Genomic DNA, 65,639 nt, shown 5'->3' with positions numbered 1-65,639 from the left:
AACTACTACTACTACTATACACTACTACTACTACTACTACTACTCTACTACTACAACAACTACTACTACTACTACTGACTACAACTACCTACTACTACTACTACTACTACTACTACTACTACTACTACTACTACTACTACTACAGGGCCCCATAGGGAACAGGGAATGGGCAAAAAATGACCAAAATACCATTTTAAAAAAAATACCATAAACATCAATGTATCAAAATAAACTGCAAAATACTTGTGTTTGAAAAGGTATTTCATTAAAATACACGTACTTTGTATTTTAAAATACAGAAATACATTTGCAAGTAGCCGGCATGAACAGTAACAGCATTCTCAGTAACAGTTACAGAAATATTTACGTGACTGCGATCCTGTTGCCTAGTCACTCTACCTGTATGTACGTAGTTACAGTGCATACGGAAGTATTCAGACCCCTTCCCTTTTCCACATTTTGCTACGTTACAGCCCTATTCTAAAATGGATTAAAAAAAGAAAATCCTCATCAATCTACACACAATATTCCATAATGACAAAGCGAAAACAGGTTTTTAGAAATGTTTGCAAATGTAGGGACTGGGAGACTAGTCAGGATCGAGGGAAAGATGAACGGATCAAAGAACAGAAAGATCCTTGATAAAAAACCTGCTCCAGAGCCCTCAGGACCTCAGACCGGGGCGAAGGTTCATCTTCCAACAGAACAACGACCCTAAACACACAGCCAAGACAATGCAGGAGTGGTTCAGGACAAGTCCCCGAATGTCCTTGAGCGGCCTAGCCAAAGCCCAGACTTGATCCCGATTGAAGATCTATGGAGAGACCTGAAAATAGTTGTGCAGCAACGCTCTCCATCCAACCTGACAGCGCTTGAGAGGATCTTCAGGGAATAATGTGAGAAACCCCCCCAAATACAGGTGTGCCAAGCTTGTAGCGTCATACCCAAGAAGCCAAATGTGCTTCGACAAAGTACTGAGTTAAGGGTCTGAATACTTATGTAAACATGTAGATTGATGGGGGGGGGGGAAATATTTTTAAGCCATTTTAGAATAAGGCTGTAACGTAACAACATTTGGAGAAGGTCAAGGGGTCTGAATAGTTTCCGAATGCTCTGTTTCTCAATTGCCTCGTACCACCTGCACATCGACTCGGTACTGGTACTCCCTGTATGTAGCCACAATGTTTTTTAAAAACTTGTTATTGTTATTCATTTTTCACTGTGTACATATTCCTCGTGTCACTCTTTATATTTTATATTTTTATTTATATATATTTTTCATCTTTAACTCTGCCTTGTTGGAAAAGGACCCATAAGTAAGCATTTCACTGTTAGTCTACACCTGATTGTTTACGAAGCGTGACAAATACAGATTTATTTTCTTTGATATGTTGCTGTTTATCTACTTTAGTTGAATGCACTGAATGTAAGTCACTCTGTATAAGGGTGTCTGCTCAATCACCAAAATGTTAATAAATGTGTGAAGATGAACATAACAAAATTGACTGCAAAGTACACCTGGTATTATTATTGGCCTTGTTTTGGGTTGGACTTCATTATAATAATACTCAGCATCCTTTGCAATTGTACAATTTTACATATACATGTATATTTAATTAATCTAGCAGATGCTCTTAGTCCACCATAGTGCCATCAATCTTCTGATACCAATGCAGGGAGAAAGGGGGGCAAAAAATTACGAACCGCTATATATAAATATACAAGTATTTTAAAAATACAAAATTACAGCTCTCGAAAGTATCTTGTTAGAAAACACATTGGAGTTTAGCACAGTGTAATACACATTTTTTTTCAAACTCAGAAGTAATTGAAATTCGTATTTCAAATACATGTAACAGAAATACTGCCCCTCTCTGAGAGGGAATAGGGAGTCATTTTTGGGCGCAACAAATGACTACAATTCTGCTGCTTCAAGTTCAACTGTCATTGTCAGTATAGCATATCAGAACATGAGAACATTGTTGTATCGTAATGGACTCGCTCAGAAAACACAGGACTGCATTTAAATCAAGACTTACCAACATTCTTGACACACAGGACCAGGATGATAAGAACTAGCCTTCCATCCATTCTGGAGATGAACAGGTTGAGAAAAACTGGGGAGAGAAGAAGAGAAGAGAGACAACGCGCGCAACAACAAAAAAACGACAGAAAGACCGAAGAGAGAGGAAACGGTACAGAAGTCTAAACTCGTCGCTCTCCTTTCTCCCCACCCTCTCTTTTTCTATCCATACAGCGTTCTCTTCATCTTTGGCGTTTGCTGCTTTCTGTCTGCAAGAGCTTCTGCAAACTTCCTCACTTCAAAGACAGTTACAAAAAGAGAGAGAGAGAGAAAGAAAAGAAAGAAGTGAAATGAAATGAAGAAGACTGGAGGATAAGTGGGAGGGAGAGGGCGGAAAGAAAAATTTGAATCTTTCATATTTAAACATTTTGGTTGAGTCAATCATGAGCCTGATTTTTCACACACCTTCCAACAGTGAAGTGTGTGTTTGTGTGCCTGTGTGTGTGTGTGCTTTCACGTCCGTGTGTTTTTGCGCGCTTGTGTGTATGTGTTCTCCAATAGGTCATGGTACACACCACTGCCAGGTACACCAGTTGTTTGCAGCAAGATCCCTATTATGAGTTGGATTCCTGTATAGGCCTCATCTACAGGTAACTGCCAAAATGAAGGAAACACCAACATAAAGGGTTAATGGGGCGTTGGGCCACCACGAGCCGGCAAAACAGCTTCAACGCACCTTGGCATAGATTCTGTCTGGAACTGGAGGGATGCGACACCATCCTTAGACCATAAATTCCATCATTCTGTGTTTTGTTGATGGTGGTGGAAAATGCTGTCTCAGGCACCGCGACAGAATCTCCCATAAGTGTTCAATTGGGTTGAGATCTGGTGAGTGACTGACACAGAGTGACCCCCCCCCCCCCCCATGCTTCTTTGAGACCCCTCTTTTTCAAAGTCCCTGAGATCTATTCTTCTAGCCATGGTAGCCAAAATATTTGGGCAACTGGGCATTTTAATAAATGACGCTAAGCATGATAGGATGTTAACTGCTTATAATACTCAAGAAGCATCCTGTGTGGAAGCACCTGCTTTCAATATGCTTTGTATTCCCTCATTTACTCAAGTGTTTCCTTTAATTTGGCAGTTACACGTACACTATGTATTAATTATTGCTTGGGAATTTAGAGAATTTAAGGGGGATATTATAAATCTGTTTGTGGATATTGTTATGTACAACCTTACTTTTTAACTGGAACTTCATACATTAGCTGTGGATTAAAGCGTCTGCTAAATGACCATATTATCTTACCTCATATTCTATTTAATAACCATATCATTATTATATTGTTTATTATCCTACAGTGCCTTCAGAAAGTATTTATACCCCTTGACTTGTTTCACATTTTGTTGTGTTACAGCAGAAATTCTAAACGGATGACTTTTCAGTCATCTACACAAAATACCCTATAGGGACAAAGTGAGAATTGTTTGGTTTTATTGTATTTAATTGATTGAAAATGAAACACAAAAATTCACATAATATTCACACCCCTGCGTCAATACTTTGTAAAAAGCACATTTGGCAGCGATTACAGCTGAGAGTCTTTCTGGGTAAGTCTCTAAGAGCTTTCCACACCTTGTTTGTGAAACATTTGCCCATTATTCTTTTCAAACTTCTTCAAGCTGTCTACTTGGTTGTTGATCATTGCTAGACAACCGTTTTCAGGTCGTGCCATAGACTTTCAAGTAGATTTAAGTGAAAACTGTAACGGTCACTCAGGAACATTCACTGTCTTGGTAAAACAACTCTAGTGTAGATTTGGCCTTGTGTTTTTAGGTTATTGTCCTGATGAAAGGTGAATTCATCTCCCAGTGTCTGGTGAAAAGCAGACTGAATCAGGTTTTCCTCTAGGATTTTGCCTGTGCTTAGCTCCATTCCGTTTATTTTTTATCCTGAAAAACTCCCCAGTCCTTAACAATTACAAGCATACCCATAATACGATGCAGCCACCACTATGCTTGAAAATATGGGGAGTGGTACTCAGTAATGTGTTGTACTGGATTTGCTCCAAACATAACACTTTGTATTCAGGACAAAAAGTGAATTGCTTTGCCATTTTTCTTTTTTCAATATTACTTTAGTTCCTTGTTGCAAACAGGATGTATGTTTTGAACTATTTGTATTCTGTACAGGCTTCCTTCTTTTCACTCTGTCAATTAAGTTAGTATTGTGGAGCAACTACAATGTTAATCCATCATCAGTTTTCACCTATCACAGACATTCAACCCTGTAACTGTGTTAGGAAGGACGCCTGTATCTGTGTAGTGACTCAGTGTGTTGATACACCATCCAAAGTGTAATTAATAACTTCACCATGCTCAAAGGGATATTCATTGTCTGCTTTTAATTATATTTTTTTACCCATCTACCAATAGGTGCCCTGCTTTGCGAGGCATTGGAATATCTCCTTGGTCTTTGTGGTTGAATATGTGTTTGAAATTCACTGCCCGATAATTGAATGTGTGGGGGACAGAGATGAAGTAGTAATTCAAAAATCATGTCAAAGACTATTATTGCACACAGAGTGAGTCAGTGCAACCCATGCGACTTGCTAAGAACATTTTTACTCCTGAACTTGTTTAACTTGGTTGTCATAACAAAGGGGTTGAATATTTATTGACACAAAGACATTTCAGATTTTTTATATATATTTTTTACTAATTGTCCCCCCCCCACAAAAAAAGAAAAACATTATTCTATTTTTACATTATGGGGTATTGTGTGTAGGCTAGTGACAAAAAAAAGTCGAAATGTTATCCATTTACATTTCTGTCTGTAACAAAAAAAATGTGGAAAAAGTAATGGGGTTATGAATACTTTCTGGAGGCGCTGTACTTAATTCACGTTTACTTTTCTTTTCTTAATTCAACCATTACTCAACTTTTCTGTTCGTTCACACCCGTCCACTCCCACCCTCTATCGCTCTCGTTTTCTCTCATCTTTAGTATCTGGTTTACCGAGCCGTAGATGTGTAGAAAGCCCCGTAAAAATGATCGTCCACCCCCGTTCTCTCTCTATGAGACACTTCTCCCCGTACTTTGAATATACGAAGCAATTTAGGACCATCCCGCCTTCCCCGCACAAGTTGTTTGACAAAAAAAATATATAAATTCTCAAATTGTATAAACCGTTCTGTTAACAGTATGGATTTGAGATTATATGTATTCTTCGTTTGTCTATCAGTAACTGTACCATTAAGCCTACATGCACCTACTGTACTGTTTGGTAGATTAGTGACTACTACACTTTAACTGACTTCACATACATTATAGGCTACAGAAATCGTTCCACAACAATTGATTGATCAAAATAATCACTGAGGTGGAATATTTGATAGGTTTATGTGGGAGTTTTTCCTCCAGTGCCCTCCTTTCCCCCAGGGGTCCGTCGCTCTCTCTTCTGTGTCATCTCCCTGGTTCGGTCTTCTCAGCCCACATCAGAAAAAGATAATCACAATCAGAGAGCGGGAAGGAAGACCTGATATTAAGCTCTGTTTGAGACAACACAAGCAAAGCCCACACCTTTCAGATCAAATCAATGAAACTCAATCAAGTTCTATCCGACTTGAATTGTAAGAACAGTCAAAACTAACTTTCGCCCCGCATGAGACAGCTACCGTGGTATTTTTATTTTCTCCCAACACGAGAGAAAATAAAAAAGATAAGTAGATAAAAAATATTTTTAAAATTATGAGTGAGAACACAGCTATTAGATCAAGTTCAGTGTTTAATAATATTCACACAAAAAAATAAGAAACTTAAAACAGCCTCCAAGCTTGTATTTTTATTTCCCCCTTATTAATGCTGCGTATCTCCGTTGGGCTTCTAAATTTCTGACTCATCTTTTCCTTCTTTTAGTCACGTCCCAAACAGAACCATATTCCCTGCCCATAGGGCTCTGGTCAAAAGTAGTGCATTCAGTAGGAGGTAGGGTGCCATTTGGAACAGTAGTAGTGTGATAATACCAGTAAGACACTGCCCCCTGGTCATAGACCAGTCATTCCAACCAGTTAACCTGATGAAGAGGCCCTACATAGGCGCTACATAACGCCTTCATAGAGCGTGATGGCAACCAATGTAGTAACACTCAGTTTAAGACCACTAGGGTTCTCATGACTAAGATAACATAAGTGTCTATGAATGCTGTATGAGCCGTCATGAAGGCGGTATGAATCGTTGTAGTACCCCCGTCACAGCTCTCTCATCCTGTGCTTTCTGAGCTAAAGCAGGCAGATCAGTCCCAAATGGCACCCACTTCCCCTATATAGTGCACTACTTTTGACCAGAGGCCTAAGGGAATAGGTTTCCATTTTGGGTGCAGACCATTAGTCCCTTGTTATCAACAACATCTCTTTAATCATTTATACAAATCACATATTCTCACTGGAAGTGAACTTACAGAAATAAACAATTTCCTCATTTGCAATCATTGTCAAGCATCAGTTCATGTCAACAGGCAGATGTTGGAGAAGGAGGGAGAGGGCGAAAGAGAGAGCGAGTTGAGAGGGAAGGAGAGAAAGACGAGAGGTGAGTTTAACGCCAAGTCAGCCCTCAGGGACGGGGGACGAAACGGAGTGTGAAGTTATAGCGTGTGGGAGGGAGAGAAAAACGGAGATACCAGAGAAACAGGCATGATCCTCGACAGAGAATACAGATATGATTCTGTAAACAACGACATCATTGTCAATAGGCATCACAATACCTAAACAACCAACCAAAACATTCTGCCAAGAAAGAAAAGACTTGGAAGCTAAACTTGAAGGACATACAGATGTAGGATCTTAATTTGATCACCCTGCACAGCAGAAAATGCAAACTTGTAGTGTATTCAAGGTTGAAAAAATAATTTTAAAGTTTGTATCTTCAGACTTGATTCGCTCTGACAATTTGACATAAAAAAAAAAATCAACCCTTAAAAAAAACCCTCCATGAATTATAATCCACGCAATAATTCACGTCCTTTTGCTGCAGGATTATTTTCCTGCTGTGAAAAACTGGTCAGATTAAGATCCTCCACCTGTAAAGATGTCCAGATTTGGCTAAGAAACAAACATCCTACATGCACAGCCAGGTGAATAAGAAAGAAGACAGGGCTATTGAAGTCTCCAAAAGGACCACTGATCAGGGCCCGCATTCATAAAGCCTCTCAGACTAAGTGCCGATATTGGATCAGTTTAGCCTTTTAGATCATAATGAATACAATTACATGGTCAGATCCTAGAGTAGCTATGACTTCCTAGGATTTTCCTTCTTTAGTATTGTCTTAAGTACTTTCTAACCAGAACGAAGAGCAAGAAAGAGTTTACAGAACAGAATTCCTGAACAAAACTGCACCTGGAAAACATTTTGGTTCGGGTGGGTATTAAGTTATCATCATATACGAACGAATATGATCAACACATGTAATCTGACATCGGTGTAGAATGATATGGGTGTTAGAACAAGTCAAATGTACTCTAATGCATATACCGAACACAGTGCCACAATGGACTTGTGCTACAGGGTGAAACCATTGATAAGGAATACATGATGTGTAGATATATTTGATGTAAAACATGGCTCTCGGACATGTCGAATAAAGAGTCACGTCAGCTCCATTTCTATCTGAAACGTACATGGCCAAGGTCTTTTTTGATTGGCTCAGTATTCCACAAAGGGAGGGAGAAGAATAAAAAGGCTGACAGCCAATAGGAGGAGAGAGGAGAGAGACAGAGAGAGAGAGAGACAGAGACAGAGAAGGGGCCGACAGCCAATGGGAGAGTGTTTCTAACACATTGGAGCACAAGGGGAGGTCCTGAGACAGTTATGCACTTGAATGACAGGAGGGGAGGGGGAGGAGAAGAGGCAGATCGAGAGAGAGAGCGAGAGAGGGGCAGATCAAGAGAGAGCGAGGCAAATCGAGAGAGAGAGAGAGAGAGAGAGAGAGAGAGAGGTAAAGAGTCAGAAAAAAAGAGTGAATGAGAGAGACTGGAGAATGTGTGGTGGGAGAGGAGTGATGGGGTGAGAGCAGAGGGAGGTTCAGGAGTAGGGCTGTGGCACTCCAAACCCGGGCCTGTACTGCGGCCTGCCTGTGGGCGACTGAGAGTTGGGCAGAGCAGGGCCCGTGGGGTAGCTATACCCCCCAACCCCACCGTAGGTGTACGCAGAGGGGTAGGGGGCGGTGTTGGGGGCACTGTATTGCCCGAAAGCAGACCCTGAGCCGGGGACACCAGGGAACGTTGGCTGGGTGGGGTATGGGCAGGCAGTGGCCGGAGGCCCAAAAGCAGGACGGGCTGAGTAGCCCGCCGCTGAGGTGAAAGGTGAGCCGGAGCTGGGGTAGGGTGGAAATTGACCTGGGGGAATGGACGGGACTGGGCCTGATACTGCAGAGGTGGCTGTCGGGTTAGGAGGGGAGACGGGGTAAGGGGTGTAAGGTAGGGCGGAACCGGGGCCGTTTTGGAAACCAGCGTGGTTGTTGGGATTGGAATTCTGCTGCGGTTGTTGTTGCTGAGGATGATGATTCCATGGCGATGACTGTGTCGTCGCTGGGTCTTGATTGGCGCTCGTTTGTGACGTCACGGAGCCGGCGTCGCCCGCGGCGGTCTCCTTCTTCTGCCGCAGGATGTCCTGCAGTTTCTCTATCCGCACCCGTCTTTTGTGAGCGAGGGAGCGGAGGGAGAGGAAACGGTCGAGGAACAAGTCCAGAGACAGCTGGCCGTCCAGAAACTCATCTGCCAGAGACTGACGGAGAGAGAGATGGAAGAGAAAGAAAGAGAGATAGAGCGAGAGTTAAAGAAGGGGAGAGAGGGATGTGGGTAAATATGGACACACTTTATTGACAATGTCTGAACATGTATTATTTATTTATTATTATTCCAACTGCTGATCCTCTGTACGGAAGAGACGAGTTGACCATTTTGTCGTCGTCGGTCCTGTGTTTTAGGGTGGATACACATCCCCCATACTCGTCATCAATATCATCCGTCGGTTTCATTGTCCGCCTGAGAAGTGTGTCACCGCGGGCCTCTCACCTCTGACTCCGTCTCCGTGCTGGCGCCCTCTGTCTGAAGTCTGGAGAACAACCCCTCCGGTGATGCCTGCCCCATGATGCCATCTGGGGGGGGGGGGGGGGGGGGGGGGGGGACAAGAGAGGCAGAGAATGAAAGAGGGGGCAGAAATAAACACCTCCCACATGCCAATGTCACGCCAAGCTTCTAAGTCCCAGTAGACACAGACAGCACAATGCTTCACGCCTGTTATTAAACACCAGGCTTGGGCGCTATACTGTATGGGTCTGACGTACACCGGGCTATTTGGACAACTTTAATATTTTTTTTTATACCATCAAAACTATGTATTTTATGTTTTTTGAAGTAAATACGTGCAGTCAACTTGTGCAATACGTTAGGAGATAAAGCTGATTGCGTTCTTCATTTCACCGGGCACATTATTTTACATTATGAAGCGTAGTTCGCCAGAACAGTTCAGCCAGTCACGTGTTTGTTTTTCCCGTTGTGCTATATACAGTGGGGCAAAAAAGTATTTAGTCAGCCACCAATTGTGCAAGTTCTCCCACTTAAAAAGATAAGAGAGGCCTGTATCTTTCATCATAGGTACACTTCAACTATGACAGACAAAATGAGAAAATAAAATCCAGAAAATCACATTGTAGGATTTTTTATGAATTTATTTGCAAATTATGGTGGAAAATAAGTATTTGGTCACCTACAAACAAGCAAGATTTCTGGCTCTCACAGACCTGTAACTTCTTCTTTAAGAGGCTCCTCTGTCCTCCACTTGTTACCTGTATTAATGGCACCTGGTTGAACTTGTTATCAGTATAAAAGACACCTGTCCACAACCTCAAACAGTCACACTCCAAACTCCACTATGGCCAAGACCAAAGAGCTGTCAAAGGACACCAGAAACAAAATTGTAGAGCTGCACCAGGCTGGGAAGACTGAATCTGCAATAGGTAAGCAGCTTGGTTTGAAGAAATCAACTGTGGGAGCAATTATTAAGAAATGGAAGACATACAAGACCACTGATAATCTCCCTCGATCTGGGGCTCCACGCAAGATCTCTCCCCATGGGGCCAAAATGATCACAAGAACAGTGAGCAAAAATCCCAGAACCACACGGGGGGACCTAGTGAGTGACCTGCAGAGAACTGGGACCAAAGTAACAAAGCCTTCCATCAGTAACACACTACGCCGCCAGGGACTCAAATCCTGCAGTGCCAGACGTGTCCCCCCCTGCTTAAGCCAGTACATGTCCAGGCCCGTCTGAAGTTTGCTAGAGAGCATTTGGATGATCCAGAAGAAGATTGGGAGAATGTCATATGGTCAGATGAAACCAAAATATAACTTCTTGGTAAAAAAATCAACTCGTCGTGTTTGGAGGACAAAGAATGCTGAGTTGCATCCAAAGAACACCATACCTACTGTGAAGCATGGGGGTGGAAACATCATGCTTTGGGGCTGTTTTTCTGCAAAGGGCCTGGACGACTGATCTGTGTTAAGGAAAGAATGAATGGGGCCATGTATCGTGAGATTTTGAGTGAAAACCTCCTTCCATCAGCAAGGGCATTGAAGATGAAACGTGGCTGGGTCTTTCAACATGACAATGATCCCAAACACACCGCCCGGGCAAAAAGAAGTGGCTTCGTAAGAAGCATTTCAAGGTCCTGGAGCGGCTTAGCCAGTCTCCAGATCTCAACCCCATAGAAAATCTTTGGAGGGAGTTGAAAGTCCGTGTTGCCCAGCAACAGCCCCAAAACATCACTGCTCTAGAGGAGATCTGCATGGAGGAATGGGCCAAAATACCAGCAACCAGTGTGTGAAAACCTTGTGAAGACTTACAGAAAATGTTTGACCTCTGTCATTGCCAACAAAGGGTATATAACAAAGTATTGAGATAAACTTTTGTTATTGACCAAATACTTATTTTCCACCATAATTTGCTAATAAATTCATTAAAAATCCTACAATGTGATTTTCTGGATTTTTTTTCTCATTTTGTCTGTCATAGTTGAAGTGTACCTATGATGAAAATTACAGGCCTCTCTCATCTTTTTAAGTGGGAGAACTTGTACAATTGTTGGCTGACTAAATACTTTTTTGCCTCACTGTATATAGCACAACGGGAGAAAGCGAGCTAGTGAGTCCGTAGCGTTCGATATCTATAGGCGAATCTCAGTTATGTGGCACACAAGAGGTGATGAAGTTACAATTGTACGTAATTCACGACTAAATGTTTGACATTTTTCCCCCCGTGTGCTTCCTACTATAGTTTTTCCTTGTCCTCCGCTCTTCTCCCATCTGCTCCATGTACACATGCTGCTCTTCCATCAGAAAAGCATGCAGCGCAACTTGGTCCATTTGAACAATTTCTCATAAATGTCCACACTCTCCAAAAACGACATTCGCTAGTTACCAACTACGCTTCTATAACTTTGAGCTGGATTTGCAACAAGGTTTGCCATTAGCTTGTTAGCATTTAGCTAACAGCGTCAATTGATTTCACTATTTGCTTGTGCTAATTTTGTTAGCATTCCGGTAATTGCGTTCTTAGTGCCCCCTTCTGTGCCATGCAGGTAACACCGTAAATCCCAGGACAAGAGAAGGATGGTATGAAAATCTGGATACCGCCCAAGCCTATTAAATGCATTTAAAAATGAGAACAAAGTAATCTCATGAAGCTCAGCCATGAAGCTCAATGTTGGATAAACATGGATACACACGCAACAGGACAATCTACTTTCAAGCATCTTCAAATACCTCTGATAAACTTCTCATTGAAGGCAGGCTCCCACAATTATGCTGTTTGAGTAAAGGTTAATACCCAGTCAAGGTGAATCACTAGGACTGATTTAGGGGTGAAATAACAATGCATTCCATATTACCTAATCACCTTCAGGAAAAACACATGACATAACTATAACAGCAGACTTTACAACAGGTGCGCACATTCAAACAGACACCAACTCCAGCCCTGCAAACGGAGACCATCACAAACACAGTTTCTCATGAAAAGCTTACAAAACAAGGCTGCAGGAGCACATGTACACAGATCACACGGCCTGTTCTACTTCCTGACAAAGCGCTGAGGGCAGTGGAATGGGAGCTGATGCGAAGGTATCCAGGGAGACCCTGGCAGACAGACACACAGGCCAGATCTGGAAGCCTGGAGGAGGAGGGGGGGGGGGGTGCTCTGTCTGTCTGTCTGTTTGACCAGTAGAGACCAAGGCTTAGTACCAAATGGCACCCTATTCTACCTAAGTAGTGCACTATATAGGTGAGAGAGCGCTTTTGGGACACAGACACTGTGTTTGACTAGTAGAGACCAACTGAGTGTCCAGAATCTGAACAGGCCACACAACATCTACCCCTACACTACAAACTCCCTCTCCAAAATCTGTTCCTGCCACATCTGCCATCTGTCTGTGTCTCCCTCCCTCTCATCTCCCCATCTTGTTATTTCTATTTCCACATCCTCTCTCTCTCTTCCTCTATTAGGTTGCTTTTCTTCATCTGTCGCTCTATTATCCATCAATAACCTCCCATCTCATCCCTGGTCACAAGTGTTGTCTGTAGGTCTCTATGACTCCCTCACCTTTCTGGTCACAGTGTTGTCTGTAGGTATCTCTGACTCCCTCCAGTTCAGAGTATCTCTCCACTAGATGTTCTCTCTGTCTCTCCAGACGAGGCTTCATGTCCAGGTTCTGTTCTGCCAGGTTACGGTTGGAGGCCAGTGCCATCTCCCTCTCCAGCTGGATGTTCTGAATCTATAGACGAGGAAGAAGAGGAGTCAATAATACATCATATTTAATGTATTTTTGACCGGGACCACGTACAACAGATATTGTAGTGACCGGACGTCAACTTACATAGCTAGCTAATTCTCATAACGACCCTAGCCTTGATCAGCATGTTAAGATCTTTGGTATAACGTTATTGGGATTGTGGATAGTGCTTTCGTCTTGGAGTCAGGCGACCTGGGTTCAAGTCCTGCTTAGGGCACTACTCTCTCCTCCTCTACGTGACTCTATGATTGGTATATCATGGCAATACGTATCAGTCTGTGTTTGACAGAAGCTGCCAGCTCCTCCCTTCTGAGACCAGTGTCCCGGGCCATGCTACCGTAACGGAGATGAGAACGTGCCGTGAGCTCACTCCGCAGCTAGCTTGAAATGTTGCCGACAGTGCTATCCAATTGGATCCTTCTCTATAGCTCGACTGGTTTGTCCGTTGTCAAGCTGGCGTTCACGTGTGTTGGTCGAGGGAGAGGTTCAAGCCCAGTCAGAGGGTAGTGCAGGGAGGCAACGCTATATGCTAAGCTAGCACACGGACAGCGTTTACACTACGATAAGGACAGGTTCGCCTGTTGATGTGTTTTTCTCTATCAATGTTTTTACTTTCAACTTTATTTAACAAGGAAGTCCCCTAAAAAACATTTTTTAGGCAGACCTGGCTAGCCAAGACAGCAGCAAATGAACACGGCTTAACTAACAAGACGAGTTGGCCAGGAACAAGTGAACATAACTCCCCACGTGAAGAGTGAAGACAAACAAATTAACCTCAATGGTTAGTGTTTTGGACCTATGGACAAAGGTGGAAGAGAAGTGAGTCAATATGACCTTGTAAAAAAAACACACAAAAAACAACTGCTGATGGCAGGATGAGCCTGGACATTGCTACTGGTCAGAGTGAGATGAGACCTAGATGTCCATCCTCAGATCAATCATTAATCTAGGGCTTACATTGAGTAATAGCCAAGTCGTGTGACCCGACAGAAAAAGCCAGGTCTCAGCTCAGAGATAGGCCCTATAGACAAGCTTGGCTATTCATTATCCCATTACTCTGGTACAAAACACTCGAGGCATTTCAGTAAGAGCGGCACATCTCGACTAGATCGGTTTTTAATGCCGTCTTGCAAACTCCTGTGGTGAGTGTCATTCCTAACATGGCATATGACAATAATAAATGACAACAGAAGTTGGTTAGAGCACAAACAGATCTGGGACCAGGCTACATCTCAATCTAGATAAGACACAATAGACAGACAATGAGACAGAGCAAAGACGTGATTGCTTACCTCATCAGATTCCAATGCCATGGACTCCACCCGCTCTGTATTGTCCAGCAATTCCTCCAACTCCGATTGGCTGAGGTCCTGAAGCTTGTCCATTGATTTGCCAGGACCGCTGTCAATCAGATGGAGGGAAAAGTGAGCTGTCAATGTCAAATGTCATCAGTTTACTGAACATAGATCATTTGAGAAAATGTTTTACTTGAAACTGACAGGATACAAAATAGATCCACACAAAATGATAAATGAACAGGCAGGCTGATCAAATATTAAATGGGAAATCATTTTCTAGACTATAATCTTGCGTTATCATACAAGACAATATAACTGAATTGACAGTTATATGTGAGCACTAACATCGCATTGTTCCGCCATGATACTACATACTAGATCTGGGAGATGGGGACAAAAATCCATATCGCAATAAATTGCCTGAATTGATGCGATAACGATGAATAGAACAATAAGTGTATAACATTGTGCACCACAGTTTTTATTTAAAACTATCCTTTCAACTACTACTAGTTCAATGATTGTAGCCATCAATTGTCCCATTATATTCAGCCATATTAGCAAACGTATGTAATTTCAAGCTTCACATTCCTCTAGAATAGGCTACTTATCGTAATGAACGGTATCAGCAAAATGCCTGCGATAAGTGATCGGTACGGTCGGTGTTAAACTGTGATATGTCTCGGATTATTGGCCGAGGTCTACTACATACATTTTAGGCTTTGATAAACCAGACTCGAGCTAAATTCCGATCAGGCCTTAATTACTTCAGCTGCTTGCTATCTTGGCTACATCTTTTTTTTATTTCTACTTTGCACATTCTTCCATTGCAAAACTACCATTCCAGTATTTTACTTGCTATATTGTATTTACTTTGCCATCATGGCCTTTTTTGCCTTTACCTCCCTTCTCACCTCACATTGTATATAGACTTGTTTATACTGCATTATTGACTGTATGTTTGTTTTTACTCCATGTGTAACTCTGTGTCGTTTTATCTGTCGAACTGCTTTGCTTTATCTTGGCCAGGTCGCAATTGTAAATGAGAACTTGTTCTCAACTTGCCTACCTGGTTAAATAAAGGTAAAATAAAATAAATAAATAAAAATCTTTGCCTAGTCATTAAACATGGGCCACATTCAGTAGGCAAACGTTGTGGAACGTTGCAGTTAGAAATATCAATAGATCTATTCATTTTTTTAACATTTTAGTCATTTTGCAGATGGTCTTACCCAGAGATACTTACAATTATCTTAAGATAGTTAGGTGAGACAACACACCACAGTCATAGTAAGTACATTTTCCCTCAATAAAGTAGTTATAAAACAAAGTCAGTGCTAGTAGAAAAATACTATTGCAGGGAATTGTTTTCTTATTTAAGATACTCTTGATGAGGTAGGGTTTCAAATAAATTTACATAAAATGGGCAGGGACTCCACTGTCCTGACATTAGGGGGAAGCTTGTTCCACCAGTGTGGTCCCAGGACAGAGAGAGCTTTGACTGGGCTTAGTGGGAGCTGACCCCCTGTTGATATCTGTCGTCGGGGTTCCTTATTCTACATGTCAGAGAGGCATGTTTGTAACGTTCCACAACATTGTGCCCTGCTGAACGAACCCTAGCTATCTTGATTGATGGCTTGCCATCAGCTAACCAACACTAATACTGTTGTCAACCAGCTATAGTTAGCCACAGCACGCAGACTGGCTATCACATTATAAAGCAAGTTAGCGGGCAAAATTAATTACGTTATGCTGCTAGCAAATCAATAAATTCGTTGCGACACTGCACACAACATTGACGGGCATCAACCTATGTATGGATGACGTAAAACGGGCACGGGAGCCCTGACCCCAATATACAAACAAGGCAATCTGGTTGAGTGAAAATAGCCGGTAAAAGAAGAATCCAACGTAATTTTACGGGCTGGCTAGCCTTAACGGGTTGTTCAAGTTCCGTGTAGAGATGACAACAACAATCGTTATGATCACATTCAATGAAAGGCACTCTTGCTACCGTCAACTTTGAGGAAAGCCCACCGTTCGCGATCTCCAAATCCTCAAAAAATAAACGTCATTCGATCGTGTTGCTTGGCGTCGGGTACAGCAGTAGTCCAACAATAATTTCTTCAATATCTGTTCGACGATAATCCTCAAAATGGATTAAAGAATAGCTATGTTTTATCAGCAATATTTGGAAAGTTTCACTTCACACTACCAGAAACCGCTGCCATTTTTGGAATTACCCATTTTCTGCTTCCGTGGGGGGGTTAGTAAATGCAGTGTCAATAATTGAATGACCTTTCTAACTAAAGAAAATGAAAATATATTGTGATCAAGTTGCTGCTTTCACAAGAGAAATGTTAATTTCTTGAACCTGAAAGCAAATCTTTAGATAGCATGAACAGTTTTCTTTGACAGTTGATCCACTTCTTGGGGCAATGGTTTCATCCAGCGCGCATCTGATTTGAAGGGAAACCCACCCCTACGTGACACGATTATTCCATGAATGCCAGCAGGGACAGGCCGACAGGGAGGTACCCAGTAAAGTACACGAAGTCTGGTTGGAAAAAGTGGAACATTATGTCAATGGCCAATATCTGTCATCATGACTCTCACTATAAACGCTTACTAATAAAACATATTGGCAGCACTATATGTATCCAAAAGTAATGACTAACCACAAGTGAAACAGTACGGAAAGAATATGTTGTTCCTGATATTTATAGATTATTATGAAAAGCCAGTTTACACTGAACACACAACACTCAATCTAAATAAGCATCAGAAGTCCACAGAGTTTATACAAATTATTTTATTAGGTTTATCAAAAAATGGTAAGCCTGTAAAGCTGGAAAGGAATAAACAAACCCATGAAAAAAAAAACATGAACTTGAACAAGTTAAAGGAAATGTGGTCACTGATAAAAAATATGATAAAACAGATTAATATTTTTCTAAAATAGGTTTTTCAACTAGCATCAATTGGTTAATCAGTTTGACTAATTGATCAATTGATCATTCGGCACAGTCCCACTCTGAGTCCCTTGAGTGCGGACAAAGAGAGGAGAGAGTGGAGGATAAGAGCCCCCAGGTCATAAACGATGAGTAGGACTGTGACACTCCTGAAGAACCCCTGGGACCGAGAAAAAGACAAGGAAGGATAAACAACAACACACAAAAAACACAGTGCCACACACAATACAGGGCACTAAAATAGCATAGCGGCAAACAAGACAAACTGTCCACAGACACACCCACACTCATCAACCACCCACCCACATATCAGTCCTTACCTCCAGGTACTCTCCTGGGCACTTTGGTGCAGCCCCTGCATACAGGTCGATGCTTGGCAGAGTGCAGGGTTCAGCAGTGCCCTGGACGGAGTGTAGGGAGACGCTGTACATACACAGAGCCAGTAGGCCCGCCAACAGGCTGGCCACGTTAGTGTAGGCACAGCCCGTCAGCTGGGGAGAAAGACACAACATGGAAGATAGAGTAAGTAGAGAGGAAAATCTCCTGGCCCCAAAGATGAAACTGTTCCTAAGAGAAAAAAGGTCTTGGACCTAAATGTTGCTATATAATGGATGTATCTTCTCATGCACGTAATAGGGTATATACATTGCACAGTAGCCCATGGGCAACATGTTCAGCCCAATATGTGGACTACTGTACAGGTAGACCCAGGTGGACATTTGAATAATGGAATCGATTACACCCGTTTAGAGCAGTGTATGCAATGCAACACGTGACTGTTGTAATGTCTTACTAGCTGTCTGCTGGGAGACTTCTCACAGGCGAAGGCGAACGACCCTGCAGTCACAAACTTTAAAAGAAAGTAGAAACAATATCTGTTGTTTCAATTGCTACAGATGTGAAAAAAGAAAACCAAACCCTCCAATGAGGCACACAATATAACATATAGCCTATGCATATAAACAGAAGCCAGAGGAAGCTTGGCACCTTAATTGGGGAGGACGGGTTCATGGTAATGGCTGGAGCAGAATTGGTAGAATGGTATCAAATATATCAAACACATGGTCACCCTTCAATGTTGTGATGCAAAAATATTGGCTAAATGTATTGCTGATAGAATAAACAAGGTCCAACTGGACATTATTCATCACAATCAGACAGGATTGTTAAAGGAAGATATATTGGAGACAACATTAGGCAACTACTAGAAATAATGGAAAACTATGAGAAAAACGATCATTTTAGCAGATTTTGAGAAAGCATCTGATACAGTCTCTGGATTTTTTAACTCTCTCATAAGATGGGTAAAAGTCATGCATAACAATCCTTTATGTGAAATAATAAATAACAGTTACTTCTCTGAGAACTTTGAATTGTCAAGAGGCGTAAAACAAGGTTGCCTTCTGTCACCATACCTCTTTATTATGGCCATTGAATGGAACATAATATTTTGTGTAATTTTGGAGTCACTTTTATATTGTAAATAATAATAGAATATGTTTCTAAACACTTCTGCATTAATGTCGATGCTACCATAATTATGGATAATCCCGAATGAATCGTGAATAATGATGAGTGGGAAAGTTACAAAAGCACAAATATCATTCCCCCCCAAAAGTACTAACCTCCCATGTTATTGTAATGGTGAGAGGTTAGCATGTCTTGGGGTTATTATATTTGTGCATCTGTAACATTAATGTAGAAGTGTTTAGAAACATGTTCTATTCTTATTTACAATATACATTATTTACCATTCATTTCTATTTGGCACAAACAAATCTGAAACAGAACCAAAAACAAACAGCAAATATATCCAACAAATTTTCCACCATAATTTGCTAATAAATTCATAAAAAATCCTACAATGTGATTTTCTCATTTTTCTGTCATAGTTGAAGTGTACCTATGATGAAAATTACAGGCCTCTCTCATATTTTTAAGTGGGAGAACTTGCACAATTGGTGGCTGACTAAATACTTTTTTGCCTCACTGTATGTATGCGAGAGCTGTGTATGCATCTCTGTGTGTGCGTCTCTGTGTTCCTCTAGAAAAGAGGTAAAACAGAAAGTTTGCCTGAATTAAAGTCCCTGGCCACTAGGAGCACCGCTTCTTGATGAGCATTTTCTTGTTTGCGGTCTTAGTGCCAGCATCGGGTTGTGGTGGTAAATAGACGGCAACGAATAATATAGATTACAACTCTCTTGGTAGATAGTGTGGTCTACAGCTTATCATAAAGTACTCTACCTCAGGCGAGCAGTACCTTGAGACTTCTTTAATATTAGACATTGCACACCAGCTGTTATTTACAAATAAACACCCATCCTCTTCTCTGTAAATGCCGATGCATGGAAAATAACACCAGCTCTATATTATCCGTGTTGTCGTTCAACCACGACTCTGTGAAACATAAGATATTACAGTTTTTAACGTCCCGTTAGTAGGATAGTCTTGATCATATATCATCCATTTTGTTTTCCAATGATTGCACGTTGGCAAATAGAACAGATGGTAGTGGGGGTTTACTCACTCGCCTACGAATTCCCAGAAGGCAGCCCGACCTCCGCCCCCTTTTTCTCTGTCTTTTCTTCACGCAAATGACGGGGATTTGATCTCATTCCCGAGGAAGCAGTATATCCTTTGCATTGGACTCGCTAAAGAAAAAATCTTTGCCCAGTTTGAGGTGAGTAATCGCTGTTCTGATGTCCAGAAGTTATTTTCGGTCATAAGAGATGGTAGCAGCAACATTATGTACAAAATAAGTTAAAATATAAGTTACAAACAATGCGCAAAAACGAACAAAATAGCACAGTTGGTTAGGAGCCCGTAAAACAGCAACCCTCCGGCGCCATTCAAAGCTGTCATCAAGGCAAAGGGTGGCTACTTTTAAGAATCTCAAATATAAAATATATTTTGATTTGTTTGACACTTTTTTGGACACTGCATGATTCCCTATGTGTTATTTTATAGTTTCGTCATTGTGTCACTTCTAATCCAAAGTGCTGGAGTACAGAGCCAAAACAACAACAAAAATATGTCACCGTCCCAATACTTTTGGATCTCACTGTATTGCCTAATTAAATAAAGGTTAAATTCAAAAATGTAAAAAATAAAACCACAATTGACACATCAATCCCTTCAATTTAAGCTATTATATAAATACTTGCTACAAAATGAATGCTCAATACAGTATATGGGGCATTGAACAGTCAGCCTTGTTCAGATTCTGCCACGAGGAAACAGAATCAATAGAATATATTTTCTGGTACTGTCCATCGTGGCTCACTTTTTTAATCAGGTCCAGGAATGGTTGTTATGTCATAATATCAGGGTTGAGATGGAACTACAAAATGTATTGTTATGGAATCTGAAAAAAAAAAGATCAGTCAATGGGAAATATCATTATACTCTTGAGTAAAGTATGTATTTTTAGGGCAATATCGGTAGAAATGTAACAAATAGATAGGTTCAGGACCCTCGTAAGACCCTCATAGTCAAATGGAGGGATGTATTGCAAAAGAAAATAGCAAAATGGCATTATACTGAGAAAGATGGGTTAATCTGTGGATATCGGAGGGTTGGAGTTAAACTCAGAATGAATGGTGGATTGGCTAATGTGGGTGAAAATCCAGCACTTGAACAAAATGTGGAATATGTGTATCATTTTTCAACTACAGGTACTGTAAATGTGAGTGAAATAGCTTTAAGTAGCAGTAGAACTATTGTTGTCCATTAGTTTACTCCAATTAGAGTAGAGATGGTATGGCAAGGGGGAAAAAGTATAGAGAAAAATAAAACAACATGGTTTCCATGTCTTTGATGCCATTCCATTTGCTCCGTTCCAGACATTATTATGAACTGTCTTCCCCTCAGCAGCCTCCTGTGACAGAAACAAAGTTATTTATGGCTTTTTAAAATTAGGATCTTACCAGGAAGCCAATAAATAAAGGGAGCATAAGTTGTAGTTTGGGTAAGCCAATGTCCATGTAGTACAGAGGCACAGCCAACAGCACCTGGAATAGACCCAGCAGTATCGACACCACCTGGTGGAGAAGAGAGAGAACTGCATCTAAAGGAACAGTGACGATGATTACATAACTCAGCTCTGTGGTCCGATTCTAGCCTTCTCCCAGTTCCATTCATTCTTGCTCATGAGAAATGACTAGTGCAAAAAGTATGATGAGGACAATCGGTCCTTCTAGCCCTTGCTTTCACCAGTCCAATGCGTTTAAGTCCATGAGGAGGAAGTGAGCAAGTGCGTACTCCGTGGAGCAAGTGTCTGATGCATGGTGACAAGAAAGATATATGAATTCCACTATTAAAAGACAATTGAATGGTACAATAAGGAGGGAAAGAGCAGTCTGGTAGATGTATTGACTATCTATATGTATGAGTGTTTAGTGATCATTCAATTCATGTCCATTACTCATTAAATTCTCTTACCGCTACAACCTCTGGGTCAAACTTGATGAAGAGGCGATGTAGCTTAGGACCACCTGTTCCTGACTCAGTGGATGACATCATCCTGAATTAAAGGGTTTGGTCCAGGAGAGAGGAGAGGAAAGAGAAAAGAGAGAGAAAAAAATGAAGAGGAGAGAAGAGAAAGGAGAGAGGAGAGGAAACATGCTTATCAGAATCAATCACAAAATGTAACCAATGCAAGGCCCTAAAAATTGGACATTGACTCTGTACCGGTACCCCGCCCTGTATATAGTCTCGCTATTGTTATTTTACTGTTGCTCTTTAATTACTTGTTACTTTATTTTCTTCTTCTTATCTGTATTTCTTAAAACTGCATTGGTGGTTAGGGGCTCGTAAAGTAAGCATTTCACTGTAAGATCTACAACACCTGTTGTATTCAGCATTTCACTGCAAGGTCTACGACCTGTTGTATTTGGCGCATGTGACTAATAACATTTGATTTGATTTGACAAACACAAAATGTAATCACAGGCACTGGAACGCAGATAAACGGTAGAATGCATGTTTGCAATTTTGGGTTCTCAAAGGTTTGATTGATGATTCACAGAGAGTTCTATGCTTCCAGCATGATATTTGAACTCTGCTTAAATAAAGGGATACTTCGGGATTTTGGCAACGAGTACCTCTATTGATTGATTTAATTTATTTGACAATTTGTCAAATCAATACATACATATGGGCACTCCAGCTGGTGACGCCTCCACATACAATTTTAAAAAATCATCAAGGATGACACAATAAAGCTTAACAGCCTATTTCCAGTGTGGTCCTTTTGAAGAGGTAAAGGGGAAGTGGGAACAGAACAAGGTTAGGCAGCGATTGTAATGACAACAGACAATGACAGACACAATTGTTGTTTGTTTCACAACATCCGATAATTAATGACATTTCCGTTCCAAATAAACAACTATGGACAGGTACATCTTCCTTGTCTCACATACCCTTAATATATAATCAATCCCAAATAAATAAATATATATATATATATATATATATATAAACGCACACACACACACACACACACACACACACACACACACACACACACACACACACACACACACACACACACACACACACACACACACACACACACACACACACACACACACACACACACACACAGACCAATGATGAAAGAGGTACTAACAGTGGCATAGTGCTGGTGGTTACATTCATACTCCTGCCTGTCCTGTGTTGCGGGGGCCAGGGGGTGGTTACACGGTGCCTCTGGGAGGCTATGGAGCTATGGAGGTTATATGTTTCCAATTCTTTGGAAGATTATTCCAAATAATGGCAGCCGAGTATAAAAATGTTTCTTTCCCCATACCACTATTACATCTAAAAGGAACAGTGTCAGTTTCACTCCTTCTCGTTGAATAGTTATGGTTATCCCTTAATAAGTTAAAGTAGTTACATAAGTATCTGGGGACCAGACTGTGGACAATCTGATGTACAAGACACAATTTTATCTGAGCGACTCTCTCCTCCACTTTTAAGCCATCGAAGGCTTTCAAAGTGGGAAGAGTCGAGATGCTGGAAAGTTTAAGAATCATCCGGACTAATTTTGTGCTGAGATGTCTGCAATGTATTTTGCAATATCTTGGGGGCACTACTGTAACAGGAAGAGCATGCATGGTCGAAGTGTCACTGAACAAGAGCCCCTGCCAATGTCCCCATTGCATTCTTATCCAGATATTTGGAGGTTCTAGCCAAGAATCTAATTTTATGGTTCACTTCGGCGATAACATTTTGTGCCATGCTCTCCCCTTTTACATCTAGCACACATCCAAGATACTTAACAGAGTCTTTTGCTGCGACTACATGTCACCTACTTCCACCTTAAAATCTGGGGATTTCCTAAGTTTCACTTTGTACCCGAACAACATGGACTCTGTTTTTCCAAGGTGAAGTGACAGCTTATTGTCATATAGCCATTTACTGAGGGCTTTCTCAGCCACATTTTTTGTCTTTGTGCGAAACCAACAGTGCAGAATCATCTGCATGTAGGAAAAGGTCACAGGTATGGGTAGATTTCAGACATTTATACGCAATAGAAATAAAAGTGGACCCAGTACACTCCCTTGGGGTACTCTGCAGTTCAAGATTTTGGGTTTAGACAGGGTCTCATCCACATCCACCATCTGTTTTCTTTCTTGCAGGTAAGAGCTGACTCATTTTACTGCTAAGTTGTTAAAGCCCATGGCTTAGTTTGATTAACAGAATCTCATGATTCACTGTATCGAACGCCCTTTGGAGATCTAACATGACCATAACACAAAATGTCCCTACGTCTACTTCCTTCCTTATGTCGTGAGTCAGATATAGTAGGCAGGTGTCAGTGGAATGGGATTTCATAAAGCCAGATTGGAGCTCATAGAATAGGTTATGTAAAGAAATATAACTGTCAATCTGCTTGAACATAATCTTTTCCATGACCTCCGAATAAAGCCCACAGGATGGAGAGAGGCCGATAGTTTCCATGATCTAACTTATTCCCTTTTTTTAAATACAGGAATGACCCTTGCAAATTTTAGTCCACTGGGAAAACAGCCTAGTTCAATAGACAGATTCACAATGTGAGTTACACAGGGGGTGATAATTACCGCAGCATCCTATAGAAATATAGGGTATAGCACAGTTGACTCAGACACCTTTTCAAATAAAAAATCATCTTCATGAATCCCCTGCTGTGAGTCAAACATCTGGACCTGACTCTCCCCATAGCAACCTTCCTCAAATGTCCAAGCTAAGATGATCTACTTCACCAGAGTCATTGCCAAAATCCCGAAGTATCCCTTTAAGCATGTGCATGTTTATGTTGAGCTGTAACTGCAAGAGGGGCGAGGTTCATTTGACCTAGCAAGGACTTGGATTGTGGTGATGAGTGGTGTGAATGACTGGATGAGAGAGAGAGAGAGAGAGAGAGAGAGAGAGAGAGAGAGAGAGAGACAGGAGGAGAGAGAAAAGAAGAGGGAGGGAGGTGGAGAGGGAAAGAAGCATGGAGGGAGGGGGAGAGAGAGTCGGAGAGAGAATAAGAGAAAAAAGGAGAGGGGAGAGAGGCAGGGGGGGGGGGGGGGGCTGAGAGAGAGAATGAAAACCACATGTCTGAGTTGGCCTAGTCCCTATTGGATATAGTGGAATGTTGCTGCTCGATGAAAAACAGATGTGCACAGTGGGCTTGGGGAGAGACGGGGGGCGGGGGGAGATGAATTACAATGAAATCAAGATATGGGGGCATGGGAACATTTCATTTCCAGACCAGCTTCACCAAACATTATTCTAGAGCGTAGAACGCTGTTCAAACACAGACCTCACTGCATGCACTATGCACTCTACTGTATTCGAAGTGGGGAAGGGTTTGCTTGTTTAGGCCAAGCAAACGAAATAAGAGGAGGGGAGAGAGGGAAGAAAACAAAACAGGGGAAAGAGCAATGAACTACGGTACATTAACACGGTCCAGCCGACTGGTCTGAACTGTATTGACGCAACATGAAGTTCAAGGACAAGTGAATGTGAGGGGGGCTTGGGCAGAGCACCATGCACACATATCCGCCATAATAGAAAGATAGTCTTCTTTTATTTATTTAATTAGCCTACATTTTATTAAACCTTTATTTAAAGATACAGGTCAGTTAAAAACAAATCTAGAACGCCTATTTACCATTCTTATTTCTCAACCATCTTGTTCTGTTGCCTACACATCAGGACTAAACTGTCATGTTCTCTCGATTCCCCCTGAAGATCAGCGCAATTTCATCCACCATTTACGTAAATTCATCAAATATTTTTTTTAAACGGACTTACCTTGAGGAAAACTGCCCCTGTTGTATGCACACGGTCCGTTATTTTGTTGCAAAATGACCGTGTAGGTCCAGGCTGTCACAAAATCTGTTGCTACGAATGTTTATATTGACTATTGTATCACTGTCTACCAAGATGAGGGGGTGACAGTGGGCTAGGGGTGGAGGCTTCGCACCAGTGAAAGTAAGCTAATCCTACTCATATTTCGTTCGTGCCAAGAACGGGCGGAGACACAAAAAGTTAAGGGAACGGACTCGGACTGGCTATGTTGCGAAATCTATTTTTCTAATTCGTGGATTCGGCAACAAGAAGTTGAGTTTGTGGAATTAGGCATACTAGTGATTTTGTATCTGAAAGGAAAAGGTAAGATGCGTCGATTATCCTAATTAGTATTTTGATTGTTTAACGGTACACCCTGGAGGTTTCACTATTGTTGTATAATTAATCATAATTTAAATAAAAGTGTTGGTAAAGTGAATCTCTTTAATAGCATAACAATTGAACACACATTGCGTGTGTCCTTTTCCTGGACCCCCAGTGCCAAAGGACTCCAGAGCGCAAGGATGGCTGTGTCGGTCTCAAGGGACCTGTCAGTGAGCGTGACCACGGACATCAACTCCGATAAACTGACCGACAAACAGCAGGCTCTGCGTGAGAGCATCCAGAAAGGCGAGCCGAAGGCTTTGGGGGTGAGCGTCACATGTCAAAGACTATTTTTACTTATTTTTTTATAGATGGAGATGCTACAATAGGGGCTGGTTATTATTGCATGTTGTGTTCAGCCCTGTGCATTTAGTGTCCTGTTTTTTTCTTTTTTCTCATTATGTTTGACTGATGCGTTTAAGAATGAAATATGCATTTTGTACATGACTCATTATATTTACTGTCTCTATAAAGATGTCAGACATTGATTTGTGGTGAACGCCTGGAACCTAATGTGTTTGTGTCAATAAGACAATCATATTATAAAACCCTTTTTACATCAGCAGTTCCCACAAAGTGCATTTACAGTAAACCGGCCTGTGTGTGTGTGCTTGCATCTGTCTGTGTGTGTGATTGTGTGTGTTCTATCTATCTATCTATCTATCTATCTATCTATCTATCTATCTATCTATCTATCTATCTATCTATCTATCTATCTATCTATCTATCTATCTATCTATCTATCTATCTGTGTCAGGTGTCCCAGATAATGATTGGGTTGATGGTGATGTCCTACTCCATCCCCCTCCTCTCCACTGAGTTCACAGAGGTCGTGACCTTTGGGGTGCCATGGTGGAGTGGCCTATCGGTAACCTATTAACCTAACCATCACTCATACTCACTCTCTGTACTGAATAGTTACATAAGTTATTCTATCAAATTTGTTATTGTGATTACCAGTTTTTTTTGTGATTACCAGTGTTGCCATTCAATTTCATTATTGTTTTATCAGCTAATGCACTCATTCTTTTAATCATTGTTTATGATATTTGATTGACAATTGGGAGTTGTTTATATCTGCTGTGTCTAGTTCATAGCAGCAGGAGTCATTGCCATAGTGATGGAGAAACACAGCAGTATGAAATCGGTGAGTATGAATACCACCACATGGCATGCTTGCGTACACACACTCACACTAGTGATCTCATAACCCGCAATCCCCATGGTTATATCCGCTGGCCGTCCAGGTTTAGGGCAATGATGTATATAAACTCTGGATTGCTAATTCTATATATTGGCCAATGAGAGGCTTTGAAGCCATTGGTCGGCAATATTAGCACTCCCCAGAAAATCAGTCCTCCATAGAGAGAAATAGTAATGGCGTCTTTTTGTAGGCACTAACTCCGCCATGGTTCATTGGACAAAGCCTATGGGGAAAATGAATGCCGTTTTTGAAAGTTTTTTTGTTTAAAACCTCTTAAGGGTCGCAGTCTTTTTTTTCTCCAATTTCCACCTAAAATGAAACATAATTGCCTGTAGATCAGGACCTGAAGCAAGTATATGCATATTCTTGATACTTTTTGAATGTAAACACTTTGAAGTTTGTGGCAATATGAAATTAATGTTGGAGAATATAACACATTAGATCTGGTAAAAGATAATAGAAATAAAAAACAAGCGGTTTCTCAAAAATAATTGTTGCATCATCTTTGAAATGCAAGAGAAAGGCCAAAGACAGTGAAGTATGATTCTAGGTGTCATTTAGACGTTGTCCACAAGATGGCAGCAGTTTGTGTGCAACGTTTCAGACTGATCCAGTGAATATTTACTTCACTACACAATATTTTGTATTCATTCTGTCAGTTTGCCCAAATGTGCCAAATTGGTCAATTTTTAAATGTTCAAGTACATTCAACCTTTATTTAACTAAGCAAGTCAGTTAAGAACAAATTCTTATTTTACAATGAAAGCGTACCACGGCCATACCCTCCCCTAACCCGGGAGGGCTAACCCGGCTGGGCCAATTGTGCGCCACCCTATGGGACTCCCGATCACAGCCGGGTGTGATACAGCCCGGGATCGAACCAGGGTCTGTAGTGACGCCTCTAGCACTGAGATGCAGTGCCTTAGACCGCTGCACAACTCGGGAGCCTAACATTACCTTACATAACTATAGAGAACATACAAAAATCCTATGGCAATAAAACATTTAAGTTTACACACTGCCAGAAATGTCATACATGATGGATCATTAGCTTCCCTACAGAAAAGACAGCAGGTGTGGGGTGTGTCAAACTGTAGAACCCAGTTCCTACATTTGAATATAAAAATGGATGTTATCAAACAAAACTATCAAACAAAACTTTTATGGGACCCTTAGGATGACAAATCAGATAACGATTACTGAGTGTAAGAACATTATTTACCTTCAGAGGTGAATGTATCAAACCAGTTGCCTTGATGAAACGTGTTTTGTTGTTGTGCACTATCCTCAAACAATAGCATGGTATTTTTTCACTGTAATAGCTACTGTAAATTGGACACTGCGGTTAGATTAACAATAAGACATGTCTATGTCCTGGAAAGTTGGCTGTTGTTTACAACGTCATTCTAGTCACATTATCGCATATTGAGTAACAACTGTCCCAATTTAGGGACACCGATCCCATAGAGGTTAAACGCCCAAAATAAGGTTTGTAGTAAACACAGGCTTAGGAGATCTTATACGTTTAGTTCTATGAGATAATCTTCATCAGCTAACATCACCTTTTGTGAATTTTGAAGAATTTATGTAATTAAAAAAAGCACATTAAGCACTTCATAATAAAGGCTTCCTAATTCATAAAGGTCATGTTAACTGACTCCTATCATCTCATAGAACAAAACTTATAAGATCTCCTAAGCCTGTGTTAACCTCTGACCTTATTGTCTGTGTTCATTTTTCGCATAGGGATGGCTGAATGAACCAGCGGTAACTAATTTCCGGGTTTTAGGGCTACAAGCTGGCGCGTTCTATAGGATTGAATGGATTTCGACATTATTTCATTTAAATGTTTCAAGGACAAAATTGGATGTATTTAAGTATTTTTGTTGTTTTAGTGGGAACAGTAACATTAATACCTTCGAAAAATTATACTTTAAGGAAAATGTTTTTAGATATTGCTTTATTTGTATGTTTAGCTCATATCTTATCATTTAAAAGTATGCATTAAGGTGTCTGTAATAGAATAAACATGGCAAATAGCTTCCAAAATATATATTTTTTTACAATGGTGTTGCGGTGCCAAGATGGAGGCACGGTGGGTTCAAAACAGTGCCCCCTATCATCTAGTGTTTAAATATACATCATTGGTTTAGGGTTATGAAATATTATGCAAATGCAGGGCAGGTAGGTGGCAGTTGGGTTGAATAAAGAGAAAATAATACATACAAAAATCTATACATGTTTCATTGTTGTGCAATTTATATCTAGGTCTATAGACTACATTTAGGGTTTTCTTTCATGTTTTTGGCATTAGTGAGAAAGCCTAAACTTTGGGGCCTAACTTTACTCGCGCCAAATAGCCTACACGCCAAACGCTTTTGAGAACACATCGAACCACTGAGGCAAAAAGGACAATACTGGAGTTTAATTCAATAAGAAAAAGCTGCGAAATAGAGAGTTGAAAATACAGAGACGGGAGGGCCATAAAAGTAATGTTGGGAAAGATTTGGTGAAGTGGTAAAAGAGGATGATAACAGTGCATATATTATGTGTGAAGATTACGAATCGCTATACGACAGTCACAAGATGGGGACTTCAAATAGGCCTGTGACACGTCAAGGGAACTGTAGCCTACTGTTCAGGTGGGTTTAATTGAAACTGAAATCTGGTACACTAACCTCTCACATAGCCTTAATATTAACTCCTGCAGAATTAAGCATTTCTAGGGTAAAATTATACACCAAATGTACATTTTGACTCGGGAACAGGAGTAGAGAAATATTATTTATTTCAGAATCTTGAGAGAATGTGAATGCACAGTCAGGGACCGGCTGTAGAGCTGCGATCTATCAGCGTCATAAAAGCTGATAGTATTTCAACCACATAAATATGCATCCAAGCCAAACTCAAATCTCATCAGAAACATGTTGGGCCATTTTCACAGCTTTCAATTTCCTTACAACTGGTCAAACAGATTCTGGTGCGCAAGGGTTTATTTCGTTTTCTAGGAAACATATAATGACAGAAGAGAAGCTGCATGTATCCAATAATAGACAAGTTGACTCACAAATAGCCTAGCAAAATTATAAGCAGAAACATATCTAAAATAGGCGCACAAAAAATCCAGCACCCCCTGTCAAAAAAAATTCTGCCATCTCTGTCTCTAGCCTACAGCGCATTTATTTATTTATTTGTGGGTCAGGTGCGAGCCTCAGATTTTCACTTTATCACAGATAGTCACACACACACAAACACACACACACACACCCTACATTCTAAAAATGTACACCATAATCAATGAGGTCTGGCCCCTGACTCCCACCCCTATCAATTCAATTCAAGGGGATTTATTGGCTTGGGAAACATGTGTTAACATTGCCAAAGCATTTGAGGTAGATAATATACAGAAGTTAAATAAACAAAAATTAACAGCAAACATGACACATACAGAAGTTTCAAAACAATAAAGACATTACAAATGTCATATTACGTATATATACAGTGTTGTAACGATGTACACATCTCTTCCTCCCTCTCTCTCTCTCTCTTTCTCTCTCCCTCTGTCCCTCTAGCTGGGTGTGTGTATGGTGGTGACACTGGTGGCCATTTTGGTTTCTCTCCTGGCCCTCATCATCTACTTCATTGATCTCCACAACAACCCAGAGGCACCGTGTAACCACCCCCTGGTCCCCGCAATGCACGACAGGCAGGAGTATGAATGTAACCACCAGCACTATGCCACTGTTAGTACCTCTTTCATCATTGGTCTGTTTGTGTGTGTGTGTGTGTGTCACCAGTATCCAGTATCAGTCAAAAGTTTGGACACACCTACTCATTCAAGGGTTGTTCTTTATTTTTACTATTTTCTACATTGTAGAATAATAGTGAAGACATCAAAACTACGAAATCACACATATGGATTCATGTAGTAACCAAAAAAGTGTTAAACAAATCAAAATATATCTGAGATTCTTCAAAGTAGCCACCCTTTTCCTTGTTGACAGCTTTGCACACTCTTGGCATTCTCTCAACCAACTTCATGAGGTAGTCACCTGGAATGCTTTTAAATTAACAGGTGAGCATTGTTAAAAGTTAATTTGCAGAATTTCTTTCCTTCTTAATGTGTTTGAGCCAATCAGTTGTTGTGATACCTTATCACAACACAACTGATTGGCTCAAACACATTAAGAAGGAAAGAAATTCTGCAAATTAACTTTTAACAAGGCTCACCTGTTAATTTAAAAGCATTCCAGGGATTGGTATACAGAAGATAGCTCTATTTGGTAAAAGACCAATTCCATATTATGGCAAGAACAGCTCAAATAAGCAAAGAGAAACAACATTCCATCATTACTTAAAGACATGAAGGTCAGTCTATACAGAACATTTCTTCAAGTTCAGTCGCAAAAACCATCATGCGCTATGAAGAAATTGGCTCTCATGAGGACCACCACAGGAAAGGAAGACTCAGAGTTACCTCTGCTGCAGAGGTAATAAAAAGAAGAGACTTGTTTCAGTCAGGAAGTTAAAGCTTAAAGCTTGGTCGCAAATGGGTCTTGCAAATGGAAAGTGACCCCAAGCATACTTCCAAAATTGTGGCAAAATGGCTTCTGGACAACAAAGTCAAGGTATTGGAGTGGCCATCACAAAGCCCTGACCTCAATCCTATAGAACATTTGTGGGCAGAACTGAATAAGTGTGTGCGAGCAAGGAGGCCTACAAACCTGACTCAGTTACACCATCTCTGTGAGGAGGAAATGGGCTAAAATTCACACAAACTTATTGTGGGAAGGTTGTGGAAGGCTACCCGAAACGTTTGACCCAAGTTAAACAATTTAAAGGCAATGATAGCTACCAAATACTAATTGAGTGTATGTAAACTTCTGACCCACTGGGAATGTGATTAAATAAATAAAAGCTGAAATAAATCATTCTCTCTAATATTATTCTGACATTTCACATTCTTAAAATAAAGTGGTGATCCTAACTGACCTAAGACAGGTAATTTTTACTAGTATTAAATGTCAGGAATTGTGAAAAACTGAATTTAAATGTATTTGTCTAATGTGTATGTAAACTTCCGACTTCAACTGTATATACTGTATTCTTTTCTATTCTACTGTATCTTAGTCTATGCCGCTCTGACATTGCTCATCCATATATTTATATATATATATTCTTAGATTTACTTAGATTTGTGTGTATTGGATATATGTTGTGACATTTTTAGATATTACTTGTTAGATATTACTGCACTGTTGTACTAGAAACACAAGCATTTCACTACACCCGCAATAACATCTGCTAAACACATGTATGTGACCAATAATATTTTATTTGATGTGATGGTCGAATTTTTGCAAAGAAAACACTATTAAAGAACATCAATAATAAGAAGAGACTTGCTTGGGCCAAGAAACAGGAGCAATGGACATTATACCGGTTGAAATCTGTCCTTTGGTCTGATGATTCCAAATTTGAGATTTTTGGTTCCAACCGCCTTGTCTTTGTGAGACGCAGAGTAGGTGAACAAATGATCTCCACATGTGTGGTTCCCACAGTGAAGCATGGAGGAGGAGGTGTGATGGTGCTTTGCGGGTGACACTGTCTGTGATTTATTTAGAATTCAAGGCACACTTACCCAGCATGGCTACCACAGCATTCTGCAGCGATATGCCATCTCATCTGGTTTGCGCTTAGTGGGACTATCATTTGTTTTTCAACAGGACAATGACCCAACAAACCTCCAGGCTGTGTAACAGCTATTTGACCAAGAAGGAGAGTGATGGAATGCTGCATCAGATGACCTGACCTCCACAATCACCTGACCTCAACCCAATTGAGATGGTTTGGGATGAGTTGGACTGCAGAGTGAAGGAAAAGCAGCCAACATGTGTTCAGCATATGTGGGAACTCCTTCAAGACTGTTGGAAAAGCATTCCTCATGAAGCTGGTTGAGAGAATGTCAACAGTGTGCAAAGCTGTTATCAAGGCAAAAGGGTGGCTACTTTGAAGAATCTAGAATAGAAAATATATTTTGATTTGTTTAACCCTTTTTTGGTTACTAGATGATTCCATATGTGTTATTGCATAGTTTTGATGTCTTCACTATTATTCTACAATGTAGAAAATAGTAAAAAATAAAGAAAAACCCTTGAATGAGTAGGTGTGTCCAAACGTTTAACTGGTACTGTATGTTGTTACCCCAATGTGTTTGTAATGCATCATGTCAATGACTCATTGAGAAATTATATTTAATCTGAAATGATAAATCTCTCATATTCAAATGATCTGTTTCGTCACAATGCAATATTACAAACGATGTGTGACAAATGTTCTTACAAATGACTTGCTCTCAGTTGAACTTCAGCTCTCTCTCTCTCTCTCTTTACCTCAGGTGTTCAGTTATGGAGTAAAGTCGTCCCTCCTTCTCTTCACCATCATCCAGATCACCATCTCCTCAACGCTCTCTTACATCCTGTACAAAAAGAGGAGGAGTTTCGGACCATACTCAGTAAGACAGACAGGAAAATACATTAAAGGGGAACTTTAATGTCCAAACAGGGTTTAAACAATTACATCACAGTAAAACACAACAGCCTACGTCATAAATAAAACAATAAAATACATTATTACTCTATTATTGCAAATGTACAATATAAAGTCCACACTACCACAACATTACAATGTGTATGTGTGTGTGTAGAGTACATGCAGATGACAGATTACAGTGTCTCCTGGCCCATAGACTACTTTCCGGGTTAGGAACCATCGAACCATCTCGGCCGTCATTGTAAATAAGAATTTGTTAGTAACTGACTTGCCTAGTTAAATAAAGGTTGAATAAAATCAAATGTAAAAAATGGTAAAATACTTCCCCTTTAATATATAGTTTATCACTGTAATATTCGTTATTATCTGGGGTATTATTGCTGAATTACCATGATCATATTCATCACAGGATGTGGGAATAGATATTTACATGTTTTAACTTGGATTTATTTGCGGGTATGTTCAGTCTAAATGTTATTATTATATGTCTATTGTTTATGATCACAACATATGCTTGCCATATTGAAAACAAGAGTGCTGGCAATGAGGAATAATATTTCAAGACAGAATCCAAACAAAATGAAAGGGGGATAAAAACAACGCCTATTTTTTTCAGAGAGATTTTTACCGTACAAATAAAATATTTACAAGATTGTGTAAATACACAGAGGATGCCACAGGGCAATAGAGTAGTGGCAATAGAGTATTGGCAATAGAGTAGTGGCAATAGGGTAGTGGCAATAGAGTAGTGGCAATAGGGTAGTGGCAATAGAGTAGTGGCAATAGAGTAGTGACAATAGAGTAGTGGCAATAGAGTAGTGGCAATAGAGTAGTGACAATAGAGTAGTGGCAATAGAGTAGTGACAATAGAGTAGTGGCAATAGAGTAGTGACAATAGAGTAGTGGCAATAGAGTAGTTGCAATAGAGTAGTGGCAATAGAGTAGTTGCAATAGAGTAGTGGCAATAGAGTAGTGGCAACAGAGTAGTGGCAAAAGAGTAGTGGCAATAGAGTAGTGGCAATAGAGTAGTGGCAATAGAGTAGTTGCAATAGAGTAGTGGCAATAGAGTAGTGGCAACAGAGTAGTGGCAAAAGAGTAGTGGCAATAGAGTAGTGGCAATAGAGTAGTGACAATAGAGTAGTGGCAATAGAGTAGTGGCAATAGAGTAGTGACAATAGAGTAGTGACAATAGAGTAGTGACAATAGAGTAGTGGCAATAGAGTAGTGACAATAGAGTAGTGACAATAGAGTAGTGACAATAGAGTAGTGACAATAGAGTAGTGCCGTGGAAATTACCGCCAGGGACACCTGAAGTCAATGTAAAATGTTCCTTCACATTAGTTAATCTATTTTTCTACTCTCCCTTTTTCTTTCTTTCTCTCTTCCAGTCTATCAATCAAGATGTACCCTCGACTCCCATACTGGTCACTGCCCCCAACTTCAACTGACCAATAACAGCTGCAGAAAGACATTAACTGACCAATCACATCTACAGACAGATTTCCACCAATTCCCCTGTTATGATACTGATGATTTGTCCGCCACTGATGTTTTTTTAAAGTTTCTACCATTGTGGCTTTATGTTATGTCTTTGAATGTGTAACGTGAAGCTGTGGAATTGATTTGGATGTGATTCCATAGTATGCAGTGTTTTACTACCATGCAGTGTTAAATAATGGTTTCATTTTCCCTAAATTCCTCATTTGTTTTGTATATTATCACCTAAATAAAATAATTTGTATCAAAAATACTGTTCTTCAAAATGCATTTGAAAAAATGACCTCCATCTGTTCTGATATTATGTCCCGCTCATCTTCTCTCCGGATAGTCAGGACAAAGTGTTCTCTCTCTCTAGAACACAAGTAAGCCTTGTCCGAGCCAGAACGGCCCATAGGGGCTGGAGCCTATCGCCTGTTTCTGCAGCGTGAGGCAGCGTGATGTACAAGTACACCTCATGGACAGGACGCTAGAATGCCTAGAATGACAGAACAACATGAAGAAGGTTTAGACAGCAATGTCATCAAAAATGTCCTCTTAAGATTCTCCAGGAAGTGTTTCTGTCACTAGGTTATGGATGTGCTCTGGGAGCCAGATGGAACCTCCAGTGAATGGATGGAACTGAATGGAACCATTTGGAACTGTTGACTTCATTTTGGTTGGCTCCCATGTACAGTACACTTCCTAGTATCGTTCGAATCAAAGCCTTTTCTCCCATTCTAGGCACTAGGCCAGAGAGATTCCACTCTCGTCTCTATCCATTCGAAACACACACACACACACACACACACACACACACACACACACACACAATGTGACTGGGCCGTCCAGCTGCCGACCTCCTGACCTCCCTCCCTCATCTCTTCCTGTTCTGTTCCCTCACAGTCTCTCCTTTCAGAGACATGGAATGTGGCCCAAATGGCACCCTATTCCCTATATAGTGCACTACTGGTCAAAAGTAGTGCACTGTATAGGGTATAGGGTGCCATTTGGGAGGGGGGCAGGGTTACAGGGTAGTGGAGTGGCTGAGCCGTTCACTGCTTTGATGGAGTCTGACTCCAGATTATTCAAAAAACTCAATGTTTTGTTTCTCTCTGGACCCCTCTTCCATTCCATCCCACACTCTCCCTCCCACACACAATCCACCCCTCTCTTTTTCCATCCACCCTTCCTCACCTCCTTTTTTTCTATATCCTTCTTTCTCGCTCTTTACATTTACTTATTCACTGCATTATTACATTTGTTTTTTATTTAAGAGGGACAAATATTAAAAGCTCTTTATAAATAAATATACATTATTATTTTCTCTCCCTCCCTCTTTTTCCCTCTCTCTGAACATCTCCCTGGTATCAGAAGGGAAGACGTCTTTATTTGTAATTTGAGTAGCCTAGTTACATATCTCTGTTCTTTCTGCCAAGGAATTTTCAGTACACGGAAGACTTCTGTCCAACGGCCACAAATATCCCATTGCTTTCACTGACAATTGACAGCAACAGGGTGAACTTTTGTTTTCTTGCCTAAACAACCCAAGATCTTTACAAATAGTGAATTGAATCTACTGTATCTGGTCGAAGAACAAGTGTGTGCACATTTGTCATTTTGCGCCACCAAAAGAGGTTCGTATTTAGATCAATATATGGCTTTGCTACCACCTAGTGGACATGACCAGTTGTAAAACAAAAGCAACAAAATAACCTGGCCATTCATCTCGCGCGCCCTCCAACGGTTGTGTTGGTTTGTTGACAAGCTCTAATACCTCTAATAAACTAACTGATCAATGTTTGTAAAGTAACGTGATACTATAGAAAGGTAGTAAGCTACTTTAGTTAGTTCACCACTTCAATGTGCAGGAGAGAGAAGATAGCTAAGTGCTGCAATTAGCTTAGCTACCTGAACTTGATGTGCTAGCTAGCTACTAGTAACGTTAGCAGAGTAGCTAGATAGCTCGGTAGCTTTGATATTTGACCCATTCTGCGTGTTTATCTATCGTAACACACACCACATGCTCTTTGTCACAGCTATGGAGAAAACCCAAGCGAGGGATCTCAGCCTAAAACCGATCGTGATTGCAGGCCCTGTGATCAGGGACAAGAAGTTTCTGCAATGGCTGGGCAAGGTCCTAGAGCTCAGCTGGCTGCGGAACAAGGACATAGAGGCAAGGCCATATGAGTTCACCTATAATTTGGATAGACCCATTTGTCCATTTATCAGTGATGTTACACCTGACTTGCACACCTACTCCATGATGATAAATACCTGGTTCAACTCTTTGTGTTTCCTTCAGGAGCGCAAGGGACTGTTGGGAGAGTTGCTTCCCTCCTTCGCTAACGGAGCTGTCGAGAGCAACGACTTCCTCTCCCTCCAGGAGATCCTAGAAAATGTCTGCAGTAGTGTGTGTGTGTGTGTCTGTGTTTTCTTTATTTGGGTACAGTTTCTTCTCTCACACACACACTTGTCTTGCATATACCCCCCCCCCCAGATGGATGTGAACTGTGGGGACTATGACGGCACCAAACCACTGCTGAAGGCCTGTGAGATCGGTAACCTGGACATGGTCAAGTACCTGCTGGCCAAAGGAGCCTCGCAGCATTTGAAAGACCGCTTCGGAAACACACCCCTACGCCTGGCCATTATCAACAGGTAGCCCACTAACCCTGCTCTGCTTTGTCAAAGCATCGTTGTAAGTAGCCTACCTGGAATAAGTCTAGAAGTGGACTAATAAAGCAACATTGAAAGCATCACACACTAAAGCCAGATAATGGTGACTCACATTTGCATGTCAGGCATTATGACGTCATCAAGTTCCTGAGGATGAGAGAGGCGTCACTGGCTATGCCCGCAGTGAGGATCGGCGTGGAGCTGCTGCAGTGAGTAACTCCTTATTCATTAACATGAACCATTTTGAGTCGTGCTTTCATTATTCAAAAATAAGATGCCACTCTTGTTATAGAAATATTGACCCACGTCTCTCTCTCTCCCCCTCCTCCCATTTCCCACCATCTCCCTCCCTCTCCCACCCCCCTCCCTCCCTCTCAGGGCAGTGGCCAAGAAAGACTACCAGCTGCTTCATGCCTGGGCGCTGTCTGGAGTGGACATGGACTCTAAGGACTACAATGGACGCACGGCCATGCACCTGGCTGTCAAGATGAGGGACACAGTCATGGTCCGCAAGCTGCTGGAGTATGGGGCAACCCCGCTGGTAAGAACCAGGGTCATATTCATTAGTGAAAAATGTAGCAAAACTCTGAGCAACTGAAAAAACGAAAACAAGCATTTCTTATTGGACAAGTTCAGATAACCCAGTTCCTCAAAATTCCGATCCGTTTTCTTCCATTTCGTGCCTAGTGAATACAGCCCCTGATCTACCAAATGGGTTAGACGGAAGGGGAGGTGTGAGGTATAAGAAGCCGTGGGGGCAGTATGGGGCCACCCTCTGGTAAGAACCAGGGTCATGTTCACTCACTAGGCACTAAACGGAAGCAAACAGGCTGAAACAGGGAGGTACTATCTCAACTTGTCCTTTAAGAAACACGTTTTCCGTTGCACAATGTTTTGAAAGGTTTTTCTACAGTGTGACCCTGCTCATCTCAGGGTGGAGTAGGAGAGGTAAAAGAGGTAGTAGTTTAATCTTCACCAAAGTAGCAACTGGGCCGTTATGCCACCTCAGTGTTTTTACTCTACAGTTAGAGTTTCAGCAGCATCCTCAACATACCACCACTACATCTGACAATTGAAATGAATGTCCTTTTTCCAAATTCACCTTCGAAGTCTGATCCACTCCCCCACCTTACCTCACCTCTCTTCTCATGTCCTTCCCTCTCCTGCCCTTCCTTCTCTCTTTCCTCTCCTCCCCTCCCACCCAGGAGATAGATATCTGGGGCCAGACTCCGGTGGACGAGGCCCGTAAAGGCAACATGTTGAGGATCATGCTGGCGTTCCACCCCCTCTTCACTGAGCAGCTCACCACCAAGCTGGCCTACCTGACCTGCAAGGCCCAAGCCCAGAGGAACAAGTAATGGAAGAAGACCCTGAAATGTGTCCCACTCTATTGCCTATATAGTGCACTACTTTTGACCAGGGCCATAGGGAATAAAATAAACACCCGGGCCCATGATAACACTTTAATAAATCAACTTTAATTTTACTTATTTTGTTCAGACTTTTATTTGAGCTATTTTGTGTATGATATATAGGCCTAGTACTACTACATATTTTTAATTGGTCGAGCAAATAGACAACAACAGGAGATGAGGGTATAAAAATAAAGGTTGGTATAAAATAAAATACATTTGGGGCCGTCAACTGCCAAACGTTGTCGAACGTTGCAGATAGAAATGACATGAACAGAGCTAATGTGAATCCTTATGATTCATGTCAGAGGAGCATGTCTGTTCTACATGGCCTATTTCAATCGGGAACGTTCTAAAACGTTGCGACCTGCAGGGTAAGCTACTGTCGACTTGACAGTAGGTGGCGAGCGTGCCCTGCTTCCTTTTTTCTACCAGGGGGGCAGGTTTTACGGCGTCTACGTTTCAGGAATTCCATCCAGTCTACGCAAACCCTCATTTAAATTGCAAATAGAAGGCTAGGGAATGTTAACTTGATTTTAGCCTGATCGAAGAAAAATAAACAGTGGTGTGAAGAAGATAATGAGGGAATAATAGTCGATCAATATTAGTAATCAGTTGTATTATTGTATTGCAGTGTATACAGATGGTTCAAAGGATACGATGAATGGGAAGACGGGAGCAAGTGTATTTATTCTTGAGTTCGATGCTAATCTATGCAAGTCTAACAAATGGTTTGTATATTCAACAGAAATGTTTGCGATAATTGTTGGATTGCAATGGATAGAGGAGGTGCAACCAAGAAGAGTAGTAATATGTTCGAACTCTGCAGCGGTTTTGTGTAGTTTAAGATCTGGAAAGTCAGAACGCGATGATTTATGGTTAGAAGTAATGATGCAGTTATTGGGATTACAAAGAAATTACATTGACATTTAGTTCGGTTGGATTCCGGCTCATGCAGGAGTTTATTTTATTGTTGTTTTATTGTACCTTTATTTAACAAGGCAAGTCAGTTAAGAACACATTCTTATTTTCAATGACGGCCTGGGAACAGTGGGTTAACTGCCTGTTCAGGGGCAGAACGACAGATTTGTACCTTGTCAGCTCGGGGGATTGAACTCACAACCTTCCGGTTACTAGTCCAACGCTCTAACCACTAGGCTACCCTGCCGCCCCATTATGGAAATAATATAGTAGATAGAACAGCAAAAGGAGCAGTGAAAAGCACTATTGTGGATATACAGGTGCAGTTAGGAGAATTTAAAACATTCATTCGAAAAAATGGGTTAGATTGCCTTTGCCAGCAATGGGATGAAAGTAGGAAGGGCAGACACTTTTATAGTACAATGACATTTTTACGGGAGATGTGGAGTGTCACGGGAGTGTCATTGAATGAGAACATAAGGGGGAAATGAGATTAGGGCATACGGGATTGAATTCATCTTTGAAATTGATAGGAAACATGGTACTAGAATGTGCAATGGCTGGAAACGGTTGAACATGTATTACTATTTTGTGAAATGTGTGTAGAAAGGGAGAGGTTGTTTGACAGGGTCAGAGGTTGGACGGGAGTGGGTAGCATTTTGGGTGGGGGTGATGGGAGTGGTGAGGTTTGCACGGAGTTATTTTATTTGATTAGAAATTCAGGGTTAATCAAGAGAATATACTGTAGTGGTATAGATAGGTCGTCACACTCCAGTACAGTAGGTGGCGGTGTATGCACTTGTCAGTTGATTGCGATTTGCCAATAAAACTTAAAGATGAAGAAGGGCAACGCAACTACTGTAGTACATTTTGTGTTGGCCTGCCTACTTTCTATATCCTGGAAACTGTAGTTAGACAATTTTTTTCTTTCTTTCCATATGTAAGACATAGGCTACACTGTAGCCAATATGTTTCTGTCTGTAGAGTGACTAGTTTAGATTGTTGTAGCATATGGTTATGCAGTGAAACTATATTCAACTAAATCTTTTGACTTTGGATGTTTTTTTAATCTTTTGACTTTACATAAGGCGTCTGAAACAATGAAAGTGTGTTTCGTCTTGTGTGTGCTGAGTACCGTGGTAGTTTCTTGTTCGGGAGAATATAGTCGCTTCGAGAAGTCATTTAACTATTCCCCGGGAATGATGCAAGTCCTCCGGGAGACGCTCACGGATTTGTCCCAGGAGGCGCACAGTTACCTGGTCCACCTTGTTGGGGCGCGGTCTGTTGAAACTGCACAGAAGGTGAGGCACAAAGAATAGCCTGCTCTAAATTAAATTTAACAGTAGTATGTATCATAAAATCTTAGTCTAATGATGTCAGTTCTTTTGTCGAATTAGGTAGGTGCGAGTAGCAACAAGTCGGCCTGTACGGGAACCCTTGCTTGTTTTATTTCCGTATTTAGGGACCCATGTGTTTGCCTCAAACAGAACCCTATATCAACTCTCTCTCTCTCTCCTGTCAGTGTTTCTTTCGGTTGGTCAAGTATCTGGCTGCGGTAGCGGCCAGTGTCGCAAATGTGGTTATGAAGTACCTCACCCAGTTCCTGAGGGCAGCAGGAGTTGATGGTAAACACCTGCTCTAGGACCATTCATTATTCATCATTATAATATTAAAGGCAACACGGATGCTAAATCAGCACTCCTCTTCCCACTTTATGAATACCAGGCCCAGAAAGCTAATGCAATACTCCAGTCAGTCACCAATACTGTTCCCAGAGAGCTAAATCATGTCATGTGCAGACTTTTGTTTCAGCCCAGCACTAACACACCTAATCAATGTCTTGATGGGCAGTTGACTAGTTGGATCTGGTGTGTTAGAGCTGGGCTGGAGCATAAAAAACCTGTACAACCTGTAGCTCCCCAGGGCTGATAACCAGTGCACTATTCAATAATGGAACAGACAGTTGTCAATACAAAAATAATAATTTCAAGTAAATCATTCTTATGTCATCTGTTGATTGATCCCATATTGTGCAACATCAACACACAACCCACGTACAGTACTAGACACTCTCACATTGTAATTTACTGTCAATGTTCTCTGTAGACACACACACACAACACAACTGGATGAAAGTCTGACCTGCTAAGGGAGCCCTTTATGCACTAACAGACATGCCCTGGATTAGGTGTGTGTGCCAGACGGGCAAACCTTTTTTTCCACAATGCCAAAAGTAACCTACTAGGCTTTGTGACTATAACCTACCGGTATAATAATTACATAGTCTTAGCAGTGTGTTGCTATGTTTTTGCCACATCTTAGAATGGAGACGAGGAAGCATTTTTAAGAATACTAGGCTAGAAAAAATGCACTAATATCATGTATCTCTCTCTTTCTCTCCTCCAGTTCAAATGCCTATTAACAGTATCACCCCAGATGCTGTGGTCTATATCGGTCAGTGGCTTCTGCTGGCTCTCATTGGCTACTGGCTGCTGTCCCTGGCCTTCCGCTTGGTGGCATCCACTTTGAGGCGGGTCCTGTGGCTACTGAAGCTGGGTGTGGTTTTAGGACTGTTTGGCCTGATCCTAAGTGACCGCAGCGCTGAAACAGAGACTACGGCGCTGCGATTGGCCGGCCTGGTGAGCGTCTGCGTCCTACTGGGTATAGGGCATTCTGGCACCGGCGGAGACAAAACCGACCTGGAGGATCAAGTGAGGGTGCTAGAGAGACAAGTGAGAGAAATGGAGAGGAGGAGTGAGGGATGGATGGATGGGAATTGAAAGGCCTTGTTTTGAACATAATCACGACATTGTACATAACGTTTTGTTTACAAATGTTTTGGTATCGTTTTGCATAAAGTATTTGCCTTTTTTCTTAAAGATCCTATAGTTCTTTTGTGTGATGAAACAGAACTGACAGCTGATTAGCTTGTTTTCAAGGAGACAGACAATGTAATTTCTGTTTATTAAGGTGGATATGTGCATTTCCCACGGACTATTCTGCTATAAATACTATTGATATTTGTAGAATAAAAACATTCCATAAGGTCTGACGATATGGCGTTGGAAATCATTTTCTTCCTCACTTCCTCACATAACACAAACAAGTTATCTAATAAAACAAATACATACTTCCTATTACCTACATTACAGATCTGTCCATTCCTTTAAAGTGGGTGTGTCGTGGGATGAGAAGGTGAGAAAAGCAGTTCTGGAAAAACATTTTAAAAGTGACTCCAAGAGCTTGAGCAAGTGGCATCTGACCTTATCCAATTGATATTCTCCCCTTGACCAACTAAGGCCAGGAGTTTATCCAGTTCTGGTTACATGGTCTGGAAATGCCCTGTCCCTGAATATAATCATGTAGAATAAATTTTTCTCACCCCTTGACCCGACCAGGGGTATATTCATTAGGAACCTAAAGGAAGCAACCAGGTTGAAACGGGTAGGGACTAACTGAATTTGTCCCCAAAATAAATGTTTCCAGTACAAAACTGTTTGCTTCATTGTGCACTTATGAATACACCCCCAGGACAATCTCCCTTTGGTAGAGGAGATGAAGGCACCGGGTGCGTTTGCGTGGTGAGGCTTAAGCAAACGACTAGACGAAATCCGAGGAGTGAAATCGGGGGAGGAGCAAATGCGACAGCCAAAAGTTGGACACGTGGTTTTACAACAAATAGCAGTGTGCCATTGTTATAAAAGTATTTCTTTGTCTCCAACTCTCATATCACACAATCATAATTTGTAATCAAATGTGTGTACTTTGTACAAACAATGAGAGAGACATATCACATTCATTTTGTTATATATCCACTGTATATATAAATCGAGGCAAAGTTGGTTCCTGTTTCAGTCATGTCTTTGGTCATGTTCGTGCGGGTCAAACAAAAACAGCCTAATGATTGGTGGACAATAGAGCCTCCCGCAATGCAGGTGATGGCTGCAGGGTGAAGTCGGTGAAGAGCAACTGCAGAAACGTGCAGTCAAAACTTCACGACCTTTGATCACATGATTTTTGCAAAGTTCACGCAGTCGACATGTCGGCACAAGTGGGATCATTTGTGTCCCCATAATTCAACGCACTTGACAAAAGTGATCCGCTCGAATGCATCCCGCTGTCTGTAAAACCTTCAGGAGTGCATCATTATATAAAATACATTAAATATGATAAATAGGATTTTACGCAGACGATACAACATCTTAATAAAATAGAACCCTCCCAATGTATTAATAAGCTGCCTAAAAGTTATTTAACTCTACAAACCCTGTTGAAATGACAGTAGTTTCATATGTAGTACTAAAATGGTGCACCATGCATATAATAACAAACAGCTATACTTTGGCATGGAAAGGCATTTCTGTTCATATTTGCATATATACTGTATACACTCTTTAAATATACACAACAGGAAGTAGCTACCGGCAATTAGCTACCTACCCGACAGGCGGAGAGGTTTGCTTGGTCTATCTTGAGTGGATGATGAGTTTTCCTAGTGGCTTCTGATTGTATGATTAGGTGGGATGTGGGTTCTGATTGGATAATGAAAATCTAAGAAAAAAAATGATTCCAAGAAGGTTCTTCAGCTGTCTCCATTTTTGGTTCCAGGTAGAGCCCTGAAAGGCAGTTATCGGTTGTGCTCCTCTCCTCAGACGTTGCTGACGAATGCCAGTTCTTACAACTCTTGGATAGCTATTTTACGTATCAGCTAAACCCTATGTTTTAGCTATCGGGTGCCCGACGGCACAGTCGATGACGTGGCACGCAACCATTGGTTGATGCATGTAACGTCTCAGCAGGGGAACACGACCAGAGTGTTTGATCGATACCATCTTCACCATTGAGTTTGAAAAATGACACGTTACAAAAATGTAAGGCCACACCATAGAGATAGAGGACTCATCTTTGTATATGTGCCATTCGAGCATCCGTGACAGCATGGGCTGTGCCATTGAGGCAATTCCATTTTGAAGTAGTCAGTTCTTCACGATTGGCTGAATTGCAAACAGGCCCCATGGTTTAACAGGGGTAATCTAAATACGGCCTTGTAGAAGGTACAATACAATGTCTTATGTTAGAAAAATAACAGTGGATAGGTGATCTGAGGGGCAATGTCGTCTAGCTCACAGCTACATCCACAACATACTGCTTCCTCTCCCAACCCATATAACAGTCACTGAGCCGTACCGGCCCGGAGCTGTGGCTACATTAACCGATTGGATCGATTCTACAGGAAGTTGGCGGGGGAGTTTTTTCCTGTGTCCATGGGGGGGAGGAGGGAGGAACAATGTCAGAGGGTGTGCGTATATGTGTGTGAGAGGGTGTGTGTGTGTGTGTATGAGAGGGTGAGTGAGGACTGACCTAGGGTGGTGGATGGGCAAGGAGGGGGATCAGCTGGAAACATGTTCTCCACCTCCTTCCCGGAGGGGGCGCTGTACATCACTGGAGCATACCCCTCACACTCACACCCTTTCTGCAGAGGGTTGTACATGGAACGCAAAAGGGTTCTACCTGAAACCAAAAAGGGCTCTCGTATAGGGACCTTCGAAGAACCCTTTTGGAATCAATTTTTCTAAGAGTGTAGGGTAGAATAGAGTAGAGAAGAGTATAAAGCCCTACCATCGGAGGAGCCCCAGGATTCTACTGTGGCTGGTTGGGCAGGGGGCCATTCCACTGTGGGGGCTGAAGCACTGAAACAAAACACTGTCACACTCTTTCTCTTCCTTGTTTCTTATGAGGATTTCCACACCTGACAGGAGGACTACGAGGGTTTCCTAACAAGAACCATACCAGACACTGATATAATGAACAGAAGGAGATATATACAGTGCCGTGCGAAATTCGGCCCCCTTGAACTTTGCGACCTTTTGCCACATTTCAGGCTTCAAACATAAAGATATAAAACTGTATTTTTTTGTGAAGAATCAACAACAAGTGGGACACAATCATGAAGTGGAACGACATTTATTGGATATTTAAAACTTTTTTAACAAATCAAAAACTGAAAAATTGGGCGTGCAAAATTATTCAGCCCCTTTACATTCAGTGCAGCAAACTCTCTCCAGAAGTTCAGTGAGGATCTCTGAATGATTCAATGTTGACCTAAATGACTAATGATGATAAATACAATCCACCTGTGTGTAATCAAGTCTCCGTATAAATGCACCTGCACTGTGATAGTCTCAGAGGTCCGTTAAAAGCGCAGAGAGCATCATGAAGAACAAGGAACACACCAGGCAGGTCCGAGATACTGTTGTGAAGAAATTTAAAGCCGGATTTGGATACAAAAAGATTTCCCAAGCTTTAAACATCCAAAGGAGCACTGTGCAAGCGATAATATTGAAATGGAAGGAGTATCAGACCACTGCAAATCTACCAAGACCTGGCCGTCCCTCTAAACTTTCAGCTCATACAAGGAGAAGACTGATCAGAGATGCAGCCAAGAGGCCCATGATCACTCTGGATGAACTGCAGAGATCTACAGCTGAGGTGGGAGACTCTGTCCATAGGACAACAATCAGTCGTATATTGCACAAATCTGGCCTTTATGGAAGAGTGGCAAGAAGAAAGCCATTTCTTAAAGATATCCATAAAAAGTGTAATTTAAAAGTTTGCCACAAGCCACCTGGGAGACACACCAAACATGTGGAAGAAGGTGCTCTGGTCAGATGAAACCAAAATTGAACTGTTTGGCAACAATGCAAAACGTTATGTTTGGCGTAAAAGCAACACAGCTCATCACCCTGAACACACCATCCCCACTGTCAAACATGGTGGTGGCAGCATCATGGTTTGGGCCTGCTTTTCCGCAGCAGGGACAGGGAAGATGGTTAAAATTGATGGCAAGATGGATGGAGCCAAATACAGGACCATTCTGGAAGAAAACCTGATGGAGTCTGCAAAAGACCTGAGACTGGGACGGAGATTTGTCTTCAAACAAGACAATGATCCAAAACATAAAGCAAAATCTACAATGGAATGGTTCAAAAATTAACATATCCAGGTGTTAGAATGGCCAAGTCAAAGTCCAGACCTGAATCCAATCGAGAATCTGTGGAAAGAACTGAAAACTGCTGTTAACAAATGCTCGCCATCCAACCTCACTGAGCTCGAGCTGTTTTGCAAGGAGAAATGGGAAAAAATTTAAGTCTCTCGATGTGCAAAACTGATAGAGACATACCCCAAGCGACTTACAGCTGTAATCGCAGCAAAAGGTGGCGCTACAAAGTATTAACTTAAGGGGGCTGAATAATGTTGCACGCCCAATTTTTCAGTTTTTGATTTGTTAAAAAAGTTTGAAATATCCAATAAATGTCGTTCCACTTCATGATTGTGTCCCACTTGTTGTTGATTCTTCACAAAAAAATACAGTTTTATATCTTTATGTTTGAAGCCTGAAATGTGGCAAAAGGTCGCAAAGTTCAAGGGGGCCGAATACTTTCGCAAGGCACTGTATATATATATATATATATATATATATATGTATATATATATATATATATACATACATACACACACACACACACACAGAATCGCTATCGACTCCAATTACATACAAAACACAAGGCATGCAAAAACCAACACACCACAGTATGTAGTTAAATGAGTAATAATAAATTGTTCATATACCATGATAGAACGTCTGCAATAACCACAGAAAAACACGTCACGTTATCACCGTTCACCTACAGAACAGGCATCACCGCAACAATGTCATTACTATAGTAGTACAGCATGGGAGACGAGGGGAGACAGATTAGAAGGGGGAACCTAAAGGCAACTTCTACAAGGGATTTGTCCCAAATGGCACCATATTCCCAAGTGAACTCGTTTTGACCAGAGACCTACAGAATAGCGAGAATCGGGTGCCATTTGGTAGCCAAGCCACCATCTAACTATCCCTCACCGGGACACCAGGTCCAGGGGACATCCCTCCTCCGGGCATGTTGTAGCCGCGAGGGGGGTGCAGAGTCTCTGGGTTTTCCAGTTAGATATCGGTGGTGTTGGGGATTTGTTCTTGAAGATCTCCTTCCGGCAACAGAAGCAGACACTGGCGGGGATACCGAGCAGGAGGAGGAGGGCCAGGAGGGGTTTGCCTGCTTCATTCTCATGTTTGTCTGGAGGGGGATAGGGGGACGGGGAGGCGACGGAGGGAGGTGGAGAGGAGAAAGAGGGAGGCGAGGGAGTTCATTTGGGAGACATTGCAGAGCAATAAGGGGAACAGGAGGGGGTGATTGACAGATGACATGTGTTTCACTCTTAGCATGTTGTGTTCTATCCCCCCTCACATCCCTCTCACCCCACCCCCCTCCTTCCCACAGCTTATTGAGCAGCCCTATAGTCCTACAAATATCCAACTAATTAGTGACAAACAGAGACGTATGAGCCGCGAGCCAAACACGGTATGTCCCAATGGCACCCTATTCCCCAATGGGCCTGGGTCAAAAGTAGTGCACTATATAGGGAATAGGGTGCCATTTGGAACAAAGAGCCGGTAAACCAACCCGCTGGGAAGGGAACCTGATGCTGTGTCTATTTCCATGACGTACTCACACTTCAACATGACCTAACAGAGGTAATTGAATTCTATACAGCCAACACCACTTCTCTATGCAGCACCAGATTGTATCTCTGACCAAGGAGGACCTACAGCAGCACCTAGATATTCTGCACAGATTCTGCCAGACCTGGGCCCTGACAGTAAATCTCAGTAAGACCAAAATAATGGTGTTCCAAAAAAGGTCCAGTTGCCAGGACCACAAATATAAATTCTATCTAGACACCATTGCCCTAGAGCACACAAAAAATGATACATAACTTGGCCTAAACATCAGCGCCACAGGTAACTTCCACAAAGCTGTGAACGATCTGAGAGACAAGGCAAGAAGGGCATTTTATGCCATCAAAAGGAACATAAAATTCAACATACCAATTAGGATCTGGCTAAAAATACTTGAATCAGTCATAGAGCCCATCGCCCTTTATGGTTGTGAGGTCAACCAAGACTTCACAAAATGGGACAAAAACAAAATTGAGACTCTGCATGCAGAATTCTGCAAAAATATCCTGCATGTACAACGTAGAACACCAAATAATGCATGCAGAGCAGAATTAGGCCGATACCCACTAATGATCAAAATCCAGAAAAGAGACGTTAAATTCTACAACCACCTAAAAGGAAGGAATTCCCAAACCTTCCATAACAAAGCCATCACCTACAGAGAGATGAACCTGGAGAAGAGTCCCCTAAGCATGCTGGTCATGGGGCTCTGTTCCCAAACACACCCCACAGAGCCCAAGGACAGCAGCACAATTAGACCCAACCAAATCATGAGAAAACAAAAAGATAATTACTTGACACATTGGAAAGAATTAACAAAAAAACAGAGCAAACTAGAATGCTATTTGGCCCTAAACAGAGAGTACACAGTGGCAGAATACCTGACCCCTGTGACTGACCCCAACTTAAGGAAAGCTTTGACTATGTACAGACTCAGTGAGCATAGCCTTGCTATTAAGAAAGGCCGCCGTAGGCAGACATGGCTCTCAAGAGAAGACAGGCTTTGTGCACACTGCCCACAAAATGAGGTGGAAACTGAGCTGCACTTCCTAACCTCCTGCCCAATGTATGACCATATTAGAGAGACATATTTCCCTCTGATTACACAGACTCACAAAGAATTCAAAAACAAATCCAATTTTGATAAACTCCCATATCTACTGGGTGAAATTCCACAGTGTGCCATCACAGCAGCAAGATTTGTGACCTGTTGCCACAAGAAAAGGGCAACCAGTGAAGAACAAAAACCATTGTATATACAACCCATATTTATGCTTATTTATTTTCCCTTGTGTACTTTAACCATTTGTACATTGTTACAACACTGTATATATATATATATATATATATATATATATATATAAAATATGACATTTGTAATGTCTTTATTGTTTTGAAACTTCTGTATGTGTAATGTTTACTGCTCATTTTTATTGTTTATTTCACTTTTGTATATTATCTACCTCACTTGCTTTGGCAATGTTAACACATGTTTCCCATGCCAAATAAGCCCCTTGAATTGAATTGATCCTTGCCCGCCACGCACTTCATGTACACACGTCTGGCTGGAGGGGGGTGGAAAAAGAGAGAAGGAGAGATAGAAAGAGTAAAAGATGGCGCTAGCGAACAAGCTGCGCTTCGTTTCATTTGACCTTTTTTCAATGAACATTTCTTTATACATATCCATAAAAATGATGCCAGCTGATTCATGATTTCGACCGGCTGAGAAACACTGCCTGACTTTCTGTCTGGTCCGGTCCCGACACGTTCATTACTATTGGACAGCAGGAGATCGAATTTGAATATCGAAACAATGTTGCAGACAGACAGCGAGGTTTATACAAATCTCCGCTGTTGAAAACAACATGTTAGTCTAAAAGAAATGTGAGATAATGTCTAGATTATTTTTGTAGAGGAGATCAAGTTTATAACTTCCCTGCCTGGGCTGATGAGACAGTGGATTGCACAGTCAGATGGAACAGAGTAAATAGGCATTTAAACGTCATAGATTTAGCCGGTGGTAACTTGTGAGATAGACACCGGTTGGAATGCGATTTTAACCAATCAGCATTCAGGATTAGACCCATCCGTTTTATAATAGTATATAGTTAGTAGATAGAAAACAATAATTAATGTTGAATCAGAGAAAAGGAGGGAGAGAAAGGAGGATGGGGGTACATGATGGTGTGGGTGTGAGAGAGGAGGTGGAAAGAGAGAGAAGGGTGAGTGAGAGAAAAAGAGAGAAAAGGCCAAGGAAAAAAAGGTTCTGTACACTAACCGACAACAACAAAGGGTAATAATTAAAGAGATAGCCATAGTCCCAGAGTCAGATGAACTCGTGGATACCATTTTTATGTCTCTGTGTCCAGTATGAAGGAAGTCTAGAGGTAGTTTCACGAGCCAATGCTAACTAGCTTTAGAGGCTACTAGCTGTTCCCATAGACTTCCAGTCATTGGCACACGCTAGTTAGCAATTGCTCTAGCACTAGTTAGAAACTTCCTTCAAACTTAAGCAGAGACATTAATATGGTCATCTACGAGTTCATCTGACTCTGGGGAAGTAGATGAAGGGCCTCATTGCCAAAATCCCGAAATATCCCTTTAAATAACTTGCAAAGCGCTCACTGGTTACGGACACTTTGAGCGAGGACATCTCCTTGTTCCAGTAGTCACTCTGGACATAGGTCACTCACTTGGTCCAGATACCAGCTCCTGTCGGTTCCTGTCCCAGACACCTTTCCCCTGGCGGTCCAGGCCCCATGGTTCCAGTACAGGATTTTCTTCAGGGGCTGTGCAGCGGGTGTGAACTCCAGCTTCTCAGCACTCTTCGGGGGGTAGATCTTCAGCTGACGCCCGTGGGACAGACGCTTGTGCAGGTTGGGCACCAGGTAGCCATCTGAGAAAAAAAGAGAGAGAGAGAGAGAGAGAGAGAGAGAGAGAGAGAGAAGAGATGGGGTTGGAGAGAGAGAGAAAGAGGACGAATAGGGATGAGAGCAAAAGAGGGGAGGGGGATGGAGAGAGAATAGAGAGAATAGAGAGTGAGAATAGAGAGAGAGAGAGAGAGAGAGAGAGAGAGAGAGAGAAAGAAATGGGGTTGGAGAGAGAGGGAGGGGAGGGAGAGAGGGAGAAAGAGGAAGAATAGGGATGAGAGTGAAAGAGGGGAGGGGGATGGAGAGAGAGAATAGAGAAGGAGAGAAAGAGGGAGTGAGGAAGTGGAGATTAACATTACCTGAAGAGGTAAATACGGATAATGTAGATTGAAACCCTTTTAAACAACTTTTATCTACAAATCCTTGACATCTGCTGACTTGGGTCTTTGTCCCAAATGGCATCTTATCTGATCTTATCTTATCACTATGGGTCCTGGTCAAAAGTAGTGCCCCAGATAGGGAATAGGGAGCCATTAGTGATGGGCCCTAGGTTTCTGCTGTTGACTAATGCAGTTGGTGGTGTAGGAAGAATGGTGGTGCAGGAGCTATAACAGGTACAATAATGTTGGCGTAGTACTAGCAGGAGCAGGCCCTACTTACAAGATAGTTCCCTTTTAAACATTGCCGCCAATTTGTTCATCAATGCGTTTTCACACGTTTTTGTTTCTTCGTGACCTTTCAATGTGGTGTAGTGGTGACACTCCTGGCTCGCAACACACATGCAACTCCTGGCTGGGTTAAAATCATTGTCATTCTTTCCAGCTTTCTCCCCTCTCCAACCCCTTTGTAATTTCTAAACGGTCTTTTCTTTCTTAAAAAGAATAGGGAACACAAAGTAAGCACCCACTCACCCACACTGAGAGCCCAGCAGGATCCAAACACTCCACATCATCTGTATTGGCATAAACATAGGCCCATACAAGAAATACAAGAAATTATATTATGAACAGCTTTTGAGGGGTATAAGACAGACAAACAACAAATACTAAACAACAAATAAACTAAATAAACAAACACCCCAATTTACAGTGACACTGATAATGTATACAGTACAACTACACCAAAAATGTCTTCTATGCAATTTAAATAATCACAACAAAACCGGTGACACAGTCAATCAAGCAGGGGTAGCGCATGTTAAGACAGTGTTTCCCACGGTATGGTCTTGGCTTAACCCTTTTGGTACTGGATCGAGGAGACTTGAGACTGAGGTTGCACCCCAAATGGCACCGAATCCCGCAGCCTGTCCAGACTAAATGCGGTCTCTAGTAGGTCAGGAGAAGATGTGTAAGGCAGTGAAAGACAACAGGGATGGACAACTGGAGGCCCGCGGACCCCCTCGGATCAACCCCCCCCCCCAATTTTTAAAAATAGTCATCAGTAAACTTCATGGAACACAAAGAGCGACTGCCTCAGGATCGATTTTCGCCTAAAATGACATACCTAAATCTAATAACCTGTAACTCAGGCCCTGAAGGAAGGATATGCATATTATTGGTACCATTTGAAAGGAAACACTTTGAAGTTTGTGGAGATGTGGAATGTATGATAATTACACAATATATATGGTAAAAGATAATAAAAAGAAAACAACCGTTCTTTTGAATTTTTATGTACCATCATCTTTGAAATGCAATAGAAAAGGCCATAATGTATTATTCCAGCCCAGCTACAATTTAGATTTTGGCCACTAGATGGCAGCAGTGTATGTGCAAAGTTTACGACGGATCCAATGAACCATTGCATTTCTGTTCAAACTTTTGTATCAAGACTGCCCAAATGTGCCTAATTTGTTTATTAATAACTTTTCATGTTCAAAACTGTGCACTCGCCTCAAACAATAGCATGGTATTATTTCACTGTAATAGCTACTGTAAATTGGTCAGTGCAGTTAGATTTAACAAGAATTTAAGCTTTCTGCCAATATCAGATATGTCTATGTCCTGGGAAATGTTCTTGTTACTTACAACCTCATGCTAATCGCATTAGCCTACGTTAACTCAACCGTCCCGTGGAAGGGACACTTATCCCCAATACGTTTTTAATAGAAAATGACTCAAGTAAAAGTAAAAGTCACCCAGTAAAATATTACTTGAGTAAAAGTATTTGGTTTAAAATGTACTTAAGTACCAAAAGTAAATGGAATTGCTAAAATGTACTTAAGTATCAAAAGTAAATGGACAAGTATAAACCATATCAAATTCCTTATATTAAGCAAACCAGATGGCATGGTATTCTTGTTTTCAAAATGTATGGATAGCCAGGGGTACACTCTAACACAGACACAATTTACAAACGAAGCATTTGTGTTTAGTGAGTCCGCCAGATGACCAGAGATGTTCTCTTGATAAGTGTGTGAATTGGACCATTTTCCTGTCAAAATGTAACAAGTACTTTTGGATATCAGGGAAAATGTATGGAGTAAAAAGTACATTATTTTCTTTAGGAATGTAGTGAAGTAAAAGTAAAAGTTGTGAAAAATATAAATAGTAAAGTAAAGAAAAAGACGGAATTGTTAGTTACTAGGATTAAATATCAGGAATTGTGAAAAACTGAGTTTAAATGTATTTGGCTAAGGTGTATGTAAACTTCCGACTTCAACTGTATATCCGCCTCACTCTCAAATAGATAAGTAGTACTGCTAGGTTTTACACAGTCAAATATAACAAATTACTAAGTTTTTACAAAGAACTATACAAATGAAACATTTGTGAGAATATTTTAAAAATGTTTTACAAAAATAATTCAATATGAGATCTGTATGCAAAACATTTACATTTGACATTTTAGTCATTTAGCAGAGGCTCTTACCCAGAGTGACTTACAGTAAGTGCATAAAAATATTAAAATAGCTATGTGAGACAACCACATATCACAGTAAAATATATAGGATATGAACATTCCATTCCAGCAAAACATTGTATATATAGCGTTTTTCATACACATCTATGAATTATTAATCGGAGAACAATAAGGTACCCATAATCAAGAATGTCTGATGAAACAACACAAAATGTGAAAAATTGGTGGATCTAGCATTTTGGAAATAACCTCTCAAAATGTCCACACTATGAGGTTGGAATAATACTGTGAAAATGACAACAATACCCTTTTCAGTGTAAGAGCTATTTGAAAAGACAGCCTGAAATGTCAGCCTGTTTTGGTGGGATGGAGTTTTGGCCTGCCTTGTGACATCACCAGGCGGCAAATTAGTTCATAGACCAATAAGAAAGGTCTATTAACTAATCCCAGACCATGATGGACCCTCCACCTCGATCCCGCTCCAGAGTACAGGACTCAGTGTAAAGCTTATTCCTTCGACGATAAACCCGAATCCGACCATCGCCCCTGGTGAGACAAAACCGTGACTCGTCAGGGAAGAGCACTTTTTGCCAGTCCTGTCTGGTCCAGCGACGGTGGGTTTGTGCCCATAGGCGATGTTGTTGCTGGTGATGTCTGGAGAGGACCTGCCTTACAACAGGCCTACAAGCCCTCAGTCCAGCCTCTCTCAGCCTATTGCAGACAGTCTGAGCACTGATGGAGGGATTGTGCATTCCTGGTGTAACTGGTCTCACAGTACGGACATTGCAATTTATTCCTCTGGCCACATCTGCAATCCTCATCTGCAATCCTCCTTTCAGCATGCCTAAGGCACATTCACACAGATGAGCAGGGACCCTGGGCATCTTTCTTTTGGTGTTTTTCAGAGTCAGGAGAAAGGCCTCTTTAGTATCCTAAGTTTTCATAACTGTGACCTTAATTGTCTACCGTCTGTAAGCTGTTAGTGTCTTAGCGACCGTTCCACAGGTGCATGTTCATTAATTGTTTATGGTTCATTGAACAAGCATGGGAAACAGCATTTAAACCCTTTACATTGAAGATCTGTGAAGTTATTTGGATTTTTACGAATTATCTTTGAAAGACAGGGTCCTGAAAAAGGGACGTTTCTTTTTTTGCTGAGTTTGTCTTCATTGAAGATTGGACCCGAGGTGTTTCTTTGTCCTAGTTTAATCTTTTTTAGTAGGCACAGTCGTGGCCAAAAGTTGAGAATGACACAAATATACATTTTCACAAATACCGATTAATCGGCCGATTTTTTTATTGATTAATGACAATTACAACAAAACTGAATTAACACTTACATAAAACATCAATAAAATCAATTTAGCCTTAAATAAATAATGAAACATGTTCAATTTGGTTTAAATAATGCATAATAATGCAAAAACAAATTATTTGAGAAGAAGGTCCTCAGTGTAATAGTCCGGTGGCCATTTGATTAATTGTTCAGCAGTCTAATGGCTTGGGGGTAGAAGCTGTTAAGGAGCCTTTTGGTCTTAGACTTGCCACTCCGGTACTGCTTGCCGTGCGGTATCAGAGAAAACAGTCTATGACTTGGGTGACTGGAGTCTCTGACAATTTTATGGGCTTTCCTCTGACACTGCCTATTATATAGGTCCTGGATTGCAGGAAGCTTGGCCCCAGTGATGTACTGGGCCGTATGCACTACCGTCTGTAGCGCCTTACGGTCAGATGCTGAGCAGTTGCCATACCAGGCGGTGATGCAACCGGTCAGGATGCTCTCGATGGTGCAGCTGTTGAACTTTTTGAGGATCTGGGGACCCATGCCAAATCTTTTCAGTCTCCTGAGGGGGAAAAGGTTTTGTCGTGCCCTCTGGGGGCCTGTTCGGCTCACATTTTCCTGTAGTCCATGATCAGCTCCTTTGTCTTGCTCTCATTGAGGGAGAAGTTGTTGTCCTGGCACCACACTGCCAGTTCTCTGACCTCCTCCCTATAGGCCGTCTCATTGTTGTCGGTGATCAGGCTGTTGTGTCGTCAGCAAACTTAATGATGGTGTTGGAGTTGTGTTTTGCCACGCAGTCGTGATGAACAGGGAGTGCAGGAGGGGACTAAGTACACACAGTACCCAGAGTTGAGGATCAGCGTGGAAGACGTGTTGTCGCCTACCCTTACCATCTGGGGGCAGCCCGTCAGGAAGTCCTGGATCCAGATGCAGAGGGAGGGATTTAGTCCCAGGGTCCTTAGCTTAGTGATGAGCTTCGTGGGTGCTATGGTGTTGAACGCTGAGCTGTGATCAATAAACAGCATTCTAACATAGGTGTTCCTTTTGTCCAGGTGGGAAAGGGCAGTGTGGAGTGCGATTGAGATAGCGTCATCTGTGGATCTGTTGGGGCAGTATGAGAATTGGAGTGGGTCTAGGGTATCTGGGAGGATGCTGTTGATGTGAGCCATGACCATCCTTTCAAAGCTCTTCATGGCTACCGACATGAGTACTAAGGGGCGGTAATCATTTAGGCAGGTTACCTTCGCTTCCTTGGGCACAGGGACTATGGTGGTCTGCTTGAAACATGTAGGTATTACAGACTCAGTCAGGGAGAGGTTGAAAATGTCAGTGAAGACACTTGCCAGTTGGTCTGCGCATGCTTTGAGTACACGTTCTGGTAATCCATCTGGCCCCGTGGATTTGTGAATGTGTAAAGGTCTTGCTCACGTCGGCTACCGAGAGCGTTTTCACACAGTCATCCGGAACAGCTGGTGCTCTCATGCATGCTCTCGTGCATGCTTCAGTGTTGCTTGCCTCGAAGCGAGCATAAAAGGCATTTAGCCGTCTGGTAGGCTTGCGTCACTGGGCAGCTCGAGTCTGGGTTTCCCTTTGTAGTCCGTAATAGTTTTCAAGCTCTGCCACATCCGACGAGCATCAGAGCCGGTGTAGTAGGATTCAATCTTAATCCTGTATTGACGCTTTGCTTGTTTTATGTTTCGTCTGAGGGCATAGCAGGATTTCTTATAGGCGTCCGGATTAGTGTCCCGCTAGCCTTTAGCTCGATGTTGCCTGTAATCCATGGCTTCTGGTTGGGATATGTAGGTACGGTCACTGTGGGGACAACGTCGTTGATGCACTTATTGATTAAGCCGATGACTGAGGTGGTATACTCCTCAATGTCATTGAATGAATACCGAAACATATTCCAGTCTGTGCTAGCAAAACAGTCCTGTAGCGTAGCATCTGACCACTTCCGTATTGAGCGAGTCACTGGTATTTCCTGTTTTAGTTTTTGCTTGTAAGCAGGAATGAGGAGGATAGAATTATGGTCAGATTTGCCAAATGGAGGGCGGGGGAGAGCTTTGTATGCATCTCTGTGTGTGGAGTAAAGGTGGTCTATAGAGTTTTTTCCCCCTCTGGCTGCACATGTGACATGCTGGTAAAACTGATTTAAGTTGGCCATTAAAGTCCTCGGCCACTAGGAGCGCTGCTTCTGGGTAAGCATATTCTTGTTTTCTTATGGCCTTATGGAGTTATGGAGTGCCAGCATCGGTCTGTGGTGATAAACAGACGGCTACGAATAATATAGATGAGAACTGTCTCGGTAGATAGTGTGGTCTACAGCTTATCATAAGGTACTCTACCTCAGGCGAGCAATACCTCAAGACTTCTTTAATATTAGGCATTGCGCACCAGCTGTTATTGACAAGAAGACACACGTACCAGGTTTTGATGCAGCTCGACAATATGCTCTTGATTGTGTTCCTGTAGAACACTGTGAGGGCCCTCGAGAACAGGGCAAATTTCTTCAGTCTCCTGAGGTTGAAGAGTTGCTGTCATGACTTCTTCACCACGGTGTCTGTGCTGTTTGACCGTTTCAGCTCCTCGGAGTGCTGAGGAACATGATGTTTTTGACCGTCTCCATGGCAGACCTGTTGATGAGGAAGGGGGTGTGCCCAACCTGGTTTTATTTACAGTACTAGCCTTCTTGTCTAGACTATAAGTCTACTTCTTCTGAGTTTCCATGAATGGTGAAAACAGATTCACACACGTTTCAGCGCTGCCTTTGACACATTTTGATGACCATATAGGATTTAGGCTATCTCTTGTTGGTCCTTGTTATCCGGGATCTTTGGGGTGACCTTACCCCCATTGAAGTTGACATTCAAAATGGTTAAGGTTTAGGGTACGAGCGTCCCAAGGATTTTGAATAGCACTATAGTTTGTTGGGGACCTCAGACTAGGGGCGGGGTCGGAGGACTCATGCTATCCCAGCATGCAATAGTCGGAGCTGCACCCGAAACGCGCAGCCGCGGACCAACGTGCGTGAATACGGAAAGAAAAATTAATAAATGAAAATTTAATTTAGCCGGATTATTATTGTATTACAATCAACACAAACATTCATTTATCTGTACTGATACGGTGATCTTGGAGGGAACGAACGACCGAAGGTTTAGCTAGCTACTGAAAATGTCCCTGGTTTGTGCAAGTAAGTTCAAATGAATGAATGAGTCGAGTTGCCCTTCCGGAACGTTAGAGGTACACAGACCGAAAATATCACGTATGTTTGTGTATAATAATGTCTCTAGAACCTTCCCTTATTATTGTCACCATATGCATGTTATGCATTTCAATTAGCAAGCAATCCTTTTCAAACATTGTGGATCAGCTTGACATCGGCGTTATATCTGCAAAGTACAGTTAAACGGTAATGTGTCCTTCCATCTTCTGACTAGAGTTGCGTTTGCCGTATTTATATTGTAATTGCGGGCATGCACATTTACCCCTCTCGCTCTACCGTCCATCCAGTATCAAATGAGGTCCCGGAGCACCCGTGCGTGTCGCCGGTGTCCAACCAGGTGTTCGAGCGGCGGCTGATTGAGAAGTACATAGCTGAGAATGGAGCTGACCCTATGAATGGGCAGCCTCTGTCAGAGGAACAGCTGATAGATATTAAAGGTGAGGGATACATGGAGGAGAGTGTGTTCAGATCTGATGCTGAGCTGAAGTCAACACAGTAAGGGTAATCCATATCATTTGACTTCCAACTATTCCTGCATGGTGCCTGGTAATTTCTAGGCTAGAGTGTATTCTGCCATTTCAACAACAATGGTAACCCCACTAGTCAGGGGATATCTCACTACAGTAAGTTATCTTTGTCTCCTCCTGCCTCAGTCTCTCACCCCATCAGACCCAAAGCTCCCTCATCCACTAGCATCCCAGCCATCCTCAAAGCTCTGCAGGACGAGTGGGTGAGTCCATGTTTACTCGGCTACACTCCCCTTCGCTGTGTCTGAACTGAGACACACACACACACTCTTCTAAAACGATTTCTCTCTTAGGATGCGGTGATGCTCCACAGTTTCACCTTGAGGCAGCAGCTGCAGACAACGCGTCAAGAACTAAGCCACGCCCTCTACCAGCACGACGCCGCCTGCAGGGTCATCGCCCGTCTCACCAAGGAGGTCACTGCCGCCAGAGAGGGTGAGATATATATATACATACATACACACACACACATTATGCACTTATATACACACACGCTTATGTACACACACACACACACACACACATTATGCACTTATATACACACACGCTTGTGTACACACACACACACACATTATGCACTTATATACACACACACATTTTGCACTTATATACACACACGCTTGTGTACACACACACACATTATGCACTTATATACACACACACACGCTTGTACACTCAACACATGATTATACATTCTAACACACAGAGTATTATAGACAGACACACAGGCAAGCATACTTGCACACACTCTTATGTTAATCTGGAAACAGCTTTGGATGTTAGTGGCCATGGGGCGTCACTTCTCATTTCTCCTCTGCTATGTTTTACCCTTCTCTCTCCCCGTAGCTCTGGCCACTCTGAAGCCACAGGCAGGATTGGTGGTGACTCAGGCAGTCGCTTCCCAGCCCCATGTCACGGTCAGTGATTGGCTTAAAGCCCTCAGTCAATATTTTTTAATTGATAGTTAACTGGTTCTTGATTGAAGTCTCCGGTCTAAGTGAGACCTGTAAAGTTGTAGTATCTATATGTTCATATAAAAATGAGTTTTAACAGCTGACGCAAATACACATTTTCTAATGAGGAATGTACAATTCTCGTTTGTTATTGATTCTATGTTTCATCTCGCAGGCTGGAGGTGCAGGAGAGCCCATGGAGGTCAGTGAGCAGGTGGGAATGATACCAGAGATCATACAGAAGGTAAGAGATGTCCTCACATACATTCACATCCACAGTACAAGAGGAATGATACCACCCTGTTTTACTAGACTATCATGTGCGTTCATTGCAAATAGTACCATATAAGGCCGCGGTGTATCAAACCTTGAAATAACCAATCAACCATGCTGTCACACTACACAGCACAGTGTCCTATACTAAGATGTCCACCTCTCTCCACAGCTGCAAGACAAGGCCACGGTCCTGACCACGGAGAGAAAGAAGGTAACTATTCAAATGCCAAAGAAGTCCCTATCAAGCAACCTCCCTGTTGTTATTCATAGAAGAACCTACCTAATGTCCAACCAGTTGTCAGCTTAGTATGGGCTGTGTCTCCAATGGAGTACAATGGCGCCCTACTCCCTACATAGGGCACTACTTTTGAACGGGGGCCATAGGGTGACATTTGGGACATGGCCATGCTAGGATACATTTTTGTCCACACTTCACCTCTACCGTCTCTCTTCCCACAGAGAGGAAAGACAGTTCCAGAAGAGCTGGTCCGAACGGAGGACCTCAGCAAGTACAGACAAGTCGCTACCCATGCTGTGAGTACGTGTGTGTGTGACGTCTAGCTATGGCTGGTGTTGGAACACTTTATTCTTCAAACCTTGGGCAAGTTCAGAAAGGTTCCTCCCTGTTTCAGATCATTTTTCTTCCATTTCATTCCTACTGAACACAGCCCTAAATTATGTTTATGTATCTGTCTCTCTCGCTCTGTGTGTCTGTCTGTCAGGGTCTCCACAGTGCCAGTGTGCCTGGGATCCTGTCTCTGGACCTGTGTCCCTCCGACACCAACAAAGTGCTCACTGGTGAGACACACACACACAGTCTACGGCCCATTGTAGATATACACACACATTGTTTCTGTTTGAATTCCATCAAAATGCTTCCTCCCTCCCTTGAGGAAACAAAAATACTATGGCACACCCTACATTTCCTATATAGTGCACTGCTCTTGACCAGAAGGCTGACGCTTGGGACGCAGACCCTGGCCCGACCCAGATAAACCCCTAACCTCTCTGTCTCCCTCTACAGGCGGGGCTGATAAGAACGTGGTGGTGTTTGATAAGAAGGAGGAGCAGATCATCGCAACCCTGAAAGGACATACCAAGAAGGTCACCTCTGTCATCTACCACCCCTCTCAGGTGAGACGCACACACTTCCTTTCCTTTACTCTCCATTGACATAGTCCGCAGCAATGTCTTGCACTGGAATTACTCTGTAACTCTAATATCCCTTACCTCAACAATTTCTCTCTCCCCCCTTTCCTTCTCTGCGCACTCTCCTCCTCTCCCTCTCCAGTCGGTAGTGTTCTCAGCCTCTCCAGACAGCACTATCCGCGTGTGGTCCGTTACCGGGGGCAACTGTGTCCAGGTGGTGCGGGCTCACGAGGCGAGCGTCACCGGGCTCTCCCTCCACGCCACCGGAGACTACCTGCTCAGCTCCTCCGAGGATCAGGTAACACAGACACACACACAAAACATATGTACACACACATGGATTTGGATGTCAAGAACATTATGTAAAGACAATTTTTATCTACGGTCTCCCCCTCTTTCTCTACTTTTTATCGCTTCCCTTTTCTCTCTCCATCAGTACTGGGCCTTTTCTGACATCCAAACAGGTCGTGTTCTCACCAAGGTCACTGATGAGGCTGCAGGATGTGGTGAGTGCTTCTCTCTCCTGCTCTTTATTATTTTTATTGAGGATATGGGAGTAAGTAAGTAGCCTTGTCCAAGCCAGAACAGCCCATAGGGCAGGAGCATATATCCTGTTTCTGTGGTGTGAGGCAGCTTGATGTATAGGTACACCCCCTAGACAGGACACTAGTCTACCACAGGGTGGAGTGAAAGGGCAGTGGACTGGATTCGAACCATGGCGATTGTGGCAGCTCTAATCGCTGGACCACACCGTTGGACCTCTCTCTCTCTTTGTCTTCCCAGACATTTTATTGACCACATGTTGCTAGGGACAAGACATTTTATTGACCACATGTTGCTAGGGACAAGACATTTTATTGACCACATGTTGCTAGGGACAAGACATTTTATTGATCACGTGTTGCTAGGGACAAGACATTTTATTGACCACGTGTTGCTAGGGACAAGACATTTTATTGACCACATGTTGCTAGGGACAAGACATTTTATTGACCACATGTTGCTAGGGACAAGACGTTTTAGTTGCTAGGGACAAGACGTTTTAGTTGCCACATGTTGCTAGGGACCAGCTTCCTCTAATAGTCTGTCAGTATCCAAAAGTAGCATTTCCTAACTGTGGGGTCAGCTCACCAAATAATTTCCCACATATCAAGCCCCTTAAATGCCAGGTTGTCTTTCCTATGTAAATGGGTAGACAAAAAACAATAACATTTAATCAATCTCCCCCCTGTGAATTGACTGACCTAGTACCTAACTGGAGTAACTGAAATAAAAGACAGTATTTCCAACCACCCAGTCCCCTGTACTCTCTGAAAGCACACGGATACATTGCAAATACATGTTCTTTACACATCCTGTCCTGTACCCCTCCAGCTCTGACCTGTGCCCAGTTCCACCCTGACGGTCTGATCTTCGGGACGGGGACGGCCGACTCTCAGATCAAGATCTGGGACCTGAAGGAGCGCACCAACGTGGCCAACTTCCCCGGCCACATCGGCCCTGTCACCTCCATCGCCTTCTCTGAGAACGGATACTACCTGGCTACAGGTGAGATTGCTGTGTGTTTGTGAGAGAGAGGACTCTGTGTGTGTGTGTGAGCGCACACGTGAGAGAGAAGATTAGATTTGTGTGTGTGTCAGTCTCTGTTACACTCTCTGTGAGTGAGTGACTGTGTGTGAAGTTGTCTTTATTCCTTTCTGTAAACACTGTTAAACATTATTGCTCACCTCCAGTGGTGATTTTAGCATGTAAATCTTGGTGGGGCAAACTCCCCCTAATTTTTTGGGATGCAGGCCAGAGAAGCCACAAAACAATACATGAATTGCACTTTAACGGTGACAAAATCTACCCACAAACGGTTATGGCCTGCTTAAATCTGTCTCAACAGCTGAGCTTTCTGTTCAGCACCATGGAGTGAATCCTTACCACCGCTACACCTGTCTATTAGCAGAGCCTTGTCTGGCAGCAAAACTGCCTTTAAAAAAACAAAAACATAACTGATATGGCTGACTTGCTTAAACAAATGTGGTTTCTACTGACAATTGAGATGTCCAAACTATGGCATAAGCGAACGACGAGCGGATAAGAGGCCATCAGTAATTTTGATTAAGACATTAATGAGCGAGCTAGGACAGACGTAGTCAATATAACTATTTGTTCAGCACTTCTGAAATGTACACATGACAGAATTCAGAACATGGGCCGTTCTTAGTGTTCTCCCTGTACACCAAGTCAGAACCGTAGGATAAATAAAGGGGGCATATAAGCAGACAATGCCATTTCTTACAATATTCAATTACATTTCTCTAAAACCGGCTATAGGCTACAGGTGCACCAACAAGTCAGAACAGTAGGCTAAGTTAGGGATCAGATTATTAAGGTGAGGCACATGGGCTACTAATAGCTTACTACACAACATACACTTAGTATTACTTTTCTGTCTACAGTATACATATCTCCCTGGAATATTACATCATTTATGCGGCAGCATACAATACATATTTGGACTCAACTTGTTGAGCTGTGCTCACTTGAACAGGAAGGTGGCACGGTGTTCCTTTTTTGTGGGAAAACTTTCTCATTAAAGTCTAGCATTCTCTTGATTTATGGTGCTTTCGAGACACCTGGGAACTCTGGGGGGAAAAAGTTTAATCATGACGTCATCAGGTCGGAGCTCTATAAAGAGTTCCCGACTTGGAATTCCGAGTTGGATGACCTTTCAAAACATATTTTCCCAGTCAGAGCTCTTTAAAAAAAAAATCCCCCCCCAGAACTCCCAGTTGTCTTGATCTCACTGAAGTTTGGCAGAAGTCATGCTGTATTGACAGCATAACCAATGTATTCAACCTTTTCTGGCTCATGGCCATGTGAATGTTTATCCTTTCAAGCTTGGAAAAGAGACTTTAAACCCAGACTCGGACCACACACCCACTCCACTGAATAGCAGGATAGTGATTCCTTGCAAACCACTCATTGTTGAATTTGCTATTTCCAACTTGTTGTGTAACGTTTATGTCCAATGGCCCATGAGCATCGATATGTTTTATCTATGATTTCCCTTCATATGACAAGCATTGAAAAGGATTTGCCAGTAGATTGTTGACTTGATTCATAATGACGACTGCTTGTCTATCTTGTTAGCTAAGATTTTGAAAGTATGATGTTGACATGATCAGTCCAATCAAAGCTACGGTAGATTTAATGTCATTTTATCAGTGGCCAATGACCTTGAGCCTTCTTGGATGGGCACTTATAATGTAAATCTATGGCAGTACCCAAGGGGCTTGAATTGTCAAGCTCTCCCTGTAGATTTTGTGGTGACGTAGTGTCCCCATGAGTGACAGAACACTGAGCCAATTGTGAATAAAAATATGTATGATCACATTTATAGCAAAAAATAAATGATTCAGTAGCTGTTTTCCTGGTATTTCTGCCGTTTTTGTTTCAGAGCTGGTAAATTTAAATTCACAAAGTCAAAGAACTACAAATCCTATAGCCTATCCCACCTTGTGTTGCAAAACTGCATGTGAAGACCTGAGTTGAAAGATACATTTTTAGAAGCGCTGCACACAGGCATAAAAGTTTGTCTAATTTACTTGAAATTAAAGCCTACTGAAGTGAGGCTTTGTCCTTGTTTCTTGGTTATTTACATTGTTTAAATTCACAAGCTAGGTTGTTTTTTAATGTTCGAGTTTCAACTGCTAGGTAATAGAGGACAATGCATCTACTAGTCAGACTCTCAATGGCACAAACATGATTTGAGTCACGTTACCATGGCAACATCCACCTTTTTTATTTATTTATTTTTTACCTTTATTTAACCAGGCAAGTCAGTTAAGAACAAATTC

At 41.9% G+C, this 65,639-nt stretch overlaps 6 protein-coding genes across 11 annotated transcripts in view; 4 read left to right on the top strand and 2 right to left on the bottom strand.

Moving 5' to 3' along the window:
- Positions 1-5,792: 5,792 nt before the first annotated feature.
- Positions 5,793-16,419, bottom strand: LOC109901153 (vacuolar protein sorting-associated protein 37C-like). 2 transcript variants are annotated; one of them, XM_020497198.2, is made up of 5 exons: positions 16,179-16,419; positions 14,159-14,267; positions 12,677-12,848; positions 9,094-9,176; positions 5,793-8,803 (listed from the first exon to the last, which is right to left on the bottom strand). In XM_020497198.2, exons 2-5 carry the CDS (start codon positions 14,249-14,251, stop codon positions 8,102-8,104), a joined length of 1,050 nt encoding a protein of 349 aa, XP_020352787.2. In that variant the 5' UTR covers positions 14,252-14,267; positions 16,179-16,419; the 3' UTR covers positions 5,793-8,101. The 2 variants fall into 2 exon arrangements, with proteins under 2 accessions (XP_020352787.2, XP_031693659.1); XM_031837799.1 differs by having other exon boundaries at positions 16,202-16,419.
- A 539-nt stretch (positions 16,420-16,958) lies between these two features.
- Positions 16,959-25,636, bottom strand: LOC109901152 (uncharacterized). Its single transcript, XM_020497196.2, has 6 exons — positions 25,423-25,636; positions 21,577-21,658; positions 21,063-21,176; positions 17,930-17,986; positions 17,457-17,627; positions 16,959-17,296 (listed from the first exon to the last, which is right to left on the bottom strand). Exons 2-6 carry the CDS (start codon positions 21,655-21,657, stop codon positions 17,171-17,173), a joined length of 549 nt encoding a protein of 182 aa, XP_020352785.1. The 5' UTR covers position 21,658; positions 25,423-25,636; the 3' UTR covers positions 16,959-17,170.
- Positions 25,100-35,349, top strand: tmem176 (transmembrane protein 176). The gene is made up of 7 exons (XM_020497194.2): positions 25,100-25,782; positions 25,958-26,108; positions 26,600-26,710; positions 26,933-26,989; positions 30,619-30,789; positions 33,444-33,560; positions 34,987-35,349. The coding sequence occupies exons 2-7, from the start codon at positions 25,983-25,985 to the stop codon at positions 35,044-35,046; spliced, it is 642 nt and encodes a 213-aa protein (XP_020352783.1). The 5' UTR covers positions 25,100-25,782; positions 25,958-25,982; the 3' UTR covers positions 35,047-35,349.
- A 1,172-nt stretch (positions 35,350-36,521) lies between these two features.
- Positions 36,522-39,243, top strand: si:dkey-9i23.14 (L-asparaginase). 4 transcript variants are annotated; one of them, XM_020496066.2, is made up of 7 exons: positions 36,522-36,711; positions 37,114-37,250; positions 37,380-37,475; positions 37,575-37,735; positions 37,879-37,962; positions 38,132-38,294; positions 38,959-39,243. In XM_020496066.2, exons 2-7 carry the CDS (start codon positions 37,116-37,118, stop codon positions 39,109-39,111), a joined length of 792 nt encoding a protein of 263 aa, XP_020351655.1. In that variant the 5' UTR covers positions 36,522-36,711; positions 37,114-37,115; the 3' UTR covers positions 39,112-39,243. The 4 variants fall into 4 exon arrangements, with proteins under 4 accessions (XP_020351655.1, XP_020351654.1, XP_020351653.1 ...); XM_020496065.1 differs by lacking the exon at positions 36,522-36,711 and adding an exon at positions 36,761-36,829; XM_020496067.2 differs by lacking the exon at positions 36,522-36,711 and adding an exon at positions 36,816-36,904.
- Positions 39,244-40,903: 1,660 nt separating this feature from the next.
- tmem109 (transmembrane protein 109) lies at positions 40,904-43,139 on the top strand. Its single transcript, XM_020496063.2, has 3 exons — positions 40,904-41,387; positions 41,609-41,711; positions 42,493-43,139. The coding sequence occupies exons 1-3, from the start codon at positions 41,187-41,189 to the stop codon at positions 42,864-42,866; spliced, it is 678 nt and encodes a 225-aa protein (XP_020351652.1). The 5' UTR covers positions 40,904-41,186; the 3' UTR covers positions 42,867-43,139.
- A 15,479-nt stretch (positions 43,140-58,618) lies between these two features.
- The window catches only part of LOC109900370 (pre-mRNA-processing factor 19), a 9,211-nt gene continuing 2,190 nt past the window's right edge, over positions 58,619-65,639 (top strand). The window contains exons 1-13 of one of the 2 annotated variants that reach the window (XM_020496060.2): positions 58,619-58,853; positions 59,174-59,323; positions 59,540-59,616; positions 59,707-59,848; positions 60,260-60,330; positions 60,542-60,610; positions 60,812-60,853; positions 61,102-61,176; positions 61,365-61,440; positions 61,667-61,776; positions 61,934-62,089; positions 62,228-62,297; positions 63,166-63,339. In XM_020496060.2, the coding sequence (XP_020351649.1) occupies positions 58,835-58,853; positions 59,174-59,323; positions 59,540-59,616; positions 59,707-59,848; positions 60,260-60,330; positions 60,542-60,610; positions 60,812-60,853; positions 61,102-61,176; positions 61,365-61,440; positions 61,667-61,776; positions 61,934-62,089; positions 62,228-62,297; positions 63,166-63,339 (1,231 nt within the window). In that variant the 5' untranslated portion in view covers positions 58,619-58,834. Of the gene's footprint in view, positions 58,854-58,881; positions 59,073-59,173; positions 59,324-59,539; positions 59,617-59,706; positions 59,849-60,259; positions 60,331-60,541; positions 60,611-60,811; positions 60,854-61,101; positions 61,177-61,364; positions 61,441-61,666; positions 61,777-61,933; positions 62,090-62,227; positions 62,298-63,165; positions 63,340-65,639 lie in introns of those variants that run through there. The other variant, XM_020496061.2, reaches the window with a different exon arrangement.

This window comes from Oncorhynchus kisutch, linkage group LG12, assembly GCF_002021735.2.
Source record: "Oncorhynchus kisutch isolate 150728-3 linkage group LG12, Okis_V2, whole genome shotgun sequence".
In the NCBI taxonomy this organism is placed as follows: Eukaryota; Metazoa; Chordata; class Actinopteri; order Salmoniformes; family Salmonidae; genus Oncorhynchus; species Oncorhynchus kisutch.
Note: the sequence above shows the minus strand (reverse complement) of the source record. Positions and strands in the feature narration are given on the sequence as shown.

Excerpts from the sequence above, each read along its gene's own strand:
- si:dkey-9i23.14 (XM_020496064.2), top strand. The coding sequence starts at position 37,098 with ATGCTCTTTGTCACAGCTATGGAGAAAACCCAAGCGAGGGATCTCAGC. Across the intron at positions 37,476-37,574 it reads TCCAGGAGATCCTAGAAAAT|ATGGATGTGAACTGTGGGGA; the intron begins GTCTGCAGTAGT and ends CCCCCCCCCCAG. Across the intron at positions 37,963-38,131 it reads ATCGGCGTGGAGCTGCTGCA|GGCAGTGGCCAAGAAAGACT; the intron begins GTGAGTAACTCC and ends CCTCCCTCTCAG.
- tmem109 (XM_020496063.2), top strand. The coding sequence starts at position 41,187 with ATGAAAGTGTGTTTCGTCTTGTGTGTGCTGAGTACCGTGGTAGTTTCT. Across the intron at positions 41,388-41,608 it reads CTGTTGAAACTGCACAGAAG|TGTTTCTTTCGGTTGGTCAA; the intron begins GTGAGGCACAAA and ends CTCTCCTGTCAG. Across the intron at positions 41,712-42,492 it reads GAGGGCAGCAGGAGTTGATG|TTCAAATGCCTATTAACAGT; the intron begins GTAAACACCTGC and ends TCTCTCCTCCAG.
- LOC109901153 (XM_020497198.2), bottom strand. The coding sequence starts at position 14,251 with ATGGACAAGCTTCAGGACCTCAGCCAATCGGAGTTGGAGGAATTGCTG. Across the intron at positions 9,177-12,676 it reads ACAACACTGTGACCAGAAAG|ATGGCATCATGGGGCAGGCA; the intron begins GTGAGGGAGTCA and ends CCCCCCCCCCAG. Across the intron at positions 8,804-9,093 it reads GCACGGAGACGGAGTCAGAG|TCTCTGGCAGATGAGTTTCT; the intron begins GTGAGAGGCCCG and ends TCTCTCCGTCAG.
- LOC109901152 (XM_020497196.2), bottom strand. The coding sequence starts at position 21,657 with ATGATGTCATCCACTGAGTCAGGAACAGGTGGTCCTAAGCTACATCGC. Across the intron at positions 21,177-21,576 it reads TTGACCCAGAGGTTGTAGCG|GTGGTGTCGATACTGCTGGG; the intron begins GTAAGAGAATTT and ends CTTCTCCACCAG. Across the intron at positions 17,628-17,929 it reads AGTCTCCCAGCAGACAGCTA|CTGACGGGCTGTGCCTACAC; the intron begins GTAAGACATTAC and ends CTTTCTCCCCAG.
- tmem176 (XM_020497194.2), top strand. The coding sequence starts at position 25,983 with ATGGCTGTGTCGGTCTCAAGGGACCTGTCAGTGAGCGTGACCACGGAC. Across the intron at positions 26,711-26,932 it reads CATGGTGGAGTGGCCTATCG|TTCATAGCAGCAGGAGTCAT; the intron begins GTAACCTATTAA and ends TGCTGTGTCTAG. Across the intron at positions 33,561-34,986 it reads GGAGTTTCGGACCATACTCA|TCTATCAATCAAGATGTACC; the intron begins GTAAGACAGACA and ends TCTCTCTTCCAG.